We start from the raw sequence: 67,160 nt of genomic DNA on the forward strand, positions 1-67,160 counted from the left end.
CCGAGGGGCGGAGCCTCGGGCGCCGAAGTCCCTAAGACGGGCCTGGCCGAGGGGCGGAGCCTTGGGCGACTGGGGTCCCCAAGGCGGGCCTGGCCGAGAGGCGGAGCCTCGGGCGCCGGGGGTCCCCAAGGCGGGCCTAGCCAAAGGGCGGAGCCTCGGGCGCCGGGGATCCCCAAGACGGGGCTGGCCGAGGGGCGGAGCCTCGGGCGCCTGGGGTCCCCGAAGCGGGGCTGGCCGATGGGCGGCGTTTTGGGCGCCGTAGGTCCACAAGGCGGGGCTGGCCGAGGGGCGGAGCCTCGGGCGCCATGGGTCCCCAAGTCGAAGCTGGCCGAGAGGCGGCGCCTCGGGCGCCGGCGGTACCCAAGGGGGGGTTGCCGAGGGGCGAGCTCTTGGGCGCCGAGGGTCCCCGAAGCGTGGTTGCCGTGGGGCGACGACTCGGGCGTCAAAGGTCCCAAATGTGCGCCAGCCATGGGGCAAAGCCTCGGGCGCCGGGGGTCCCCAAGGGGGGGGGTTCCGAGGGGCGGAGCCTCGGGCGCCGTAGGTCCCTAAGGGGGGTTGCCGAGGGGAGGCGCCTCGGGCGCCAGGGGTCCCCGAAGGGGGGGTTGCCGAGGGACGGCATTTCGGGCAGCGGGTTCCCCAAGAAGGATTCCCGAGGGCCGACATTTTGGGCACTGATGCACCCCAAGGGGGAGTTGCCGAGGGTCGACGCCTCGGGCGCCGGGGGTCCCCAAAAGGGGGTTGCCGATGGGCGACGCCTCGGGTCCCCAAGGGGGGGTTGCCGAGGGGCGACGCCTCGGGTGCCGAGGGTCCCCAAGGGGGGGTTGCCGAGGGGCGACGCCTCGGGCGCCGGGGCTCCCAAATGGGGGGTGGCCGAGGGGCGATGCCTTGGGCTCCAGGGTTCCCCAAGTGGGGGCTGTCGAGGGGCGACACCTTTGGCGCCGGGGGTCTCTAAGGGGGGGCTTGCCGAGGGGCGACACTTTGGGTGCCGTGGGTCCCCAAAGGGGGGGTTGCTGAGGATCGACACCTCAGTCTCCGAGGGTCCCCAAGGGGGGATTTTCGAGGGGCGACGCCTCGAGCGCCGGGGCTCCCCAAGGAGGGATGCCGAGGGGCGACATTTCGGGCGCCGGTGGTTCCCAAGGGGGGGGTGGCCGAAGGGCGACGCCTCGGGCGCCGGGGGTCCCGAAGTGGGGGTTTCCGAGGCGCGACACCTCAGGCGCCTCGGGTCTCCAAGGGGGGGTTTCCGAGGGGCGACACCTCGGGCGCCGGGGGTCCCCAAGGGGAGTTGCCGACGGCCGAGCCCTCAGGCCCTGGTTTTCCCCAAGGGGGAGTTTGCCGATGGGCGAGACCTCGGTCGTCGGGGGTCCCCAAGGCGGGGCTGACCGAAGGGCGGAGCCTCGGGTCCCCAAGGCGGGGCTGGCCGAAGGGCGGAGCCTCGGGCGCCGAGGGTCCCCAAGGCGGGCCTGGCCGAGGGGCGGAGCCTCGGGCGCCGAAGTCCCTAAGACGGGCCTGGCCGAGGGGCGGAGACTTGGGCGACTGGGGTCCCCAAGGCGAGGCTGGCCGAGGGGCGGAGCCTCGGGCGCCGAGGGTCCCCAAGGCGGGCCTAGCCGAGGGGCGGAACCTCGGGCGCCGTGGGTTCACAAGGCGGGCCTGGCCGAGGGGCGGAGCCTCGGGCGCCATGGGTCCTTAAGTCGAAGCTGGCCGAGAGGCGGCGCCTCGGGCGCCGGCGGTACCCAAGGGGGGGTTGCCGAGGGGCGAGCTCTTGGGCGCCGAGGGTCCCCGAAGCGTGGTTGCCGTGCGGCGACGACTCGGGCGTCAAAGGTCCCAAATGTGCGCCAGCCATGGGGCAAAGCCTCGGGCGCCGGGGGTCCCCAAGAGGGGGGTTCCGAGGGGCGAAGCCTCGGGCGCCGTAGGTCCCTAAGGGGGGTTGCCGAGGGGAGGCGCCTCGGGCGCCAGGGGTCCCCGAAGGGGGGGTTGCCGAGGGACGGCATTTCGGGCAGCGGGTTCCCCAAGAAGGATTCCCGAGGGCCGACATTTTGGGCACTGATGCACCCCAAGGGGGAGTTGCCGAGGGTCGACGCCTCGGGCGCCGGGGGTCCCCAAAAGGGGGTTTCCGAGGCGCGACACCTCAGGCGCCTCGGGTCTCCAAGGGGGGGTTTCCGAGGGGCGACACCTCGGGCGCCGGGGGTCCCCAAGGGGGGTTGCCGAGGGCCGAGCCCTCAGGCCCTGGTTTTCCCCAAGGGGGAGTTTGCCGATGGGCGAGACCTCGGTCGTCGGGGGTCCCCAAGGCGGGGCTGGCCGATGGGCGGCGCCTCGGGTCCCCATGGGCGGGGATGGCCGAGGGGCGGCGCCTCGGGCGCCGGAAGTCCCCAAGGCGGGGCTGACCGAAGGGCGGAGCCTCGGGTCCCCAAGGCGGGGCTGGCCGAAGGGCGGAGCCTCGGGCGCCGAGGGTCCCCAAGGCGGGCCTGGCCGAGGGGCGGAGCCTCGGGCGCCGAAGTCCCTAAGACGGGCCTGGCCGAGGGGCGGAGCCTTGGGCGACTGGGGTCCCCAAGGCGGGCATGGCCGAGGGGCGGAGCGTCGGGCGCCGAGGGTCCCCAGGGCGGGCCTAGCCGAGGGGCGGAACCTCGGGCGCCGTGGGTTCACAAGGCGGGCCTGGCCGAGGGGCGGAGCCTCGGGCGCCATGGGTCCCCAAGTCGAAGCTGGCCGAGAGGCGGCGCCTCGGGCGCCGGCGGTACCCAAGGGGGGGTTGCCGAGGGGCGAGCTCTTGGGCGCCGAGGGTCCCCGAAGCGTGGTTGCCGTGGGGCGACGACTCGGGCGTCAAAGGTCCCAAATATGCGCCAGCCATGGGGCAAAGCCTCGGGCGCCGGGGGTCCCCAAGAGGGGGGTTCCGAGGGGCGGAGCCTCGGGCGCCGTAGGTCCCTAAGGGGGGTTGCCGAGGGGAGGCGCCTCGGGCGCCAGGGGTCCCCGAAGGGGGGGTTGCCGAGGGACGGCATTTCGGGCAGCGGGTTCCCCAAGAAGGATTCCCGAGGGCCGACATTTTGGGCACTGATGCACCCCAAGGGGGAGTTGCCGAGGGTCGACGCCTCGGGCGCCGGGGGTCCCCAAAAGGGGGTTGCCGAGGGGCGACGCCTCAAGCGCCGAGGTTTTCCAAGGGGGGGTTGCCGAGGGGCGACGCCTCGGGCGCCGGGGGTCCCCAAGGGGGGTTGCCGAGGGCCGAGCCCTCAGGCCCTGGTTTTCCCCAAGGGGGAGTTTGCCGATGGGCGAGACCTCGGTCGTCGGGGGTCCCCAAGGCGGGGCTGGCCGATGGGCGGCGCCTCGGGCCCCCATGGGCGGGGATGGCCGAGGGGCGGCGCCTCGGGCGCCGGAAGTCCCCAAGGCGGGGCTGACCGAAGGGCGGAGCCTCGGGTCCCCAAGGCGGGGCTGGCCGAAGGGCGGAGCCTCGGGCGCCGAGGGTCCCCAAGGCGGGCCTGGCCGAGGGGCGGAGCCTTGGGCGACTGGGGTCCTCAAGGCGGGCCTGGCCGAGGGGCGGAGCCTCGGGCGCCGGGGGTCCCCAAGGCGGGCCTAGCCAAAGGGCGGAGCCTCGGGCGCCGGGGGTCCCCAAGGCGGGGCTGGCCGAGGGGCGGAGCCTCGGGCGCCTGGGGTCCCCGAAGCGGGGCTGGCCGATGGGCGGCGCTTTGGGCGCCGTAGGTCCACAAGGCGGGGCTGGCCGAGGGGCGGAGCCTCGGGCGCCATGGGTCCCCAAGTCGAAGCTGGCCGAGAGGCGGCGCCTCGGGCGCCGGTGGTACCCAAGGGGGGGTTGCCGAGGGGCGAGCTCTTGGGCGCCGAGGGTCCCCGAAGCGTGGTTGCCGTGGGGCGACGACTCGGGCGTCAAAGGTCCCAAATGTGCGCCAGCCATGGGGCAAAGCCTCGGGCGCCGGGGGTCCCCAAGGGGGGGGTTCCGAGGGGCGGAGCCTCGGGCGCCGTAGGTCCCTAAGGGGGGTTGCCGAGGGGAGGCGCCTCGGGCGCCAGGGGTCCCCGAAGGGGGGGTTGCCGAGGGACGGCATTTCGGGCAGCGGGTTCCCCAAGAAGGATTCCCGAGGGCCGACATTTTGGGCACTGATGCACCCCAAGGGGGAGTTGCCGAGGGTCGACGCCTCGGGCGCCGGGGGTCCCCAAAAGGGGGTTGCCGATGGGCGACGCCTCGGGTCCCCAAGGGGGGGTTGCCGAGGGGCGACGCCTCGGGTGCCGAGGGTCCCCAAGGGGGGGTTGCCGAGGGGCGACGCCTCGGGCGCCGGGGCTCCCAAATGGGGGGTGGCCGAGGGGCGATGCCTTGGGCTCCAGGGTTCCCCAAGTGGGGGCTGTCGAGGGGCGACACCTTTGGCGCCGGGGGTCTCTAAGGGGGGGCTTGCCGAGGGGCGACACTTTGGGTGCCGTGGGTCCCGAAAGGGGGGGTTGCTGAGGATCGACACCTCAGTCTCCGAGGGTCCCCAAGGGGGGATTTTCGAGGGGCGACGCCTCGAGCGCCGGGGCTCCCCAAGGAGGGATGCCGAGGGGCGACATTTCGGGCGCCGGTGGTTCCCAAGGGGGGGGTGGCCGAAGGGCGACGCCTCGGGCGCCGGGGGTCCCGAAGTGGGGGTTTCCGAGGCGCGACACCTCAGGCGCCTCGGGTCGCCAATAGGGGGTTTCCGAGGGGCGACACCTCGGGCGCCGGGGGTCCCCAAGGGGAGTTGCCGAGGGCCGAGCCCTCAGGCCCTGGTTTTCCCCAAGGGGGAGTTTGCCGATGGGCGAGACCTCGGTCGTCGGGGGTCCCCAAGGCGGGGCTGACCGAAGGGCGGAGCCTCGGGTCCCCAAGGCGGGGCTGGCCGAAGGGCGGAGCCTCGGGCGCCGAGGGTCCCTAAGACGGGCCTGGCCGAGGGGCGGAGACTTGGGCGACTGGGGTCCCCAAGGCGGGGCTGGCCGAGGGGCGGAGCCTCGGGCGCCGAGGGTCCCCAAGGCGGGCCTAGCCGAGGGGCGGAACCTCGGGCGCCGTGGGTTCACAAGGCGGGCCTGGCCGAGGGGCGGAGCCTCGGGCGCCATGGGTCCCCAAGTCGAAGCTGGCCGAGAGGCGGCGCCTCGGGCGCCGGCGGTACCCAAGGGGGGGTTGCCGAGGGGCGAGCTCTTGGGCGCCGAGGGTCCCCGAAGCGTGGTTGCCGTGGGGCGACGACTCGGGCGTCAAAGGTCCCAAATATGCGCCAGCCATGGGGCAAAGCCTCGGGCGCCGGGGGTCCCCAAGGGGGGGGTTCCGAGGGGCGGAGCCTCGGGCGCCGTAGGTCCCTAAGGGGGGTTGCCGAGGGGAGGCGCCTCGGGCGCCAGGGGTCCCCGAAGGGGGGGTTGCCGAGGGACGGCATTTCGGGCAGCGGGTTCCCCAAGAAGGATTCCCGAGGGCCGACATTTTGGGCACTGATGCACCCCAAGGGGGAGTTGCCGAGGGTCGACGCCTCGGGCGCCGGGGGTCCCCAAAAGGGGGTTGCCGAGGGGCGACGCCTCAAGCGCCGAGGTTTTCCAAGGGGGGGTTGCCGAGGGGCGACGCCTCGGGCGCCGGGGGTCCCCAAGGGGGGTTGCCGAGGGCCGAGCCCTCAGGCCCTGGTTTTCCCCAAGGGGGAGTTTGCCGATGGGCGAGACCTCGGTCGTCGGGGGTCCCCAAGGCGGGGCTGGCCGATGGGCGGCGCCTCGGGCGCCTCGGGTCCCCATGGGCGGGGATGGCCGAGGGGCGGCGCCTCGGGCGCCGGAAGTCCCCAAGGCGGGGCTGACCGAAGGGCGGAGCCTCGGGTCCCCAAGGCGGGGCTGGCCGAAGGGCGGAGCCTCGGGCGCCTCGGGTCCCCAAGGCGGGCCTGGCCGAGGGGCGGAGCCTCGGGCGCCGAAGTCCCTAAGACGGGCCTGGCCGAGGGGCGGAGCCTTGGGCGACTGGGGTCCCCAAGGCGGGCCTGGCCGAGGGGCGGAGCCTCGGGCGCCGGGGGTCCCCAAGGCGGGCCTAGCCAAAGGGCGGAGCCTCGGGCGCCGTGGGTCCCCAAGGCGGGGCTGGCCGAGGGGCGGAGCCTCGGGCGCCTGGGGTCCCCGAAGCGGGGCTGGCCGATGGGCGGCGTTTTGGGCGCCGTAGGTCCACAAGGCGGGGCTGGCCGAGGGGCGGAGCCTCGGGCGCCATGGGTCCCCAAGTCGAAGCTGGCCGAGAGGCGGCGCCTCGGGCGCCGGCGGTACCCAAGGGGGGGTTGCCGAGGGGCGAGCTCTTGGGCGCCGAGGGTCCCCGAAGCGTGGTTGCCGTGGGGCGACGACTCGGGCGTCAAAGGTCCCAAATGTGCGCCAGCCATGAGGCAAAGCCTCGGGCGCCGGGGGTCCCCAAGGGGGGGGTTCCGAGGGGCGGAGCCTCGGGCGCCGTAGGTCCCTAAGGGGGGTTGCCGAGGGGAGGCGCCTCGGGCGCCAGGGGTCCCCGAAGGGGGGGTTGCCGAGGGACGGCATTTCGGGCAGCGGGTTCCCCAAGAAGGATTCCCGAGGGCCGACATTTTGGGCACTGATGCACCCCAAGGGGGAGTTGCCGAGGGTCGACGCCTCGGGCGCCGGGGGTCCCCAAAAGGGGGTTGCCGAGGGGCGACGCCTCGGGTCCCCAAGGGGGGGTTGCCGAGGGGCGACGCCTCGGGTGCCGAGGGTCCCCAAGGGGGGGTTGCCGAGGGGCGACGCCTCGGATCTCGATGGGGGGTTTGCCGAAGGGCGACATATCGGGCTCTGGAGGCCCCCAACGAAGGGTTGCCGAGGGGTGATATTAAGGTCGCCTAGGGTCCCCAAGGCGGGGCTAGCCAAGGGGCGGCGCCTCGGGTCTCCAAGGAGGGGGTACTGAGGGGCGACCCTTCGTGCCCCGAGGGTCCCCAAAGAGGGGGGGTGCCGAGAGGCGTCACCTCGGGAGCGAGGGTTCCCCAAGGGGGAGTTTTCGAGGGGCGACGTCTAGGGCGCCGGGGGTCCAAAAGGGGGGGTTGCCAAGGGAAGTCGCCTCGGGCGCCGGGCTTCCCCAAATGGTGGTTGCCGAGGGCCGAGCCCTCGGGCGCCGGGGCTCCCCAAGGGGCGGTTGCCGAGGGGTGTCATTTCGGTCGTCGTTGGAACCCAAGAGGGCGTTGCCGAGGGCCGTCACCTCGGGCGCCGGAATTCACTGGGTTGAGGTTGCCGAGAGGCGACACCTCGGGCGCCGGGGCTCCCAAATGGCGGGTGGCCGAGGGGCGATGCCTTGGGCTCCAGGGTTCCCCAAGTGGGGGCTGTCGAGGGGCGACACCTTTGGCGCCGGGGGTCTCTAAGGGGGGGCTTGCCGAGGGGCGACACTTTGGGTGCCGTGGGTCCCCAAAGGGGGGGTTGCTGAGGATCGACACCTCAGTCTCCGAGGGTCCCCAAGGGGGGATTTTCGAGGGGCGACGCCTCGAGCGCCGGGGCTCCCCAAGGAGGGATGCCGAGGGGCGACATTTCGGGCGCCGGTGGTTCCCAAGAGGGGGGTGGCCGAAGGGCGACGCCTCGGGCGCCGGGGGGTCCCGAAGTGGGGGTTTCCGAGGCGCGACACCTCAGGCGCCTCGGGTCTCCAAGGGGGGGTTTCCGAGGGGCGACACCTCGGGCGCCGGGGGTCCCCAAGGGGGGTTGCCGAGGGCCGAGCCCTCAGGCCCTGGTTTTTCCCCAAGGGGGAGTTTGCCGATGGGCGAGACCTCGGTCGTCGGGGGTCCCCAAGGCGGGGCTGGCCGATGGGCGGCGCCTCGGGTCCCCATGGGCGGGGATGGCCGAGGGGCGGCGCCTCGGGCGCCGGAAGTCCCCAAGGCGGGGCTGACCGAAGGGCGGAGCCTCGGGTCCCCAAGGCGGGGCTGGCCGAAGGGCGGAGCCTCGGGCGCCGAGGGTCCCCAAGGCGGGCCTGGCCGAGGGGCGGAGCCTCGGGCGCCGAAGTCCCTAAGACGGGCCTGGCCGAGGGGCGGAGCCTTGGGCGACTGGGGTCCCCAAGGCGGGGCTGGCCGAGGGGCGGAGCCTCGGGCGCCGAGGGTCCCCAAGGCGGGCCTAGCCGAGGGGCGGAACCTCGGGCGCCGTGGGTTCACAAGGCGGGCCTGGCCGAGGGGCGGAGCCTCGGGCGCCATGGGTCCCCAAGTCGAAGCTGGCCGAGAGGCGGCGCCTCGGGCGCCGGCGGTACCCAAGGGGGGGTTGCCGAGGGGCGAGCTCTTGGGCGCCGAGGGTCCCCGAAGCGTGGTTGCCGTGGGGCGACGACTCGGGCGTCAAAGGTCCCAAATATGCGCCAGCCATGGGGCAAAGCCTCGGGCGCCGGGGGTCCCCAAGAGGGGGGTTCCGAGGGGCGGAGCCTCGGGCGCCGTAGGTCCCTAAGGGGGGTTGCCGAGGGGAGGCGCCTCGGGCGCCAGGGGTCCCCGAAGGGGGGGTTGCCGAGGGACGGCATTTCGGGCAGCGGGTTCCCCAAGAAGGATTCCCGAGGGCCGACATTTTGGGCACTGATGCACCCCAAGGGGGAGTTGCCGAGGGTCGACGCCTCGGGCGCCGGGGGTCCCCAAAAGGGGGTTGCCGAGGGGCGACGCCTCAAGCGCCGAGGTTTTCCAAGGGGGGGTTGCCGAGGGGCGACGCCTCGGGCGCCGAGGGTCCCCAAGGGGGGTTGCCGAGGGCCGAGCCCTCAGGCCCTGGTTTTCCCCAAGGGGGAGTTTGCCGATGGGCGAGACCTCGGTCGTCGGGGGTCCCCAAGGCGGGGCTGGCCGATGGGCGGCGCCTCGGGCGCCTCGGGTCCCCATGGGCGGGGATGGCCGAGGGGCGGCGCCTCGGGCGCCGGAAGTCCCCAAGGCGGGGCTGACCGAAGGGCGGAGCCTCGGGTCCCCAAGGCGGGGCTGGCCGAAGGGCGGAGCCTCGGGTCCCCAAGGCGGGCCTGGCCGAGGGGCGGAGCCTCGGGCGCCGAAGTCCCTAAGACGGGCCTGGCCGAGGGGCGGAGCCTTGGGCGACTGGGGTCCCCAAGGCGGGCCTGGCCGAGAGGCGGAGCCTCGGGCGCCGGGGGTCCCCAAGGCGGGCCTAGCCAAAGGGCGGAGCCTCGGGCGCCGGGGGTCCCCAAGACGGGGCTGGCCGAGGGGCGGAGCCTCGGGCGCCTGGGGTCCCCGAAGCGGGGCTGGCCGATGGGCGGCGTTTTGGGCGCCGTAGGTCCACAAGGCGGGGCTGGCCGAGGGGCGGAGCCTCGGGCGCCATGGGTCCCCAAGTCGAAGCTGGCCGAGAGGCGGCGCCTCGGGCGCCGGCGGTACCCAAGGGGGGGTTGCCGAGGGGCGAGCTCTTGGGCGCCGAGGGTCCCCGAAGCGTGGTTGCCGTGGGGCGACGACTCGGGCGTCAAAGGTCCCAAATGTGCGCCAGCCATGGGGCAAAGCCTCGGGCGCCGGGGGTCCCCAAGGGGGGGGTTCCGAGGGGCGGAGCCTCGGGCGCCGTAGGTCCCTAAGGGGGGTTGCCGAGGGGAGGCGCCTCGGGCGCCAGGGGTCCCCGAAGGGGGGGTTGCCGAGGGACGGCATTTCGGGCAGCGGGTTCCCCAAGAAGGATTCCCGAGGGCCGACATTTTGGGCACTGATGCACCCCAAGGGGGAGTTGCCGAGGGTCGACGCCTCGGGCGCCGGGGGTCCCCAAAAGGGGGTTGCCGAGGGGCGACGCCTCGGGTCCCCAAGGGGGGGTTGCCGAGGGGCGACGCCTCGGGTGCCGAGGGTCCCCAAGGGGGGGTTGCCGAGGGGCGACGCCTCGGGCGCCGGGGCTCCCAAATGGGGGGTGGCCGAGGGGCGATGCCTTGGGCTCCAGGGTTCCCCAAGTGGGGGCTGTCGAGGGGCGACACCTTTGGCGCCGGGGGTCTCTAAGGGGGGGCTTGCCGAGGGGCGACACTTTGGGTGCCGTGGGTCCCCAAAGGGGGGGGTTGCTGAGGATCGACACCTCAGTCTCCGAGGGTCCCCAAGGGGGGATTTTCGAGGGGCGACGCCTCGAGCGCCGGGGCTCCCCAAGGAGGGATGCCGAGGGGCGACATTTCGGGCGCCGGTGGTTCCCAAGGGGGGGGTGGCCGAAGGGCGACGCCTCGGGCGCCGGGGGTCCCGAAGTGGGGGTTTCCGAGGCGCGACACCTCAGGCGCCTCGGGTCTCCAAGGGGGGGTTTCCGAGGGGCGACACCTCGGGCGCCGGGGGTCCCCAAGGGGAGTTGCCGACGGCCGAGCCCTCAGGCCCTGGTTTTCCCCAAGGGGGAGTTTGCCGATGGGCGAGACCTCGGTCGTCGGGGGTCCCCAAGGCGGGGCTGACCGAAGGGCGGAGCCTCGGGTCCCCAAGGCGGGGCTGGCCGAAGGGCGGAGCCTCGGGCGCCGAGGGTCCCCAAGGCGGGCCTGGCCGAGGGGCGGAGCCTCGGGCGCCGAAGTCCCTAAGACGGGCCTGGCCGAGGGGCGGAGACTTGGGCGACTGGGGTCCCCAAGGCGAGGCTGGCCGAGGGGCGGAGCCTCGGGCGCCGAGGGTCCCCAAGGCGGGCCTAGCCGAGGGGCGGAACCTCGGGCGCCGTGGGTTCACAAGGCGGGCCTGGCCGAGGGGCGGAGCCTCGGGCGCCATGGGTCCTTAAGTCGAAGCTGGCCGAGAGGCGGCGCCTCGGGCGCCGGCGGTACCCAAGGGGGGGTTGCCGAGGGGCGAGCTCTTGGGCGCCGAGGGTCCCCGAAGCGTGGTTGCCGTGCGGCGACGACTCGGGCGTCAAAGGTCCCAAATGTGCGCCAGCCATGGGGCAAAGCCTCGGGCGCCGGGGGTCCCCAAGAGGGGGGTTCCGAGGGGCGAAGCCTCGGGCGCCGTAGGTCCCTAAGGGGGGTTGCCGAGGGGAGGCGCCTCGGGCGCCAGGGGTCCCCGAAGGGGGGGTTGCCGAGGGACGGCATTTCGGGCAGCGGGTTCCCCAAGAAGGATTCCCGAGGGCCGACATTTTGGGCACTGATGCACCCCAAGGGGGAGTTGCCGAGGGTCGACGCCTCGGGCGCCGGGGGTCCCCAAAAGGGGGTTGCCGAGGGGTGACGCCTCGGGCGCCGAGGGTCCCCAAGGGGGGGTTGCCGAGGGGCGACGCCTCGGGCGCCGGGGGTCCCCAAGGGGGGTTGCCGAGGGCCGAGCCCTCAGGCCCTGGTTTTCCCCAAGGGGGAGTTTGCCGATGGGTGAGACCTCGGTCGTCGGGGGTCCCCAAGGCGGGGCTGGCCGATGGGCGGCGCCTCGGGCGCCTCGGGTCCCCATGGGCGGGGATGGCCGAGGGGCGGCGCCTCGGGCGCCGGAAGTCCCCAAGGCGGGGCTGACCGAAGGGCGGAGCCTCGGGTCCCCAAGGCGGGGCTGGCCGAAGGGCAGAGCCTCGGGCGCCGAGGGTCCCCAAGGCGGGCCTGGCCGAGGGGCGGAGCCTCGGGCGCCGAAGTCCCTAAGACGGGCCTGGCCGAGGGGCGGAGCCTTGGGCGACTGGGGTCCCCAAGGCGGGGCTGGCCGAGGGGCGGAGCCTCGGGCGCCGAGGGTCCCCAAGGCGGGCCTAGCCGAGGGGCGGAGCCTCGGGCGCCGTGGGTTCACAAGGCGGGCCTGGCCGAGGGGCGGAGCCTCGGGCGCCATGGGTCCCCAAGTCGAAGCTGGCCGAGAGGCGGCGCCTCGGGCGCCGGCGGTACCCAAGGGGGGGTTGCCGAGGGGCGAGCTCTTGGGCGCCGAGGGTCCCCGAAGCGTGGTTGCCGTGGGGCGACGACTCGGGCGTCAAAGGTCCCAAATATGCGCCAGCCATGGGGCAAAGCCTCGGGCGCCGGGGGTCCCCAAGAGGGGGGTTCCGAGGGGCGGAGCCTCGGGCGCCGTAGGTCCCTAAGGGGGGTTGCCGAGGGGAGGCGCCTCGGGCGCCAGGGGTCCCCGAAGGGGGGGTTGCCGAGGGACGGCATTTCGGGCAGCGGGTTCCCCAAGAAGGATTCCCGAGGGCCGACATTTTGGGCACTGATGCACCCCAAGGGGGAGTTGCCGAGGGTCGACGCCTCGGGCGCCGGGGGTCCCCAAAAGGGGGTTGCCGAGGGGCGACGCCTCAAGCGCCGAGGTTTTCCAAGGGGGGGTTGCCGAGGGGCGACGCCTCGGGCGCCGGGGGTCCCCAAGGGGGGTTGCCGAGGGCCGAGCCCTCAGGCCCTGGTTTTCCCCAAGGGGGAGTTTGCCGATGGGCGAGACCTCGGTCGTCGGGGGTCCCCAAGGCGGGGCTGGCCGATGGGCGGCGCCTCGGGCCCCCATGGGCGGGGATGGCCGAGGGGCGGCGCCTCGGGCGCCGGAAGTCCCCAAGGCGGGGCTGACCGAAGGGCGGAGCCTCGGGTCCCCAAGGCGGGGCTGGCCGAAGGGCGGAGCCTCGGGCGCCGAGGGTCCCCAAGGCGGGCCTGGCCGAGGGGCGGAGCCTTGGGCGACTGGGGTCCTCAAGGCGGGCCTGGCCGAGGGGCGGAGCCTCGGGCGCCGGGGGTCCCCAAGGCGGGCCTAGCCAAAGGGCGGAGCCTCGGGCGCCGGGGGTCCCCAAGGCGGGGCTGGCCGAGGGGCGGAGCCTCGGGCGCCTGGGGTCCCCGAAGCGGGGCTGGCCGATGGGCGGCGCTTTGGGCGCCGTAGGTCCACAAGGCGGGGCTGGCCGAGGGGCGGAGCCTCGGGCGCCATGGGTCCCCAAGTCGAAGCTGGCCGAGAGGCGGCGCCTCGGGCGCCGGTGGTACCCAAGGGGGGGTTGCCGAGGGGCGAGCTCTTGGGCGCCGAGGGTCCCCGAAGCGTGGTTGCCGTGGGGCGACGACTCGGGCGTCAAAGGTCCCAAATGTGCGCCAGCCATGGGGCAAAGCCTCGGGCGCCGGGGGTCCCCAAGGGGGGGGTTCCGAGGGGCGGAGCCTCGGGCGCCGTAGGTCCCTAAGGGGGGTTGCCGAGGGGAGGCGCCTCGGGCGCCAGGGGTCCCCGAAGGGGGGGTTGCCGAGGGACGGCATTTCGGGCAGCGGGTTCCCCAAGAAGGATTCCCGAGGGCCGACATTTTGGGCACTGATGCACCCCAAGGGGGAGTTGCCGAGGGTCGACGCCTCGGGCGCCGGGGGTCCCCAAAAGGGGGTTGCCGATGGGCGACGCCTCGGGTCCCCAAGGGGGGGTTGCCGAGGGGCGACGCCTCGGGTGCCGAGGGTCCCCAAGGGGGGGTTGCCGAGGGGCGACGCCTCGGGCGCCGGGGCTCCCAAATGGGGGGTGGCCGAGGGGCGATGCCTTGGGCTCCAGGGTTCCCCAAGTGGGGGCTGTCGAGGGGCGACACCTTTGGCGCCGGGGGGTCTCTAAGGGGGGGCTTGCCGAGGGGCGACACTTTGGGTGCCGTGGGTCCCGAAAGGGGGGGTTGCTGAGGATCGACACCTCAGTCTCCGAGGGTCCCCAAGGGGGGATTTTCGAGGGGCGACGCCTCGAGCGCCGGGGCTCCCCAAGGAGGGATGCCGAGGGGCGACATTTCGGGCGCCGGTGGTTCCCAAGGGGGGGGTGGCCGAAGGGCGACGCCTCGGGCGCCGGGGGTCCCGAAGTGGGGGTTTCCGAGGCGCGACACCTCAGGCGCCTCGGGTCGCCAATAGGGGGTTTCCGAGGGGCGACACCTCGGGCGCCGGGGGTCCCCAAGGGGAGTTGCCGAGGGCCGAGCCCTCAGGCCCTGGTTTTCCCCAAGGGGGAGTTTGCCGATGGGCGAGACCTCGGTCGTCGGGGGTCCCCAAGGCGGGGCTGGCCGAAGGGCGGAGCCTCGGGCGCCGAGGGTCCCTAAGACGGGCCTGGCCGAGGGGCGGAGACTTGGGCGACTGGGGTCCCCAAGGCGGGGCTGGCCGAGGGGCGGAGCCTCGGGCGCCGAGGGTCCCCAAGGCGGGCCTAGCCGAGGGGCGGAACCTCGGGCGCCGTGGGTTCACAAGGCGGGCCTGGCCGAGGGGCGGAGCCTCGGGCGCCATGGGTCCTTAAGTCGAAGCTGGCCGAGAGGCGGCGCCTCGGGCGCCGGCGGTACCCAAGGGGGGGTTGCCGAGGGGCGAGCTCTTGGGCGCCGAGGGTCCCCGAAGCGTGGTTGCCGTGGGGCGACGACTCGGGCGTCAAAGGTCCCAAATGTGCGCCAGCCATGGGGCAAAGCCTCGGGCGCCGGGGGTCCCCAAGAGGGGGGTTCCGAGGGGCGGAGCCTCGGGCGCCGTAGGTCCCTAAGGGGGGTTGCCGAGGGGAGGCGCCTCGGGCGCCAGGGGTCCCCGAAGGGGGGGGTTGCCGAGGGACGGCATTTCGGGCAGCGGGTTCCCCAAGAAGGATTCCCGAGGGCCGACATTTTGGGCACTGATGCACCCCAAGGGGGAGTTGCCGAGGGTCGACGCCTCGGGCGCCGGGGGTCCCCAAAAGGGGGTTGCCGAGGGGTGACGCCTCGGGCGCCGAGGGTCCCCAAGGGGGGGTTGCCGAGGGGCGACGCCTCGGGCGCCGGGGGTCTCCAAGGGGGGTTGCCGAGGGCCGAGCCCTCAGGCCCTCGTTTTCCCCAAGGGGGAGTTTGCCGATGGGCGAGACCTCGGTCGTCGGGGGTCCCCAAGGCGGGGCTGGCCGATGGGCGGCGCCTCGGGCGCCTCGGGTCCCCATGGGCGGGGATGGCCGAGGGGCGGCGCCTCGGGCGCCGGAAGTCCCCAAGGCGGGGCTGACCGAAGGGCGGAGCCTCGGGTCCCCAAGGCGGGGCTGGCCGAAGGGCGGAGCCTCGGGCGCCGAGGGTCCCCAAGGCGGGCCTGGCCGAGGGGCGGAACCTCGGGCGCCGAAGTCCCTAAGACGGGCCTGGCCGAGGGGCGGAGCCTTGGGCGACTGGGGTCCCCAAGGCGGGCCTGGCCGAGGGGCGGAGCCTCGGGCGCCGGGGGTCCCCAAGGCGGGCCTAGCCAAGGGGCGGAGCCTCGGGCGCCGGGGGTCCCCAAGGCGGGGCTGGCCGAGGGGCGGAGCCTCGGGCGCCGGGGGTCCCCAAGGCGGGCCTAGCCAAGGGGCGGAGCCTCGGGCGCCGGGGGTCCCCAAGGCGGGGCTGGCCGAGGGGCGGAGCCTCGGGCGCCTGGGGTCCCCGAAGCGGGGCTGGCCGATGGGCGGCGCTTTGGGCGCCGTGGGTCCACAAGGCGCGCCTGGCCGAGGGGCGGAGCCTCGGGCGCCATGGGTCCCCAAGTCGAAGCTGGCCGAGAGGCGGCGCCTCGGGCGCCGGCGGTACCCAAGGGGGGGTTGCCGAGGGGCGAGCTCTTGGGCGCCGAGGGTCCCCGAAGCGTGGTTGCCGTGGGGCGACGACTCGGGCGTCAAAGGTCCCAAATGTGCGCCAGCCATGGGGCAAAGCCTCGGGCGCCGGGGGTCCCCAAGGGGGGGGTTCCGAGGGGCGGAGCCTCGGGCGCCGTAGGTCCCTAAGGGGAGTTGCCGAGGGCCGAGCCCTCAGGCCCTGGTTTTCCCCAAGGGGGAGTTTGCCGATGGGCGAGACCTCGGTCGTCGGGGGTCCCCAAGGCGGGGCTGACCGAAGGGCGGAGCCTCGGGTCCCCAAGGCGGGGCTGGCCGAAGGGCGGAGCCTCGGGCGCCGAGGGTCCCCAAGGCGGGCCTAGCCGAGGGGCGGAGCCTCGGGCGCCGAAGTCCCTAAGACGGGCCTGGCCGAGGGGCGGAGACTTGGGCGACTGGGGTCCCCAAGGCGGGGCTGGCCGAGGGGCGGAGCCTCGGGCGCCGAGGGTCCCCAAGGCGGGCCTAGCCGAGGGGCGGAACCTCGGGCGCCGTGGGTTCACAAGGCGGGCCTGGCCGAGGGGCGGAGCCTCGGGCGCCATGGGTCCTTAAGTCGAAGCTGGCCGAGAGGCGGCGCCTCGGGCGCCGGCGGTACCCAAGGGGGGGTTGCCGAGGGGCGAGCTCTTGGGCGCCGAGGGTCCCCGAAGCGTGGTTGCCGTGGGGCGACGACTCGGGCGTCAAAGGTCCCAAATGTGCGCCAGCCATGGGGCAAAGCCTCGGGCGCCGGGGTCCCCAAGAGGGGGGTTCCGAGGGGCGGAGCCTCGGGCGCCGTAGGTCCCTAAGGGGGGTTGCCGAGGGGAGGCGCCTCGGGCGCCAGGGGTCCCCGAAGGGGGGGTTGCCGAGGGACGGCATTTCGGGCAGCGGGTTCCCCAAGAAGGATTCCCGAGGGCCGACATTTTGGGCACTGATGCACCCCAAGAGGGAGTTGCCGAGGGTCGACGCCTCGGGCGCCGGGGGTCCCCAAAAGGGGGTTGCCGAGGGGCGACGCCTCGGGCGCCGAGGGTCCCCAAGGGGGGGTTGCCGAGGGGCGACGCCTCGGGCGCCGGGGGTCCCTAAGGGGGGTTGCCGAGGGCTGAGCCCTCAGGCCCTCGTTTTCCCCAAGGGGGAGTTTGCCGATGGGCGAGACCTCGGTCGTCGGGGGTCCCCAAGGCGGGGCTGGCCGATGGGCGGCGCCTCGGGCGCCTCGGGTCCCCATGGGCGGGGATGGCCGAGGGGCGGCGCCTCGGGCGCCGGAAGTCCCCAAGGCGGGGCTGACCGAAGGGCGGAGCCTCGGGTCCCCAAGGCGGGGCTGGCCGAAGGGCGGAGCCTCGGGCGCCGAGGGTCCCCAAGGCGGGCCTGGCCGAGGGGCGGAACCTCGGGCGCCGAAGTCCCTAAGACGGGCCTGGCCGAGGGGCGGAGCCTTGGGCGACTGGGGTCCCCAAGGCGGGCCTGGCCGAGGGGCGGAGCCTCGGGCGCCGGGGGTCCCCAAGGCGGGCCTAGCCAAGGGGCGGAGCCTCGGGCGCCGGGGGTCCCCAAGGCGGGGCTGGCCGAGGGGCGGAGCCTCGGGCGCCTGGGGTCCCCGAAGCGGGGCTGGCCGATGGGCGGCGCTTTGGGCGCCGTGGGTCCACAAGGCGGGGCTGGCCGAGGGGCGGAGCCTCGGGCGCCATGGGTCCTTAAGTCGAAGCTGGCCGAGAGGCGGCGCCTCGGGCGCCGGCGGTACCCAAGGGGGGGTTGCCGAGGGGCGAGCTCTTGGGCGCCGAGGGTCCCCGAAGCGTGGTTGCCGTGCGGCGACGACTCGGGCGTCAAAGGTCCCAAATGTGCGCCAGCCATGGGGCAAAGCCTCGGGCGCCGGGGGTCCCCAAGAGGGGGGTTCCGAGGGGCGGAGCCTCGGGCGCCGTAGGTCCCTAAGGGGGGTTGCCGAGGGGAGGCGCCTCGGGCGCCAGGGGTCCCCGAAGGGGGGGTTGCCGAGGGACGGCATTTCGGGCAGCGGGTTCCCCAAGAAGGATTCCCGAGGGCCGACATTTTGGGCACTGATGCACCCCAAGGGGGAGTTGCCGAGGGTCGACGCCTCGGGCGCCGGGGGTCCCCAAAAGGGGGTTGCCGAGGGGTGACGCCTCGGGCGCCGAGGGTCCCCAAGGGGGGGTTGCCGAGGGGCGACGCCTCGGGCGCCGGGGGTCCCCAAGGGGGGTTGCCGAGGGCCGAGCCCTCAGGCCCTGGTTTTCCCCAAGGGGGAGTTTGCCGATGGGCGAGACCTCGGTCGTCGGGGGTCCCCAAGGCGGGGCTGGCCGATGGGCGGCGCCTCGGGCGCCTCGGGTCCCCATGGGCGGGGATGGCCGAGGGGCGGCGCCTCGGGCGCCGGAAGTCCCCAAGGCGGGGCTGACCGAAGGGCGGAGCCTCGGGTCCCCAAGGCGGGGCTGGCCGAAGGGCAGAGCCTCGGGCGCCGAGGGTCCCCAAGGCGGGCCTGGCCGAGGGGCGGAGCCTCGGGCGCCGAAGTCCCTAAGACGGGCCTGGCCGAGGGGCGGAGCCTTGGGCGACTGGGGTCCCCAAGGCGGGGCTGGCCGAGGGGCGGAGCCTCGGGCGCCGAGGGTCCCCAAGGCGGGCCTAGCCGAGGGGCGGAGCCTCGGGCGCCGTGGGTTCACAAGGCGGGCCTGGCCGAGGGGCGGAGCCTCGGGCGCCATGGGTCCCCAAGTCGAAGCTGGCCGAGAGGCGGCGCCTCGGGCGCCGGCGGTACCCAAGGGGGGGTTGCCGAGGGGCGAGCTCTTGGGCGCCGAGGGTCCCCGAAGCGTGGTTGCCGTGGGGCGACGACTCGGGCGTCAAAGGTCCCAAATATGCGCCAGCCATGGGGCAAAGCCTCGGGCGCCGGGGGTCCCCAAGAGGGGGGTTCCGAGGGGCGGAGCCTCGGGCGCCGTAGGTCCCTAAGGGGGGTTGCCGAGGGGAGGCGCCTCGGGCGCCAGGGGTCCCCGAAGGGGGGGTTGCCGAGGGACGGCATTTCGGGCAGCGGGTTCCCCAAGAAGGATTCCCGAGGGCCGACATTTTGGGCACTGATGCACCCCAAGGGGGAGTTGCCGAGGGTCGACGCCTCGGGCGCCGGGGGTCCCCAAAAGGGGGTTGCCGAGGGGCGACGCCTCGGGTCCCCAAGGGGGGGTTGCCGAGGGGCGACGCCTCGGGTGCCGAGGGTCCCCAAGGGGGGGTTGCCGAGGGGCGACGCCTTGGATCTCGATGGGGGGTTTGCCGAAGGGCGACATATCGGGCTCTGGAGGCCCCCAACGAAGGGTTGCCGAGGGGTGATATTAAGGTCGCCTAGGGTCCCCAAGGCGGGGCTAGCCAAGGGGCGGCGCCTCGGGTCTCCAAGGAGGGGGTACTGAGGGGCGACCCTTCGTGCCCCGAGGGTCCCCAAAGAGGGGGGGTGCCGAGAGGCGTCACCTCGGGAGCGAGGGTTCCCCAAGGGGGAGTTTCCGAGGGGCGACGTCTAGGGCGCCGGGGGTCCAAAAGGGGGGGTTGCCAAGGGAAGACGCCTCGGGCGCCGGGCTTCCCCAAATGGTGGTTGCCGAGGGCCGAGCCCTCAGGCGCCGGGGCTCCCCAAGGGGAGGTCGCCGAGGGGTGTCATTTCGGTCGTCGTTGGAACCCAAGAGGGCGTTGCCGAGGGCCGTCACCTCGGGCGCCGGAATTCACTGGGTTGAGGTTGCCGAGAGGCGACACCTCGGGCACCGGGGCTCCCAAATGGGGGGTGGCCGAGGGGCGATGCCTTGGGCTCCAGGGTTCCCCAAGTGGGGGCTGTCGAGGGGCGACACCTTTGGCGCCGGGGGTCTCTAAGGGGGGGCTTGCCGAGGGGCGACACTTTGGGTGCCGTGGGTCCCCAAAGGGGGAATTGCTGAGGATCGACACCTCAGTCTCCGAGGGTCCCCAAGGGGGGATTTTCGAGGGGCGACGCCTCGAGCGCCGGGGCTCCCCAAGGAGGGATGCCGAGGGGCGACATTTCGGGCGCCGGTGGTTCCCAAGGGGGGGGTGGCCGAAGGGCGACGCCTCGGGCGCCGGGGGTCCCGAAGTGGGGGTTTCCGAGGCGCGACACCTCAGGCGCCTCGGGTCTCCAAGGGGGGGTTTCCGAGGGGCGACACCTCGGGCGCCGGGGGTCCCCAAGGGGGGTTGCCGAGGGCCGAGCCCTCAGGCCCTGGTTTTCCCCAAGGGGGAGTTTGCCGATGGGCGAGACCTCGGTCGTCGGGGGTCCCCAAGGCGGGGCTGGCCGATGGGCGGCGCCTCGGGTCCCCATGGGCGGGGATGGCCGAGGGGCGGCGCCTCGGGCGCCGGAAGTCCCCAAGGCGGGGCTGACCGAAGGGCGGAGCCTCGGGTCCCCAAGGCGGGGCTGGCCGAAGGGCGGAGCCTCGGGCGCCGAGGGTCCCCAAGGCGGGCCTGGCCGAGGGGCGGAGCCTCGGGCGCCGAAGTCCCTAAGACGGGCCTGGCCGAGGGGCGGAGCCTTGGGCGACTGGGGTCCCCAAGGCGGGCATGGCCGAGGGGCGGAGCGTCGGGCGCCGAGGGTCCCCAGGGCGGGCCTAGCCGAGGGGCGGAACCTCGGGCGCCGTGGGTTCACAAGGCGGGCCTGGCCGAGGGGCGGAGCCTCGGGCGCCATGGGTCCCCAAGTCGAAGCTGGCCGAGAGGCGGCGCCTCGGGCGCCGGCGGTACCCAAGGGGGGGTTGCCGAGGGGCGAGCTCTTGGGCGCCGAGGGTCCCCGAAGCGTGGTTGCCGTGGGGCGACGACTCGGGCGTCAAAGGTCCCAAATATGCGCCAGCCATGGGGCAAAGCCTCGGGCGCCGGGGGTCCCCAAGAGGGGGGTTCCGAGGGGCGGAGCCTCGGGCGCCGTAGGTCCCTAAGGGGGGTTGCCGAGGGGAGGCGCCTCGGGCGCCAGGGGTCCCCGAAGGGGGGGTTGCCGAGGGACGGCATTTCGGGCAGCGGGTTCCCCAAGAAGGATTCCCGAGGGCCGACATTTTGGGCACTGATGCACCCCAAGGGGGAGTTGCCGAGGGTCGACGCCTCGGGCGCCGGGGGTCCCCAAAAGGGGGTTGCCGAGGGGCGACGCCTCAAGCGCCGAGGTTTTCCAAGGGGGGGTTGCCGAGGGGCGACGCCTCGGGCGCCGGGGGTCCCCAAGGGGGGTTGCCGAGGGCCGAGCACTCAGGCCCTGGTTTTCCCCAAGGGGGAGTTTGCCGATGGGCGAGACCTCGGTCGTCGGGGGTCCCCAAGGCGGGGCTGGCCGATGGGCGGCGCCTCGGGCGCCTCGGGTCCCCATGGGCGGGGATGGCCGAGGGGCGGCGCCTCGGGCGCCGGAAGTCCCCAAGGCGGGGCTGACCGAAGGGCGGAGCCTCGGGTCCCCAAGGCGGGGCTGGCCGAAGGGCGGAGCCTCGGGCGCCGAGGGTCCCCAAGGCGGGCCTGGCCGAGGGGCGGAGCCTTGGGCGACTGGGGTCCTCAAGGCGGGCCTGGCCGAGGGGCGGAGCCTCGGGCGCCGGGGGTCCCCAAGGCGGGCCTAGCCAAAGGGCGGAGCCTCGGGCGCCGGGGGTCCCCAAGGCGGGGCTGGCCGAGGGGCGGAGCCTCGGGCGCCTGGGGTCCCCGAAGCGGGGCTGGCCGATGGGCGGCGCTTTGGGCGCCGTAGGTCCACAAGGCGGGGCTGGCCGAGGGGCGGAGCCTCGGGCGCCATGGGTCCCCAAGTCGAAGCTGGCCGAGAGGCGGCGCCTCGGGCGCCGGTGGTACCCAAGGGGGGGTTGCCGAGGGGCGAGCTCTTGGGCGCCGAGGGTCCCCGAAGCGTGGTTGCCGTGGGGCGACGACTCGGGCGTCAAAGGTCCCAAATGTGCGCCAGCCATGGGGCAAAGCCTCGGGCGCCGGGGGTCCCCAAGGGGGGGGTTCCGAGGGGCGGAGCCTCGGGCGCCGTAGGTCCCTAAGGGGGGTTGCCGAGGGGAGGCGCCTCGGGCGCCAGGGGTCCCCGAAGGGGGGGTTGCCGAGGGACGGCATTTCGGGCAGCGGGTTCCCCAAGAAGGATTCCCGAGGGCCGACATTTTGGGCACTGATGCACCCCAAGGGGGAGTTGCCGAGGGTCGACGCCTCGGGCGCCGGGGGTCCCCAAAAGGGGGTTGCCGATGGGCGACGCCTCGGGTCCCCAAGGGGGGGTTGCCGAGGGGCGACGCCTCGGGTGCCGAGGGTCCCCAAGGGGGGGTTGCCGAGGGGCGACGCCTCGGGCGCCGGGGCTCCCAAATGGGGGGTGGCCGAGGGGCGATGCCTTGGGCTCCAGGGTTCCCCAAGTGGGGGCTGTCGAGGGGCGACACCTTTGGCGCCGGGGGTCTCTAAGGGGGGGCTTGCCGAGGGGCGACACTTTGGGTGCCGTGGGTCCCGAAAGGGGGGGTTGCTGAGGATCGACACCTCAGTCTCCGAGGGTCCCCAAGGGGGGATTTTCGAGGGGCGACGCCTCGAGCGCCGGGGCTCCCCAAGGAGGGATGCCGAGGGGCGACATTTCGGGCGCCGGTGGTTCCCAAGGGGGGGGTGGCCGAAGGGCGACGCCTCGGGCGCCGGGGGTCCCGAAGTGGGGGTTTCCGAGGCGCGACACCTCAGGCGCCTCGGGTCGCCAATAGGGGGTTTCCGAGGGGCGACACCTCGGGCGCCGGGGGTCCCCAAGGGGAGTTGCCGAGGGCCGAGCCCTCAGGCCCTGGTTTTCCCCAAGGGGGAGTTTGCCGATGGGCGAGACCTCGGTCGTCGGGGGTCCCCAAGGCGGGGCTGACCGAAGGGCGGAGCCTCGGGTCCCCAAGGCGGGGCTGGCCGAAGGGCGGAGCCTCGGGCGCCGAGGGTCCCTAAGACGGGCCTGGCCGAGGGGCGGAGACTTGGGCGACTGGGGTCCCCAAGGCGGGGCTGGCCGAGGGGCGGAGCCTCGGGCGCCGAGGGTCCCCAAGGCGGGCCTAGCCGAGGGGCGGAACCTCGGGCGCCGTGGGTTCACAAGGCGGGCCTGGCCGAGGGGCGGAGCCTCGGGCGCCATGGGTCCTTAAGTCGAAGCTGGCCGAGAGGCGGCGCCTCGGGCGCCGGCGGTACCCAAGGGGGGGTTGCCGAGGGGCGAGCTCTTGGGCGCCGAGGGTCCCCGAAGCGTGGTTGCCGTGGGGCGACGACTCGGGCGTCAAAGGTCCCAAATGTGCGCCAGCCATGGGGCAAAGCCTCGGGCGCCGGGGGTCCCCAAGAGGGTGGTTCCGAGGGGCGGAGCCTCGGGCGCCGTAGGTCCCTAAGGGGGGTTGCCGAGGGGAGGCGCCTCGGGCGCCAGGGGTCCCCGAAGGGGGGGTTGCCGAGGGACGGCATTTCGGGCAGCGGGTTCCCCAAGAAGGATTCCCGAGGGCCGACATTTTGGGCACTGATGCACCCCAAGGGGGAGTTGCCGAGGGTCGACGCCTCGGGCGCCGGGGGTCCCCAAAAGGGGGTTGCCGAGGGGTGACGCCTCGGGCGCCGAGGGTCCCCAAGGGGGGGTTGCCGAGGGGCGACGCCTCGGGCGCCGGGGGTCTCCAAGGGGGGTTGCCGAGGGCCGAGCCCTCAGGCCCTGGTTTTCCCCAAGGGGGAGTTTGCCGATGGGCGAGACCTCGGTCGTCGGGGGTCCCCAAGGCGGGGCTGGCCGATGGGCGGCGCCTCGGGCGCCTCGGGTCCCCATGGGCGGGGATGGCCGAGGGGCGGCGCCTCGGGCGCCGGAAGTCCCCAAGGCGGGGCTGACCGAAGGGCGGAGCCTCGGGTCCCCAAGGCGGGGCTGGCCGAAGGGCGGAGCCTCGGGCGCCGAGGGTCCCCAAGGCGGGCCTGGCCGAGGGGCGGAACCTCGGGCGCCGAAGTCCCTAAGACGGGCCTGGCCGAGGGGCGGAGCCTTGGGCGACTGGGGTCCCCAAGGCGGGCCTGGCCGAGGGGCGGAGCCTCGGGCGCCGGGGGTCCCCAAGGCGGGCCTAGCCAAGGGGCGGAGCCTCGGGCGCCGGGGGTCCCCAAGGCGGGGCTGGCCGAGGGGCGGAGCCTCGGGCGCCGGGGGTCCCCAAGGCGGGCCTAGCCAAGGGGCGGAGCCTCGGGCGCCGGGGGTCCCCAAGGCGGGGCTGGCCGAGGGGCGGAGCCTCGGGCGCCTGGGGTCCCCGAAGCGGGGCTGGCCGATGGGCGGCGCTTTGGGCGCCGTGGGTCCACAAAGCGCGCCTGGCCGAGGGGCGGAGCCTCGGGCGCCATGGGTCCCCAAGTCGAAGCTGGCCGAGAGGCGGCGCCTCGGGCGCCGGCGGTACCCAAGGGGGGGTTGCCGAGGGGCGAGCTCTTGGGCGCCGAGGGTCCCCGAAGCGTGGTTGCCGTGGGGCGACGACTCGGGCGTCAAAGGTCCCAAATGTGCGCCAGCCATGGGGCAAAGCCTCGGGCGCCGGGGGTCCCCAAGGGGGGGGTTCCGAGGGGCGGAGCCTCGGGCGCCGTAGGTCCCTAAGGGGGGTTGCCGAGGGGAGGCGCCTCGGGCGCCAGGGGTCCCCGAAGGGGGGGTTGCCGAGGGACGGCATTTCGGGCAGCGGATTCCCCAAGAAGGATTCCCGAGGGCCGACATTTTGGGCACTGATGCACCCCAAGGGGGAGTTGCCGAGGGTCGACGCCTCGGGCGCCGGGGGTCCCCAAAAGGGGGTTGCCGAGGGGCGACGCCTCGGGCGCCGAGGGTCCCCAAGGGGGGGTTGCCGAGGGGCGACGCCTCGGGCGCCGGGGGTCCCTAAGGGGGGTTGCCGAGGGCTGAGCCCTCAGGCCCTCGTTTTCCCCAAGGGGGAGTTTGCCGATGGGCGAGACCTCGGTCGTCGGGGGTCCCCAAGGCGGGGCTGGCCGATGGGCGGCGCCTCGGGCGCCTCGGGTCCCCATGGGCGGGGATGGCCGAGGGGCGGCGCCTCGGGCGCCGGAAGTCCCCAAGGCGGGGCTGACCGAAGGGCGGAGCCTCGGGTCCCCAAGGCGGGGCTGGCCGAAGGGCGGAGCCTCGGGCGCCGAGGGTCCCCAAGGCGGGCCTGGCCGAGGGGCGGAACCTCGGGCGCCGAAGTCCCTAAGACGGGCCTGGCCGAGGGGCGGAGCCTTGGGCGACTGGGGTCCCCAAGGCGGGCCTGGCCGAGGGGCGGAGCCTCGGGCGCCGGGGGTCCCCAAGGCGGGCCTAGCCAAGGGGCGGAGCCTCGGGCGCCGGGGGTCCCCAAGGCGGGGCTGGCCGAGGGGCGGAGCCTCGGGCGCCTGGGGTCCCCGAAGCGGGGCTGGCCGATGGGCGGCGCTTTGGGCGCCGTGGGTCCACAAGGCGGGGCTGGCCGAGGGGCGGAGCCTCGGGCGCCATGGGTCCCCAAGTCGAAGCTGGCCGAGAGGCGGCGCCTCGGGCGCCGGCGGTACCCAAGGGGGGGTTGCCGAGGGGCGAGCTCTTGGGCGCCGAGGGTCCCCGAAGCGTGGTTGCCGTGGGGCGACGACTCGGGCGTCAAAGGTCCCAAATGTGCGCCAGCCATGGGGCAAAGCCTCGGGCGCCGGGGGTCCCCAAGAGGGGGGTTCCGAGGGGCGGAGCCTCGGGCGCCGTAGGTCCCTAAGGGGGGTTGCCGAGGGGAGGCGCCTCGGGCGCCAGGGGTCCCCGAAGGGGGGGTTGCCGAGGGACGGCATTTCGGGCAGCGGGTTCCCCAAGAAGGATTCCCGAGGGCCGACATTTTGGGCACTGATGCACCCCAAGGGGGAGTTGCCGAGGGTCGACGCCTCGGGCGCCGGGGGTCCCCAAAAGGGGGTTGCCGAGGGGCGACGCCTCGGGTCCCCAAGGGGGGGTTGCCGAGGGGCGACGCCTCGGGCGCCGGGGCTCCCCAAGGGGGGTTGCCGAGGGCCGAGCCCTCAGGCCCTCGTTTTCCCCAAGGGGGAGTTTGCCGATGGGCGAGACCTCGGTCGTCGGGGGTCCCCAAGGCGGGGCTGGCCGATGGGCGGCGCCTCGGGCGCCTCGGGTCCCCATGGGCGGGGATGGCCGAGGGGCGGCGCCTCGGGCGCCGGAAGTCCCCAAGGCGGGGCTGACCGAAGGGCGGAGCCTCGGGTCCCCAAGGCGGGGCTGGCCGAAGGGCGGAGCCTCGGGCGCCGAGGGTCCCCAAGGCGGGCCTGGCCGAGGGGCGGAACCTCGGGCGCCGAAGTCCCTAAGACGGGCCTGGCCGAGGGGCGGAGCCTTGGGCGACTGGGGTCCCCAAGGCGGGCCTGGCCGAGGGGCGGAGCCTCGGGCGCCGGGGGTCCCCAAGGCGGGCCTAGCCAAGGGGCGGAGCCTCGGGCGCCGGGGGTCCCCAAGGCGGGGCTGGCCGAGGGGCGGAGCCTCGGGCGCCTGGGGTCCCCGAAGCGGGGCTGGCCGATGGGCGGCGCTTTGGGCGCCGTGGGTCCACAAGGCGGGGCTGGCCGAGGGGCGGAGCCTCGGGCGCCATGGGTCCCCAAGTCGAAGCTAGCCGAGAGGCGGCGCCTCGGGCGCCGGCGGTACCCAAGGGGGGGTTGCCGAGGGGCGAGCTCTTGGGCGCCGAGGGTCCCCGAAGCGTGGTTGCCGTGGGGCGACGACTCGGGCGTCAAAGGTCCCAAATGTGCGCCAGCCATGGGGCAAAGCCTCGGACGCCGGGGGTCCCCAAGAGGGGGGTTCCGAGGGGCGGAGCCTCGGGCGCCGTAGGTCCCTAAGGGGGGTTGCCGAGGGGAGGCGCCTCGGGCGCCAGGGGTCCCCGAAGGGGGGGTTGCCGAGGGACGGCATTTCGGGCAGCGGGTTCCCCAAGAAGGATTCCCGAGGGCCGACATTTTGGGCAGTGATGCACCCCAAGGGGGAGTTGCCGAGGGTCGACGCCTCGGGCGCCGGGGGTCCCCAAAAGGGGGTTGCCGAGGGGCGACGCCTCGGGTCCCCAAGGGGGGGATTGCCGAGGGGCGACGCCTCGGGTGCCGAGGGTCCCCAAGGTGGGGTTGCCGAGGGGCGACGCCTCGGGCGCCGGGGGTTCCCAAGGGGGAGCGGCCGAGTGGCGATGCCTCGGGCGCCGGGGGTCTCCAAATGGTGGTTGCCGAGGGGCGGCACCTCGGGCACTGGGGGTCCCCAAATGGGGGTCCCCAAGGGGCGACGTTTCGGGCGCCGGAAGTCCCCGAAGGCGGGGGTTGCCGAGGGGCGAAACCTTGGGCGCCAGGGCTTCCCAAGGGGGTTCCCCGAGGGGCGACATTTCGGGCACCGGGGGTCCCCAAGGGGGTTGTCTGAGGGACGACATTTCAGGCACCGGGGATCTCTGTGGGAGTCTCTGGGGTGTCTCTGGAGCATCTCTGGTGGTCTCTGGGGTCTTCTGGAGGTCTCTGTGGGATCTATGGGGGTCTCTGGTGGATCTATGAGGGGTTCCTGTGGGTCCCTGGGGTCCTCTGGGGGTCCCAAGGTGGGTCCCTGGGGGTCTCTGGAGGCCCCTGGGGGTCTCGGAGGGGTTTCTCGTGATCTCTGGAGGGGTCTCTGGAGGTCCCTGGGGGGCATCTCGTGATCTCTGGGCGGTCTATGGGGGTCCCTGGGGGGGCCTTGAGGGTCTCTGCGAGTCTCTGGGGTTTCTGGGGGTCCCAGGAGATCCCCAGGGGAGTTCTTTGGGGGTTACAAGGGGGGGTCTCTAGGGATCTGTGGGGGTCTCTAGGAGGTCCTTGTGGGGTCTCTGGGGGATCTCTGAGAGTCTCTGGAGGGTCTCTGGGGGTCCCTGGAGGGGTCTGGGGGTTTCTAGGGATCTCTAGGGATCTCTGGGGGCATCTGAGGGTCCCTGGCGTGTGTCTGGGGGTCTCTGGGGATCCCTGGGGGGTCTCGGCGTGTGTCTGGGAGTCCCTGGAGGTCTCTAAGTGTCTCTGGGGAGTCTCTGGGGGTCCCTGCGGGTGTCTGGGGGTCCCTGGAGGGTCTCTGGGGGTCCCTGCGGGTCTCTGCGCGTGTCTGGGGGTCCCTGGAGGGGTCTGGGGGTCTCTGGGGGCATCTGAGGGTTCCTGGCGGGTGTCTAGAAGTCTCTGGATGTCCCTCAGGAGTCTCTGAGGGTCCCTGAGGGGTCTCTGGGAGTTTCTGGGGACCCCTGGGAGTCTCTGGGGGTGTCTGGGGGTCTGTGGGGGTCCTTGGGCAGTCCCTGGTGATCTATGGAGGGTCTCTGGGGGGTCCCTGGGGGGTTTCGGCAGGTGTCGGGGAGTCCCTGGAGGTCTCTGAGAATCTCTGGGGGGTCTCTGGTGGATCTTTGAGGGGTTCCTGTGGGTCCCTGGGGGATCTCTGAGAGTCTCTGGGGGCATCTGAAGGTTCCTGGTTGGTGTCTAAAAGTCGCTGGGGGTCCCTCAGGGGTCTCTGCAGGTCCCTGAGGGGTCTCTGGGAGTTTCTGGGGGTGCCCGGGAGTCTCTAGGGATGTCTGGGGGTCTGTGGGGGTCCTTGGGCGGTCCCTGGTGATCTATGGAGGGTCTCTGGGGGTCCCTGGGGGGTCTCGGCGGGTGTTTGGGAGTGCCTAGAGGTCTCTGAGAATCTCTGGGGGCTCTCTGGTGGTCCCTGGGGGGTCTCTGGGGAGTCTCTGGGGCTTTCGGGTGGTCTCTGGGGGGTCCGTGGGGGTCTCTTGGAGCCTCTGGAAGTCCCTGGGGGGTCTTTGAGGGTTTCTGGGAGTCTCTGGGGGTCCCTGAGGGGTCTCTGCGGGTCCCTGAGGCATCTCTGGGAGTTTCTGGGGGCCCCTGGGAGTCTCTGGGGGTGTCTGGGGGTCTGCGGGGGTCCTTGGGCGGTCCCTGGTGATCTATGGGGAGTCTCTGGGGGTGCCTGGGGAGTCCCAGTGGGCTCTCTGGGGGTCCCTGGGGGGTCTCTGAGAGTCTCTGGGGGTCTCTGGGGGGGTCCTGTGGGTCCGTGGGGGCGTCTGGGAGTCCCTGGGGGGTGTCTGGAGGTCTAGGGGGGTCCCTGGAGTGTCTGGGGGTCTCTGACAGTCTCTGGGGGAAAGTGGGGGTTCTCTGGGAGATCGCTGTAGCGTCCTGGGGGTCCCTGGGTGTCCCTGGGAATCTCTGGGGTCTCTGGGGGTCCCTGTGGAGTCCCTGGGGGGGTCCTCTGGGGGTCTCTGAGGTCCCCAAGGAGGTTGGCCGAGGGACGGCATTTCGGGCACCGGGGGTCCCTAAGGCGGGTGTCCGAGGGGCGACTCCTCGGGCGCCAGGACTCCCCAAGGGGGTTCCCCGAGGGACGACATTTCGGGCACCGGGGCTCCCCAAGGGGTGGCTGCCGAGGGGCGACACCTCGGGCACCGGGGCTCCCCAAATGGGGGGTCCCCAAGGGGCGACATTTCGGGCGCCGGAAGTCCCCGAAGGGGGGGGTTGCCGTGGGGCGACACCTCGGGCGCCGGAGCTCCTCAAGGGGGTTCCCCGAGGGACAACATTTCGGGCGCCGGGGGTCCCCAAGGGGGTTCCCCAAGGGACAACATTTCGGGCATTGGGGATCTCTGTGGGGGTCTCTGGGGTGTCTCTGGAGCATCTCTGGTGGTCTCTGGGGTTCTCTGGAGGTCTCTGTGGGATCTATGGGGGTCTCTGGTGGATCTATGAGGGGTTCCTGTGGGTCCCTGGGGTCCTCTGGGGTTCCCAAGGTGGGTCCCTGGGGGTCTCTGGAGGTCCCTGGGGGTCTCGGAGGGGTTTCTCGTGATCTCTGGAGGGGTCTCTGGAGGTCCCTGGGGGGCATCTCGTGATCTCTGGGCGGTCTATGGGGGTCCCTTGGGGGTCCCTGAGGGTCTCTGGGCTGTGTGGGGGTCCCTGGAGGGGTCTGGGGGTCTCTTGGAGTCTCTGGGGGTCTCTGGGGGCATCTGAGGGTTCCTGGCGGGTGTCTGGGAGTCTCTGGGGGTCCCTCAGGGGTCTCTGCGGGTCCCTGAGGGATCTCTGGGAGTTTCTGGGGGGCCCGGGAGTCTCTGGGGGTGTCTGGGGGTCTGTGGGGGTCCTTGGGCGGTCCCTGGTGATCTACGGAGGGTCTCTGGGGGTCCCTGGGGGGTCTCGGCGGGTGTCTGGGACTCCCTGGAGGTCTCTGAGAATCTCTGGGGGCTCTCTGGTGGTCCCTGGGGGGGTCTCTGGGGCTTTCTGGTGGTCCCTGGGGGGTCCGTGGGGGTCTCTTGGAGTCTCTGGACGTCCCTGGGGGGTCTCTGAGGGTTTCTGGGAGTCTCTGGGGTGTCTGGGAGTCTCTGGGGGTCCCTGAGGGGTCTCTGCGCGTCCCTGAGGGATCTCTGGGAGTTTCTGGGGACCCCTGGGAGTCTCTGGGGGTGTCTGGGGGTCTGCGGGGGTCCTTGGGCGGTCCCTGGTGATCTATGGGGAGTCTCTGGGGGTGCCTGGGGAGTCCCAGTGGGCTCTCTGGGGGTCCCTGGGGGGGTCTCTGAGAGTCTCTGGTGATCTCTGGGGGGGCCCTGGTGGTCCGTGGGGGCGTCTGGGAGTCCCTGAGGGGTGTCTGGAGCTCTAGGGGAGTCCCTGGGGTGTCTGGGGTTGTCTGGAGTCTCTGACAGTCTCTGGGGGGTCTCTGGGGGAAACTGGGGGTTCTCTGGGAGATCTCTGTAGCGTCCTGGGGGTCCCTGGGTGTCCCTGGGAATCTCTGGGGTCTCTGGGGGTCCCTGTGGAGTCCCTGGGGGGGTCCTCTGGGGGTCTCTGAGGTCCCCAAGGAGGTTGGCCGAGGGACGGCATTTCGGGCACCGGGGCCCCCTAAGGTGGGTGTCTGAGGGACGACATTTCGAGCACCGTGGGTCCCCAAGGGGGTTGTCCGAGGGACGACATTTCGGGCACCGGGGCTCCCCAAAGGGTGGCTGCCGAGGGGCGAAACCTCAAGCACTGTGGGTCCCCAAATGGGGGGTTGCCAAGGAGCTACATTTCGGGCGCCGGAAGTCCCCGAAGGGGGGGTTGCCGAGGGGCGACACCTCGGGCGCCGGGGCTCCCCAAGGGGGTTCCTCGAGGGACGACATTTCGGGCACCGGGGGTCCCCAAGGGGGTTGTCCGAGGGACGACATTTCGGGCACCGGGGATCTCTCTGGGGGTCTCTGGGGTGTCTCTGGAGCATCTCTGGTGGTCTCTGGAAGTCTCCGTGGGATCTATGGGAGTCTCTGGTGGATCTATGAAGGGTTCCTGTGGGTTCCTGGGGTCCTCTGGGGGTCCCAAGGTGGGTCCCTGGGGGTCTCTGGAGGTCTCTGTGGTCTCAGAGGGGTTTCTCGTGAACTCTGGAGGGGTCTCTGGAGGTCCCTGGGAGCATCTCATGATCTCTGGGCGGTCTATGGGGGTCCCTGGAGGGTCTCTGGGGGTGTCTGAGGGTCCCTGGTGGGTCTCTGGGAGTCTCTGGGGGTGTCTGGGGGTTTCTGGGGGGTCCCAGGAGATCCCCAGGCGAGTTTTTTGGGGGTCACAGGGTTTTTTCGCGCCCCAGTGAATTGTACCTCAGCCCTCCCCTCCCAAAGTCATCTCCATAGTCCCTGTACCAGTTTTGCCTTCCTCATCTGTGGCACTAGTGCCATCAGGAGCCCCTCAGTGATTACAGCTCTATACCCACAAGCTTTATTTCACTGCCACATCTTCTCTCAGCTCCAGCTCTTCTTCTCAGTCAGGCAAAGCGGCTCCAGGTTCCCAGGGCAACATTTTCCTTTTTGCTCCGGCTCTAGCACCTTTTCTATTCCATCCCCCCCCCCTCCCAATCCCAGACCTGCATTTATTACTCCAGTCCCACAAGTCCTAATACCCACCACCCAGTGCCTAAAATCCCTACCCCACACCAACCCTGGACCACATGCAGATGCTTTGCAACAGACACACTCCCAGCGCCCCAGTGAATTGTACCTCAGCCCTCCTGTCCCAAACTCATCTCCATAGTCCCTATACCAGTTTTGCTCTCCTCATCTGTGGCACTAGTGCCACCAGGAGCCCCTCAGTGATTACAACTCTATACCCACAAGCTTTATTTCACTGCCACATCTTCTCTCAGCTCCAGCTCTTCTTCTCAGGCAAAGCAGCTCCAGGTTCCCATGGCAAGATCTTCCTTTTTGCTCCGGCTGTGGCACCTTTTCTATTCCACCCCCCTCCTCCCAATCCCAGACCAGCACTTATTACTCTAGTCCCACAAGCCCTAATACCCACCACCCAGTGCCTAAAATCCCTACCCCACACCAACCCTGGACCACATGCAGATGCTTTGCAACAGACACACTCCCAGCGCCCCAGTGAATTGTACCTCAGCCCTCCTGTCCCAAACTCATCTCCATAGTCCCTATACCAGTTTTGCTCTCCTCATCTGTGGCACTAGTGCCACCAGGAGCCCCTCAGTGATTACAGCTCTATACCCACAAGCTTTATTTCACTGCCACATCTTCTCTCAGCTCCAGCTCTTCTTCTCAGTCAGGCAAAGCAGCTCCAGGTTCCCATGGCAAGATCTTCCTTTTTGCTCCGGCTGTGGCACCTTTTCTATTCCACCCCCCTCCTCCCAATCCCAGACCAGCACTTATTACTCTAGTCCCACAAGCCCTAATACCCACCACCCAGTGCCTAAAATCCCTACCCCACACCAACCCTGGACCACATGCAGATGCTTTGCCACATCCACAGACACACTCCCAGCGCCCCAGTGAATTGTACCTCAGCCCTCCTGTCCCAAACTCATCTCCATAGTCCCTATACCAGTTTTGCTCTCCTCATCTGTGGCACTAGCGCCACGAGGAGCCCCTTAGTGATTACAGCTCTATACCCACAAGCTTTATTTCACTGCCACGTCTTCTCTCTCAGCTCCAGCTCTTCTTCTTCTCGCAGTCAGCAAAGCGGCTCCAGGTTCCCATGGCAAGATCTTCCTTTTTGCTCCGGCTCTGGTTTCTCCTACCATCTTTACAGCTCCATCAACTCTGCTGCCTCAGCTCCACTTCCTCAAGTTCTCACTGCCTCCGGATAAAAGCTGATTCTGACTCCCTCTGCAGCCCGGGACTGTTGACAAAAGCACAAGTCAGAGTTTATCATCATTTAACTATCTCTAGGAGCTGTCACACAGCTCCACACAACACCAGATAAATAACTAAAGAAAAAAATCAAATAACATTTAAAGGTAAATTATAATAAAATGAAATGCCTTTACTGACATCATTTGTAATATTACTCTAAACACGAAATCCCCAGAATGACAGCATCCCATCTACCCTTCTCCTTTGGGGGAGCATCCCCGGGCATTGGCAGCTTCGACAAAGCAAGCCGCGCTGCTTCCCTGGGACACCACCTGCACTAGGCTCCTCTTCAGCACTCCCTGCATTGGCAGCCACACGGCCTCAGCCCGGCGTACCTTGCATTAGCAGGAGCTAGGAGCCCACCCCATCGCACTCTGAATTAGCAGCCACAGTGAACTCCGACCCAGCGCTCCCTGGAGGGCAGCCCGGCACCCGCGGGAGACAGGCCCCGCCTCCGGCCCGTCACCCTCGCGGCCCGCGCCGAGCCGCGCCGCGGCCCCGGCCCGCCGCCCTCGCGGCCCTCGCCGAGCCGCGCCGCGGCCCCGACCCGCCGCCCTCGCGGCCCGCGCCGAGCCGCGCCGCGCCGCGGCCCCGCCCCGCCGCCCTCGCGGCCCGCGCCGAGCCGCGCCGCGCCGCGGCCCCGCCCCGCCGCCCTCGCGGCCCGCGCCGAGCCGCGCCGCGCCGCGGCCCCGCCCCGCCGCCCTCGCGGCCCGCGCCGAGCCGCGCCGCGCCGCGGCCCCGCCCCGCCGCCCTCGCGGCCCGCGCCGAGCCGCGCCGCGCCGCGGCCCCGCCCCGCCGCCCTCGCGGCCCGCGCCGAGCCGCGCCGCGCCGCGGCCCCGCCCCGCCGCCCTCGCGGCCCGCGCCGAGCCGCGCCGCGGCCCCCGGCCCGCCGCCCTCGCGGCCCGCCGCCCTCGCCGAGCCGCGCCGCGGCCCCCGGCCCGCCGCCCTCGCGGCCCGCCGCCCTCGCCGAGCCGCGCCGCGGCCCCGGCCCGCCGCCCTCGCGGCCCGCGCCGAGCCGCGCCGCGGCTCGGCCCGCCCGCCCACCCCACGCCCGGCACCCGCAGGAGATGCGCTCCGCTCCACTGCCCCCGCCCCCCCCCCCAAGCTCTTGCGGCGGACCCACTCCGGCTCCCCTCCCCCGGACCGCGGCGCTCCCTCACCGACGCTCAGCGTGGATCCACCGCCGTCTGCCGCCTCCGCGCCGAACTGCGGCAAATACGTGCCCTCGCACGGTTTTTATAACCGCGGAGGCCACGCCCACGCCTGCGTGCCCCAGCCCAGCCAATCCCGGCCCGCCCGTCCCTGCCCTGACTCTCTTTCCCCAAGCGCGCTGGTTCTTCCAACCCCGCGGCTGCCGCCGCCGCCTTTCCGGGGGCGATCTCCTCTGCTCCCCGCCCTTCCCGCGTTCTCCCGGGACAATTCCCACCGGGAGATAACCTGGTGAGCTTCCACTCGCCCTTCGCTGGCCCCAACAGCCTCTGCCGAGCCTGCGGCAGCGAAGCCGCGGCTGCAGGAGCTGCGCCTGAGGAGAGTAGCAGGGCGAGGCCAGGCTGAGGGGCCGGGCCGCGATGCACTGGGCAGAGCTTGCCGAGATCGTACCGGATTGAAAAGGCGGGCTATCATTGGACGGAGCGGAGAAAGGCGGTCCGTGATTGGTGGGCCCGGCGCGGCCACGAGCAGCGATTGGCGGACCTTGGAGCTTCAGGCTTCCTTCCTTGGTTTCTCTTGGACTCCTGTTGTGTGTCACTGGGTCCCTGGGGATGTGGGGGTTTCTGTAGGACGCTGGAAGATCCTGGCGGTCCCCGGGATGCGCTGGGGGTCCCCAGGTCTCCGAGGCTGGCATTCCTGATGTGTAATTTATGTACATATGTAAAGTTTCTTGAACTTTAAAGCCTTGATCTTTGTTTAAATGGAAATTGTGTACTTATAGGCAGCATCTTAAAAATAAAAATCATTCACTTCTGTTATGGGTTCAGGATTTGGGTTGGAGGATTTTGCTGCTGGGTTCTTTTCTGAGGTTTTTTGGTTGGTTTTCTGGTGGCGTGCCTTAGGTTACTGTGGCTAAAAATGTGAAGAAGAATAAAGGTGAAAAACTCTTGAAGCATTTATATTATAGTAAATAGTCAAAGGTTGCACTCTCCACTAAATACCATGTAAGAATATTGTTTTCAAAAAGCATAGAAATTAAAGGTAAATAAAAAAGAAAACACTGGAGAAAATCTGTTGATTTATTCATCTATACAATAGTCACTTGATCTTGGGTCCGAGGCATGGGGCAGCTATAGCAGCCTTGGGTTAAGAGCTATTTTCACATGTGCCCTACTTTTTTTAGGTTAGTTGTGGGCATTTGCATAATGAATGCCATTTATGTTTCTGGAGTGGTCTAAGTAGGATTGTGGAGTCCGCCAATAGGATCTTTCTTTGTGGAGCCCGCCAATAGGAGCTTTGTGGAGCCCACCAATAGGATGTTTGTGGAGCCCGCCAATAGGATGCCGTTCTTCGGGCGGGGAGGCGGGGCTAGCCCCGTGCGGGAGCCGCGTAACAATGACAGGCGCGCCCGCCAATGGGGTGCCGTTCTGCCGGCGGGGAGGCGGAGATAGCTGAGGGCTGGACCCGACGAGACTGACAGGCGGGGCCCCCAATAGAATACCGTTCCTCCAGCGGAGAGGTGGGGCTAGCTGCGGGCGGGAGTCGGCGAAGACTGACAGGCGTTCCCGCCAATGGGATGTCATGTCGCCGGCGGGGAGGCGGGGCTACCCGCGGGGGGGAGCCGCCTGAGGACTGACAGGCACGCCCTCCAATGGGTTGCCGCGACCCTGGTGGGGAGGGGGAGCTAGCCACGGGCGAGACGACGCTAATGGGGGGCCGTACTCCCGACTTGCAGGCCGTTCCAGCGTCGTTGCTATTAATCGGCAAGCGCTGTGGCTTCCGCGGCAGCCAATGTGGACCCGCCGGGCGCTGCCGGCACCTCCGCGCCCTCCCTCCCGTCTCCGCGCTCGCCGGTCCCGCTCGACCCGCGACGGGGCCTGCACCGCCTCCCGCCTCCCCTCCTTGCCCGCTCCCGGCACGACCCCCGCCCCTCCGCCCCTCCGCCCCCCCGCCACAGGCGGGCTAAGCGGCCCCGCAGCCTCCGCGGCGCGGCCCTGGCCCGATGCCCCGGGTAGCGAGGGGGGCTGGAGGCGGCGGGCCCTGCAAAGGACACCCCCAGGGCAGCTTCACATTCCAAGTTGCTCTGGTCTCCCCCAGCTCTCCATTTCTTCTCTGCAGAGCACAGCTGGACTCTGCCGGCCCCGGAGACCTGGGGACACCCGGCACCTCCCGGGGACCGCCACGGTTCTCCCAGGGACTTAAAACGACACCCCAAGACTTCCAGGTACCTCCAGGGTCCAACAGGAACCCAGAAGATCCCCCAACACCCCTAGGAGGCCCCCAGAGTCTCCCACCATGCCCCGGAACCCCGGAACGCCGCAAAACAGCTCCAGGGATCTACAGGGAATTCTTTTTTTCATGGATTTGGATTGCACAGCCTCCTGTATTTTTTGTTTTACAAAGCCTGCAAAATAAAACGAGGCGCCTCAAAACCTTCTGGGTTCCACCGAGGCTTCCCACACTCATCTATTTTTCGTGTCGTTTTCCTCATTTTTTTTTAATTTATTTGATTCTTTTGACTCCATTATCATTACCATTACAGGCCGTGCAGGGCGGCGCCGTCTGCCGCGCCCGCTGGCCACGCCCCCGCCCCGCTGGCCGAGCGGTCAAGGCGCCCAACTGGAGCGCAGATGCCTCTGTCCAAACTCCGGTTCGAATCCCGGCCTCGGCCGCTCCCTCGGCCTCGCCGGCGCCGCCTGGCGGACACGGCCGAGAATTGCATTGCAGTCCAGCACTCTCCCAGTCGGGGATCGTCTCTTTCTCTAGAGCAGCGCTTTCCCCTCCGCACCACCCAGCAGCGACCTCTGCGCCTGGCAGAGGCCTGAGGCATCCCACTCTAGGCTCTGGGCTTCCTTTCCTTTCTTCCACTGCAACCGTCGTGCCAAGCAAGGGTTAAAATCACACGCTGTAAGGGGAAACGCAATTACTGAAACAGAAATAAATGCCAACTACACACCACCTCACTGCCTAAAGGTCCCTCCCATCCCAACCCAGCCCACTCTGGGATTCCAGCACGATTCCACACTCTCTCCCTGCATTTATTTTGCACCATTTCCTCTCAAATTCAAATTCTCAAATTTAGGTGCTTTTTAAAGCAGTAATTTAAAAGTCATTGCAGGAATAAAAAGGGACTATAAAACATCCAAAAATCATTCCTACAGCCGTCAAATCATTATTAATTGGAAGACACTTCCCTCCTCTCTATCCTTATTTGCTGGAAAACCTTACAATACCAATTGCCTCTTTTTAGGGTGGTTTTCTTCCACAGCTCCTTTCTCCCAGGTCAAACCTCCTGAGATATTCAGGCCTTATTTGGAGGTAAATTTTTTCCAGGGGGATTTTCCCACTTTTGAGCAGACCAGAGAAGATTTTCCAAGGTCCCCAAGACATTTCTGCACGTCACCTGTTACTGATTACAGAGCACAGGATAAGGCAAGAACAAATTTGGCAGCACTTACCACCTGGAATTTTCTTTCTCAACAAATTGCTGCTGTTCCTCCTGGCTCTGGAGGTTCCTGCACGAGCCCTTCTTCCAGCCCTATCACAGACACACACGAGCAACACGGGCATTACTTTCACAATTCCTGACCCAAACCCTTGCCTTTCCTGCCCAAAGCTGAGGGAAAGCTGACAGAGTATTAACAAATCAGCTTTGCTGACAGCAGTCAGCGCTCCACTCCTTTGGACGTTGCAAAAGTTTGTAGGGAACAGACCCAAATTCTAAACTGCAGTCTAACTCTCTAACAGATTTTGTTAGAGAGAGAGTGAGCCGTGACTCATAGAACAGGAAAAAAAGACTGCACAAGGAATAACAGAAGGTTTCTCACAAAGAACTCAAGTTCCTCTTTCCCTCATGCCGGGACTGCACCATCCAACTCTGGCATTTAAAAGACAATAGGAGTTGTTATTAATACTTTAACTTCTGCAACGTGGTTATTTCCCAGAGAACTGGGCCAGCACTGAGCTGCTTCCATGTGCCTGCAGCACTTTGGGGAGTAGCAAGATGATGTCCCACTTGTGCTTGGAAAAATTCAAGAGAAGGAAAAGTCAGTTCCCTTTTCCCTCGCTGACCCATAACCAAACCAGTCATGTAGGACAACACAGACTATTCACAGAAGGCATAATTCAACAGGGATAAAAATGGGAACCAAGGCCCCCAGAATGGGAAAGTAAAATCATGCTGCTTTTCTAACAGGAGCACAAAAAACTCATTCAAGCCTGAGAGGAAATTACAAACCACAAGAAAAAAAAAAACCAAAAGAAACACTCTGCCATGATACAACTCTCTGATCATTCCAAAGGAAATTCTCCACAGATCATAAGCAATTACCAATCATTTCGCCTCTGTAAATAAATAAGGACTTGGGTTTCTGTTCAGGTGCTGGACGTGTCCATTGAAGGTTCAGGAGTCTCGTGGGGTTGTTTAGGGCTGATCCTGGCAGGCCCGGACCAAATCCAACCGTCCTTATCACTGCTCCGTGCTGAATCTGGGGGGAATATTGATACAGTTTAGAAATACTCCCCTTCCCTGCTACTCAGTCCTTCTTTACACATTCATGGAGCAAATTTACTCCATCCTTTCTTCCCAACAACAGCTCTCCAGCCCCAGTCCCAGCTCTCACAGACACAAACTAAACCCACCTGAGGCAACGGTTCTATCAGCACCTGGAATTCCCAGCTCTCCGGGCCCTGCGCTGCTCATCCAAACACTCACAGCTCCGCCCACAGGCTCTATGTTCCCAGAGGGAAAAACGACTGGACAGGACACACCTCAGACATCACAGTTCCTCTCATTCCTGGTGCCCTGCAAAGTCACAGGAAGTACAGTCCCTCTCAGACCCTTCACCCCTGAACACGAGGACACCTGCACTTTACACTGGATCCCAGGGACCTGCACAAGTGTGTTCAAGTGAGCACAAGTCGATGGCTCCCTCTGACACATCCAGCCCTCCCTTCCCTCTGAGAAGTCCCAAAGACTCCCACTCCACCCCTGCGTCTGTGCCCTGTGCAGCACCCGCACCGAGCTCAGCTCTCCCCTGGCCCTAGGACATTTCTGCACGTCACCTGTTACTGATTACAGAGCACAGGATAAGGCAAGAACAAATTTGGCAGCACTTAACACCTGGAGTTTTCTTTCTCCACAAATTGCTGCTGTTCCTCCTGGCTCTGGAGGTTCCTGCACGAGCCCTTGTCCCAGCCCTGCCACACACACACAAGAAGCAACAGGCACACAGGCGCTGCTTTCACAATTCCTGACCCAAACCCTTGCCTTTCCTGCCCAAAGCTGAGGGAAATCTGACAGAGTATTAACAAATCAGCTTTGCTGACAGCAGTCAGCGCTCCACTCCTTCGGACGTTGCAAAACTTTCTAGGGAACAGACCCAAATTCTAAAGTGCAGTCTCACTCTCTAACAGATTTTGTTAGAGAGAGAGTGAGCCGTGACTCATAGAACAGGAAAAAAAGACTGCACAAGGAATAACAGAAGGTTTCTCAGAAGAACTCAAGTTCCTCTTTCCCTCATCATGCCGGGACTGCAGGACCCAGCATTTAAAAGACCCTAGCATTTAAAAGACAATACAATTGTTACTGATTCTTAAACCTCTGCAACGTGGTTATTTCCCAGAGAACTGAACCAGCACTAAACTACTCCCACATCCCTGCAGTGCTTTGGGGAGTAGCAAGATGATGTCCCACTTGTGCTTGGAAAAATTCAAGAGAAGGAAAAGTCAGTTCCCTTCTCTCTCTCTGATCCATAAACAAAGCAGTCCTGTAGGACAACGCAGGCTATTCACAGGAGGCCTGATTTAACAGGGATAACAATGGAAACAAACAAAGCCCCCCAAAACAGGAAGGTAAAATCATGCTGCTTTTCTAACAGGAGCACAAAAAACTCATTCAAGCCTGAAAGGAAATTACAAACCACAAGAAAAAGAACCAAAAGAAATGCTCTGCCTTGATACAACTCTCTGATCGTTCCAAAGGAAATTCTCCACAGATCATAAGCAATTACCAATCATTTCGCCTCTGTAAATAAATAAGGACTTGGGTTTCTGTTCAGGTGCTGGATGTGTCCATTGAGGGTTCAGGGGTACCGTGGGGTAGTTTAGGGCTGATCCTGCTGAGAGAATGCAGTCTGATAGCCTGGAGTATCCTCTCTGTCAGTGAAGTGCTCCTTGTCAGGGGTTGTGTCATGCCATCCTCAGGCAGCTCAAACAAGCCAAGGAGGAAGGGCCTGCAGCAAAGGAATCCTGGGGGGAGAGGGGAGAGGAACAGTGAACAGGTGAGGACAGCCTGTGCTTCACAAGAACGCTCAGATTACCTGGAACCCCTTTGCAGGGACTTGCTTAACTCCTGGCACTGTCCCTGTCCCAGGGAAGCTGCACTAGTGTCCTGGGTTGAGCTGGCAAAACGCCAACTGTCCAGGACAGAGTGAAGAGGGTTCCTCCTCCCCCCAACCAGCCAAGGGAAAAAAAGAAGAGAGAGAGAAAAGAAAAAACCTCAAAAGCAGGTTTATGCTGGAACTAACTACATGTATTTACACAGAAAAGAGAAAATTAAGAGGAAACTACAATATAACACACACTTACACAAGTTATGTATAACAAGAAATAATTTCCCACTTCCCAGTAAACACAAATTCTACCATTTCAACTACAAATCATTCTAGAGAAGTCAATTCTTCAGAGACAGACTTAAGCAGAGAGAAAAGCTAAGAACAAACATTTTACTTCCCTAAGATAACATGATAGTAAGCTGGTACTCCGGGCTTGGGCCTCCCCATCCCTCCTGGGACAGCAGAGTGTCTTGCTGGGACCACAGCTGTGAAGCAACTGCCTAAGCCACTCCCACACACCAGCTCTTACCCCTTTTGAGATGATGCAATATGGTATGGAATACAATATTATTGGCCAGAAGAAGTCAGCTGTTAGCTAGCTCAGTCCAGCTCAAGTCAGCTGACAATTCCCAGGCCTAGCTGAACTTTTAAAAACTAAATTTAGGCCCATCTGGCCAAACCCATAACAACTAGGACTGTGGGTCTGGGTCCTCTCCAGGCACAATGCAGCTACTGATAATAACAGCATCAGCAATGCACTCATTTTTTTATCAGCTCAAATTGCCATGATAGAAACCCAAGAAAAGCAATCCTTTTCCAGATTGTAACTCCAGAGGGCTCAGGGACACTCAGCATCCACAGAACCTGCAGCACAGACACAGCAGAGGGCTCAGGGACACTCAGCATCCACAGAACCTGCAGCACAGACACAGCAGAGGGCTCAAGGACACTCAGCATCCACAGAACCTGCAGCACAGACACAGCAGAGGGCTCAGGGACACTCAGCATCCACAGAACCTGCAGCACAGACACAGCAGAGGGCTCAGGGACACTCAGCCACTGCCATGGCTCTTCATGCACAGGGCACAAGCTCAGACACTCTCAGAGCAGCAGTTATGGAGGGAGAAACAGCTCATCTCTCAGACAATCTTTACTTACCCAAATCTTGAACAAAACAAACACTATCTGGGGTAAGAGTTAGCTGTGCACTCAAAATGTCTAATTTTATATGAGCTGCCTGAATCTCCCACGTCCATGCAACTGAACAGGAGACAACCATTAGTTATAGGCCATCAAGGAGATAAATCTTCATCTTTAAAATAGCATATATTTGAGCTGATTGCTAAACTAAGTGCTGTGAAAAATAAGGCCTTTCTGAGGTTACCAGGAAAACCTTACAAAAGCCAAGTTCCAATGAACAAGAAGACACAGCAAGATCTTGCCTTCTGCCTACAACACACTTCATTTTGCTGATTATCAAACCTTAGCAAGAGACCATTCTCACAGAGGCATTTCTTCTCTGCTGAATGCAGCCCAGGGATGCAGAGCCCAAGCCACCTACCCTGCCTGGCACGCTGTGAACCAGCTGGATCCTGGGATTGTTCACCATTTGCCCCACAGGATCATGTTCTTCCTTCCCAGCAAAAGCCAGCTGGGAGAATGCAGTCTGATAGCCTGGAGTATCCTCTGTGTCAATGTAGTGCTCCTTGTCAGGGGTCGTGTCATCCTCAGGCAGCTCGAAGAGGCCAAGGAGGGAGGGCCTGCAGCAAAGGAATCCTGGGGGGAGAGGGGAGGGGAACAGTGAACAGGTGAGGACAGCCTGTGCTTCACAAGAACGCTCAGATTACCTGGAACCCCTTTGCAGGGACTTGCTTAACTCCTGGCACTGTCCCTGTCCCAGGGAAGCTGCACTAGGACTGTGGGTCTGGGTCCTTTCCAGGCACAATGCAGCTGCTCATATTAACAGCATCAGCAATGCCCTCATTTTTTAGCAGCTCAAATTGCTGTGATACAAACCCAAGAATAGCAATTCTTTTCCAGATTACAGCTTTTCTCTAAGTACATTCAAAAAGAGTTCCAGTCCTGGATCCGGTTACTGTCAATCAGTTCAGGCTACCTGAGCCCCCAGACTGCTGGACTGCCTTTCAGTCTCCAGAGCTTTCCCCCAGATTCCACTTTCAGGCTAAGACACTACAGCCTGTCAGGTTGTGAGTATTCTCAGGCCTCCTGACTAGGACAGTTACAAGTCAAAAGTGGGCCCAGCTTTCCAGAAGGAATGCAAGCTGACAGTAGCCTAATTCCCTTCAGTGGAGCTCTACTCAGCCAAATCCAGGCTCAAACACATCTCAAACCAGCTCTGCCATTTGCTTTGAAAACACACTTCCCTTTGTGCAGTGAAGGATGAAAAGGTATGAAAAGCCTCAAGCTGAGTCTCACCACAACAGTGGGCCTGAAGAAATGCCAAAGGAGTTTATTGGAGGGGCCTATTCTGGTGAAAGCTCCTACTTTCCAGACCTCCAACAGCATCACCAGCAGACCCTGAAGAAGTGTGGCACCTACCACAGCTTGGGGTACTCAGTGTCCATCACGGGAGGACATTCTGTTAATGTCTTGGTGATGCCAACAGCACGGATCTGCTTTTCAACTTGTCCCAGACTCTTTCTGGATTTCAGGAATCATCATTTTCTGCAAAACCATTCCAAACATGTTAGTGTGACATTTAGAGAAAATCTTAGAACAATTTATCACCCTATGGTGACCAAAGAAAAGCAGAAACCACACAAAGCACCAGGAAACAGAGAACACAAGACAATTTGTTTCTTAACAATTGCTGCCCTCTTACATAGATGTTTGCACATACAAACTTTTTACAAAGGATAAAAACCAGAGACAGCAATCCTTCCCTTTTATGACCCGCTCAGGAGATCAGTAACTTGAACTATCAGTGAGGAACTGTGGGCAGAAAATCAGAAATGAACCCCAAAAGGAGAGGCACCCGGGCAGTCAGATTAGCGCCAAACCTCCTTTGCCATTTCAGCCAGAGAGACAACTCTTTCCTGCTTCAAAGGCAAAAACTGCACAGCAGCCTGAAATACAACCCAAGCCAACAGAACACACTCCCTTTGGCTGTATGCTGCCAAGTATTTCCTGCAGAGCTCATGCCCCATTTCCTGTGCCATACTAGTTAATGAAGAGGAGAAAGCAACGAGAAAAAGGATGAAGTAAAACTCCAGATGAAAACAAGAGAATTGCTTTAGAGTCAGCAGCAAAATGCATTCTAAGAAGGAGACAGAAAGGGCAGCCTTCATAAATGTTCCCTTTTACTGAAGGGCATTAAGTTGCTGCTCCAAAGTTTGCCTAAAAACTGCTCATCTTCTCGGGCACCACAACACTGAAACGTGGAACGCTGGAAGCACCACTTCCATTTGGTTGGTGGAACACCATTGGAAGAACCCTGTAATTCTTGCTCCTCTACAGGAGGCATCAAGCAGATTTTAAAGGATTAATAACAGACCTTGTGTGATCTGTGTAGAGATAACATCACGAATTTCATCAGCATGGCCATCTGCCTGGGGATGATTTCAACAATGTGTCACAGCTTTGACAGAGGAACGTAAACCCTTCCTCATAACTTTATTCCCATGAAGGCCAAAATGACACAAAAGCATGGAATGTTTCCCAGCATGAACACAAACTGCAGAGAGCAGTGGTCAGAATGGCTGTGCTGTGTGGCAGGGCAAGTGTGTTGCTATTAGCTGGAGATTAAATGGAGACACTTTCAGACAAGTAACGACATCACACACACCAGGAAAGGAGGAGAACTACACAAGTCCTTTAGTTCCATTCCCTCAGTTTTCATGGAGTGTCACCTGCTGTGGCCACTGCCCTTTATGTCCCCTTGACTACAGAGCATTTGGAGCAAGTCCCTGGAGCCACCAGAGTCCCACCCATGTACAGGATGCCTGATCTGTGCAACTGCACACTCTGAACCACTCGTGTCACACTGGAGCTTTTCAGAGCAAGGAACTTACTTTTGATAAGTTTTGTTGGTTTGAAACTTGGAAGTCTTTGGAATAGCAGAATGAAGACCTGTTTCCTGTACCAGTCAACTGAGATTCACTGGAAATTTAAAAGAACAGTTATTCAGTTCACAGTGGGCTTTGACTGGTGCTGTCACTTTACAGAAAACACAGAGAAAGTTGTTCCCATCTCTTTAACTGATAAATGTGACATTTTTGCTCCTGAAGTGTTAACCTTTGGCATGACTGCACACTGCAGAACCAAAGCCCACAGAAGTCAGTTTTGAATGCAATTTGAGCTCATACTCACGGGGGCATATGCTCCATGATGCTGTTTAGCAGGTCAAAGCCTTGGGGATCACTGGCTTTCAAGGCAATCAGCTTCAGGAATCCCCCCAACACTCCAGGCTGCAAGGAAAGCAAACATGAAGCTCTAGGCAACTGTTCTTCCTAAGTGGCCCAGCAGAAAGTTGGCTCTGACCATCGAAGACACGCAACAGTGCAAAAGCATCCCTAACCTAAACCAGGATTCTGATCCTGCAGTGCAGGACAAGGAAGACACGTTGTGGCTCCTTCTCACTCACTCACTCACTCACTCACTCACTCACAAGACACGTTGTGGCTCCTTCTCACTCACTCACTCCCTCACTCACTCACTCACTCCCTCACTCACTCACTCATTCAGTCCCTCACTCACTCACTCACTCACTCACTCCACTCACTCATTCACTCCCTCACTCACTCACTCACTCACTCATTCAGTCCCTCACTCACTCACTCACTCTCCTCAAGCCTGTTCTGAACACAAGCCCTGAGAGTTCTGCTGGTCCACATGTTCCACAGGAAGCAAACAAGGTAAGAAAATTCTGGGAAACTGCCACTTGCCAAAACCAAGTGCAGGAATTTTCCATCTCGGCTGACAAAAGCACAGGAGCCCAGGATTCACCTCACCCCCAGGACGGGAAAGCACCCACCGAGCTGCACGCAGAGTATTTGTCCGTGCATGGAGTGCCACTGAGGCCCAGCCCAGCCCAGCCCCTGCCCCGCGGCCCCGGCACTCACGATCTTGGCGGCGGCGCTGCGGGCGATGGTGCCGGCGCCGCGCTCCAGGAACGCCTCTGGAGCAGCCGCACCGGCGGCGGGATGTTCCCCGCGCGCTCCCGCGGCACCGGCTGCGGCAGGTGCGGGAAAACAGCGCCATGAACGAACACGGGATGTGGCATCGAGCAGGAGAGACAGAGAGGCGGACTACGCGCGAGAACAGTAGCGACGGCGCTGGGTACTCCGCGCATGCGCAATAGCGACACCGCTCTGTACTCCGCGCGTGCGCAGTAGAGACGGCGCTCCGTACTCCGCGCATGCGTAGTAGCGACGACGCGCTGTACTCCGCGCGTGCGCAGCAGAGACGGCGCTCTGTACTCCGCGCATGCGCAGCAGCGACAGCGCTCTGTACTCCGCGCGTGCGCAATTGGGACGGCGCGCTGTACTCCGCGCATGAGCAGTACCGACGGCGAGCCGTACTCCGCGCATGAGCAGTACCGCCGAAGCTCTCTGATCCGCACGTGCGCAGTAGCGATGCAGATACCGCTGCCAAAAACGCCGGTTCGAATCCCGCCCTCGCCGGCCCTTCAGCTGCGCTGCCCCGCCTGGCGGACATGTCCAAGAACTGCATCGTAGTCCAGCCCCCACCACCTCCAATGCCCGCCGGGGGTCCCCAAGGAGGGGCGTGATGAGGGGCGACACCTAGGTCGCCGGGGGTCCGCAAGGCGAGGTTGCCGAGGGCCGACACCTCGGGCGCCGAGAGTCATCGGGTTGAGGTTGCCGCGGGGCGACACCTCGGGCGCCGGGACTCCCCAAGGGGGAGTTTGCCGAGGGGCGACTCCTCGGGCGCCGGGGATCCCCAAGGGGGGATTGCCGAGGGACGACAGTTTTGAGCACCGGGGGTCCCCAAGGGGGGTTCCCGACGGACGACATTTTGGGCACCGGGGGTCCCCAAGGGGGTTCCCCGAGGGACGACATTTTGGGCACCGGGGGTCCCCAAGGGGGGTTCCCGACGGACGACATTTTGGGCGCCGGGGATCTCTGTGGGGGTCTCTGGGGTGTCTCCGGAGCATCTCTGGTGGTCTCTGGGGTTCTCTGGAGGTCTCTGTGGGATCTATGGGGGTCTCTGGTGGATCTATGAGGGGTTCCTGTGGGTCCCTGGGGTCCTCTGGGGGTCCCAAGGTGGGTCCCTGGGGGTCTCTGGAGGTCCCTGGGGGTCTCGGAGGGGTTTCTCGTGATCTCTGGAGGGGTCTCTGGAGGTCCCTGGGGGGCATCTCATGATTTCTGGGCAGTCTATGAGGGTCCCTGGGGGGTCCCTAAGGGTCTCTGGGGGTCTCTGGGAGTCTCTGGGGGTGTCTGGGGATTTCTGGGGGGTCCGAGGGGATCCCCAGGGGAGTTCTTTGGGGGTCCCTGGGGGGGTCTCTGGTGGATCTTTGAGGGGTTCCTGTGGGTCCCTGGGGGATCTCTGAGAGTCTCTGGGGGTCTCTGGGGGTCTCTATGAGTCTCTGGGGGTGTCTGAGGGTCCCTGGGGGGTCTCTGGGAGTCTCTGGCGGTGTCTGGGGGTTTCTGGGGCGTCCCAGGAGATCCCCAGGCGAGTTCTTTGGGGGTCACAGGGGGGGGTTCTGGGGACCTGTGGGGATCCCTAGGGGGTCCTTGGCGGTTCCTGTGGGGTCCCTTGGGGGATCTCTGAGAGTCTCTGGGGGTCCCTGGGGGTCTCTGGGGGTGTCTGGGGGTCCCTGGAGGGGTCTGGGGGTCTCTGGGGATCTCTGGGGGTCTCTGGGGGCATCTGAGGGTCCCTGGCGGGTGTCTGGGGGTCCCTGGGGTGTCTCGGTGTGTGTCTGGGAGTTCCTGGAGGGCTCTGAGAGTTTCTGGGGGGTCCCTGGGGGTCTCTGGGAATCTCTGGGGGTGTCTGGGGATCCCTGGAGGGGTCTGGGGGTCTCTGGGGATCTCTGGGGGTCTCTGGGGGCATCTGAGGGTCCCTGGCGGGTGTCTGGGGGTCTCTGGGGGTCCCTGGGGTTTCTCGGCGTGTGTCTGGGAGTTCCTGGAGGGCTCTGAGAGTCTCTGAGGGTCCCTGGGGGTCTCTGGGAATCTCTGAGGGTGTCTGGGGGTCCCTGGAGGGGTCTGGGGGTCTCTGGGGATCTCTGGGGATCTCTGGGGGCATCTGAGGGTTCCTGGCGGGTGTCCGGAAGTCTCTGGGGGTCCCGCAGGGGTCTCTGCGGGTCCCTGAGGGGGTCTCTGGGAGTTTCCTGGGGCCCCTGGGAGTCTCTGGGGGTCTGTGGGGGTCCTTGTGCGGTCCCTGGTGATCTATGGAGGGTCTCTGGGGGTCCCTGGGGGGGTCTCGGCGGGTGTCTGGGAGTCCCTGGAGGTCTCTGAAAATCTCTGGGGGGTCTCTGGTGGTCCCTGGGGGGTCTCTGGGGGGGGTCTCTGGGGCTTTCTGGTGGTCCCTGGGGGGTCCGTGGGGGTCTCTGGGGGTCTCTTGGAGTCTCTGGGGTCTCTGGATGTCCCTAGGGGGGGTCTCTGAGGGTTTCTGGGAGTCTCTGGGGTGTCTGGAAGTCTCTGGGGGTCCCTGAGGGGTCTCTGCGGGTCCCTGAGGGATCTCTGGGAGTTTCTGGGGGCCCCTGGGAGTCTCTGGGGGTGTCTGGGGGTCTGCGGGGGTCCTTGGGCGGTCCCTGGTGATCTATGGGGAGTCTCTGGGGGTCCCTGGGGAGTCCCAGTGGGCGCTCTGGGGGTCCCTGGGGGGTCTCTGAGAGTCTCTGGGGGTCTCTGGGGGGTCCCTGGGGGGGCCCTGGGGGTCCGTGGGGGCGTCTGGGAGTCCCTGGGATGTGTCTGGAGGTCTAGGGGGGTCCCGGGGGTGTCTGGGGGTCTCTGACAGTCTCTGGGGGGTCTCTGGGGGAAACTGGGGGTTCTCTGGGAGATCTCTGTAGCGTCCTGGGGGTCCCTGGGGGGTCCCTGGGTGTCCCTGGGAGTGTCTGGGAATCTCTGGGGTCTCTGGGGGTCCCTGTGGAGTCCCTGGGGGGGTCCTCTGGGGGTCTCTGGGGTCCCCAAGGAGGTTGGCCGAGGGACGGCATTTCGGGCACAGGGGATCTCTGTGGGGGTCTCTGGGGTGTCTCCGGAGCATCTCTGGTGGTCTCTGGGGTTCTCTGGAGGTCTCTGTGGGATCTATGGGGGTCTCTGGTGGATCTATGAGGGGTTCCTGTGGGTCCCTGGGGTCCTCTGGGGGTCCCAAGGTGGGTCCCTGGGGGGTCTCTGGAGGTCCGTGGGGGTCTCGGAGGGGTTTCTCGTGATCTCTGGAGGGGTCTCTGGAGGTCCCTGGGGGGCATCTCGTGATCTCTGGGCGGTCTATGGGGGTCCCTGAGGGTTCCCTGAGGGTCTCTGAGGGTCTCTGGGAGTCTCTGGGGGTCCCTGAGGGTCTCTGGGGGTCTCTGGGGGTGTCTGGGGATTTCTGGGGGATCCGAGGGGATCCCCAGGGGAGTTCTTTGGGGGTCCCTGGGGGGTCTCTGGTGGATCTTTGAGGGGTTCCTGTGGGTCCCTGGGGGATCTCTGAGAGTCTCTGGGGGTCTCTATGAGTCTCTGGGGGGGTCTGAGGGTCCCTGGGGGGTCTCTGGGGGTCTCTGGGAGACTCTGGGGGCATCTGAGGGTTCCTGGCGGGTGTCTAGAAGTCTCTGGGGGTCCCTCAGGGGTCTCTGCGGGTCCCTGAGGGGTCTCTGGGAGTTTCTGGGGACCCCTGGGAGTCTCTGGGGGTGTCTGGGGTTCTGTGGGGGTCCTTGGGCGGTCCCTGGTGATCTATGGAGGGTCTCTTGGGGTCCCTGGGGGGTTTCGGCGGGTGTCTGGGAGTCCCTGGAGGTCTCTGAGAATCTCTGGGGGGTCTCTGGTGGTCCCTGGGGGGTCCGTGGGGGTCTCTGGGGGTCTCTTGGAGTCTCTGGGGTCTCTGGAGGTCCCTGGGGGGTCTCTGAGGGTTTCTGGGAGTCTCTGGGGTGTCTGGGAGTCTCTGGGGGTCCCTGAGGGGTCCCTGGGGGGTCCCTGAGGGATCTCTGGGAGTTTCTGGGGGCCCCTGGGAGTCTCTGGGGGTGTCTGGGGGTCTGCGGGGGTCCTTGGGCGGTCCCTGGTGATCTATGGGGAGTCTCTGGGGGTCCCTGGGGAGTCCCAGTGGGCGCTCTGGGGGTCCCTGGGGGGTCTCTGAGAGTCTCTGGGGGACTCTGGGGGGTCCCTGGGGGGGCCCTGGGGGTCCGTGGGGGCGTCTGGGAGTCCCTGGGGGGTGTCTGGAGGTCTAGGGGCGTCCCTGGGGTGTCTGGGAGTGTCTGGGGGTCTCTGACAGTCTCTGGGGGGTCTCTGGGGGAAACTGAGGGTTCTCTGGGAGATCTCTGTAGCGTCCTGGGGGTCCCTGGGTGTCCCTGGGAGTGTCTGGGAATCTCTGGGGTCTCTGGGGGTCCCTGTGGAGTCCCTGGGGGGGTCCTCTGGGGGTCTCTGGGGTCCCCAAGGAGGTTGGCCGAGGGACGGCATTTCGGGCACCGGGGCTCCCCACGGGGTGGTTGCCGAGGGGCGACACCTCGGGCACCGGGGCTCCCCAAATGGGGGGTCCCCAAGGGGCGACATTTCGGGCGCCGGAAGTCCCCGAAGGGGGGGGTGCCGAGGGGCGACACCTTGGGCGCCGGGGCTCCGCAAGGGGGTTCCCCGAGGGACGACATTTCGGGCACCGGGGGTCCTCAAGGGGGTTGTCCGAGGGACGACATTTCGGGCACCGGGGATCTCTGTGGGGGTCTCTGGGTTGTCTCCGGAGCATCTCTGGTGGTCTCTGGGGTTCTCTGGAGGTCTCTGTGGGATCTATGGGGGTCTCTGGTGGATCTATGAGGGGTTCCTGTGGGTCCCTGGGGTCCTCTGGGGGTCCCAAGGTGGGTCCCTGGGGGTCTCTGGAGGTCCCTGGGGGTCTCGGAGGGGTTTCTCGTGATCTCTGGAGGGGTCTCTGGAGGTCCCTGGGGGGCATCTCATGATCTCTGGGCGGTCTATGGGGGTCCCTGGGGGGTCCCTGAGGGTCTCTGGGGGTCTCTGGTGGATTTTTGAGGGGTTCCTGTGGGTCCCTGGGGGATCTCTGAGAGTCTCTGGGGGTCTCTATGAGTCCCTGGGGGTCCTTGGGGGTCCCTGGGGGGTCTCTGGGAGTCTCTGGGGGTGTCTGGGGGTTTCTGGGGGGTCCCAGGAGATCCCCAGGGGAGTTCTTTGGGGGTCACAGGGTGGGTCTCTGGCGATCTGTGGGAGTCCCTAGGGGGTCCTTGGGAGTCCATGTGGGGTCTCTGGGGGATCTCTGAGAGTCTCTGGGGGTCTCTGGAGGGTCTCTGGGGGTCTCTGGGGGTCTCTGGGGGTCTCTGGGGGTGTCTGAGGGTCCCTGGCGGGTGTCTGGGGGTCTCTGGGTGTCCCTGGGGTGTCTCGGCGTGTGTCTGGGAGTCCCTGGAGGTCTCTGAGAGTCTCTGGGGGGTCTCTGGGGGTCCCTGGGGGTCCCTGCGGGTCTCTGCGGGTGTCTGGGGGTCCCTGGAGGGGTCTGGGGGTCTCTGGGGGCATCTGAGGGTTCCTGACGGGTGTCTAGAAGTCTCTGGGGGTCCCTCAGGGGTCTCTGCGGGTCCCTGAGGGGTCTCTGGGAGTTTCTGGGGACCCCTGGGAGTCTCTGGGGGTGTCTGGGGGTCTGTGGGGGTCCTTGGGCGGTCCCTGGTGATCTATGAAGGGTCTCTGGGGGTCCCTGGGGGGTTTCGGCGGGTGTCTGGGAGTCCCTGGAGGTCTCTGAGAATCTCTGGGGGGTGTCTGGTGGTCCCTGGGGGGTCCGTGGGGGTCTCTGGGGGTCTCTTGGAGTCTCTAGGGTCTCTGGAGGTCCCTGGGGGGTCTCTGGGGTGTCTGGGAGTCTCTGGGGGTCCCGGAGGGGTCTCTGTGGGTCCCTGAGGGATCTCTGGGAGTTTCTGGGGGCCCCTGGGAGTCTCTGGGGGTGTCTGGGGGTCTGCGGGGGTCCTTGGGCGGTCCCTGGTGATCTATGGGGAGTCTCTGGGGTTCCCTGGGGAGTCCCAGTGGGCTCTCTGGGGGTCCCTGGGGGGTCTCTGAGAGTCTCTGGGGGTCTCTGGGGGGTCCCTGGGGGGGCCCTGGGGGTCCGTGGGGGCGTCTGGGAGTCCCTGGGGAGTGTCTGGAGGTCTAGGGGGGTCCCTGGGGTGTCTGGGGGTGTCTGGGGGTCTCTGACAGTCTCTGGGGGGTCTCTGGGGAAAACTGAGGGTTCTCTGGGAGATCTCTGTAGCTTCTAGGGGATCCCTGGGTGTCCCTGGGAGTGTCTGGGAATCTCTGGGGTCTCTGGGGGTCCCTGTGGAGTCCCTGGGGGGGTCCTCTGGGGGTCTCTGGGGTCCCCAAGGAGGTTGGCCGAGGGACGGCATTTCGGGCACTGGGGCTCCCCACGGGGTGGTTGCCGAGGGGCGACACCTCGGGCACCGGGGCTCCCCAAATGGGGGGTCCCCAAGGGGCGACATTTCGGGCGCCGGAAGTCCCCGAAGGGGGGGGTTGCCGAGGGGCGACACCTTGGGCGCCGGGGCTCCCCAAGGGGGTTCCCCGAGGGACGACATTTCGGGCACCGGGGGTCCCCAAGGGGGTTGTCCGAGGGACGACATTTCGGGCACCGAGGATCTCTGTGGGGGTCTCTGGGGTGTCTCCGGAGCATCTCTGGTGGTCTCTGGGGTTCTCTGGAGGTCTCTGTGGGATCTATGGGGGTCTCTGGTGGATCTATGAGGGGTTCCTGTGGGTCCCTGGGGTCCTCTGGGGGTCCCAAGGTGGGTCCCTGGGGGTCTCTGGAGGTCCCTGGGGGTCTCGGAGGGGTTTCTCGTGATCTCTGGAGGGGTCTCTGGAGGTCCCTGGGGGGCATCTCGTGATCTCTGGGCGGTCTATGGGGGTCCCTGGGGGGTCCCTGAGGGTCTCTGGGGGTCTCTGGTGGATCTTTGAGGGGTTCCTGTGGGTCCCTGGGGGATCTCTGAGAGTCTCTGGGGGTCTCTGGGGGTCTCTATGAGTCTCTGGGGGTGTCTGAGGGTCCCTGGGGGGTCTCTGGGAGTCTCTGGGGGTGTCTGGGGGTTTCTGGGGGGTCCCAGGAGATCCCCAGGGGAGTTCTTTGGGGGTCACAGGGGGGGTCTCTGGGGATCTGTGGGGGTCCCTTTGGGGGTCCTTGGGGGTCCCTGTGGGGTCTCTGGGGTATCTCTGAGCGTCTCTGGGGGTCTCTGGAGGGTCCCTGGGGGTCTCTGGGGGTCTCTGGGGGTGTCTGAGGGTCCCTGGAGGGGTCTGGGGATCTCTGGGGGGTCTCTTGGGGTCTCTGGAGGGTCCCTGGCGGGTGTCTGGGGGTCTCTGGGGGTCCCTGGGGGGTCTCGGCGCGTGTCTGGGAGTCCCTGGAGGTCTCTGAGAGTCTCTGGGGGGTCCCTGGGGGTCCCTGCGGGTCTCTGGGGGTGTCTGGGGGTCCCTGGAGGGATCTGGGGGTCTCTGGGGATCTCTGGGGGTCTCTGGGGGCATCTGAGGGTTCCTGGCGGGTGTCTGGGAGTCTCTGGGGGTCCCTCAGGGGTCTCTGCGGGTCCCTGAGGGGTCTCTGGGAGTTTCTGGGGGCCCCTGGGAGTCTCTGGGGGTGTCTGGGGGTCTGTGGGGGTCCTTGGGCAGTCCCTGGTGATCTATGGAGGGTCTCTTGGGATACCTGGGGGGTTTCGGCGGGTGTCTGGGAGTCCCTGGAGGTCTCTGAGAATCTCGGGGGGGTCTCTGGTGGTCCCTGGGGGGTCCGTGGGGGTCTCTGGGGGTCTCTTGGAGTCTCTGGGGTCTCTGGAGGTCCCTGGGGGGTCTCTGAGGGATTCTGGGAGTCTCTGGGGTGTCTGGGAGTCTCTGGGGGTCCCTGAGGGGTCTCTGCGGGTCCCTGAGGGATCTCTGGGAGTTTCTGGGGGCCCCTGGGAGTCTCTGGGGGTGTCTGGGGGTCTGCGGGGGTCCTTGGGCGGTCCCTGGTGATCTATGGGGAGTCTCTGGGGGTCCCTGGGGAGTCCCAGTGGGCTCTCTGGGGGTCCCTGGGGGGTCTCTGAGAGTCTCTGGGGGTCTCTGGGGGGGCCCTGGGCGGGGCCTGGTGGTCCGTGGGGGCGTCTGGGAGTCCCTGGGGGGTGTCTGGAGGTCTACGGGGGTCCCTGGGGTGTCTGGGGGTGTCTGGGGGTCTCTGACAGTTTCTGGGGGTGTCTCTGGGGGAAACTGGGGGTTCTCTGGGAGATCTCTGTAGCGTCCTGGGGGTCCCTGGGGGGTCCCTGGGTGTCCCTGGGAGTGTCTGGGAGATCTCTGGGGTCTCTGGGGGTCCCTGTGGAGTCCCTGGGGGGGTCCTCTGGGGGTCTCTGGGGTCCCCAAGGAGGTTGGCCGAGGGACGACATTTCGGGCGCCGGAAGTCCCCGAAGGGGGGGGTTGCCGAGGGGCGACTCCTCGGGCGCCGGGACTCCCCAAGGGGGTTCCCCGAGGGACGACATTTCGGGCACCGGGGGTCCCCAAGGGGGTTCCCCGAGGGACGACATTTCGGGCACCGGGGATCTCTGTGGGGGTCTCTGGGGTGTCTCCGGAGCATCTCTGGTGGTCTCTGGGGTTCTCTGGAGGTCTCTGTGGGATCTATGGGGGTCTCTGGTGGATCTATGAGGGGTTCCTGTGGGTCCCTGGGGTCCTCTGGGGGTCCCAAGGTGGGTCCCTGGGGGTCTCTGGAGGGGTTTCTCGTGATCTCTGGAGGGGTCTCTGGAGGTCCCTGGGGGGCATCTCGTGATCTCTGGGCGGTCTATGGGGGTCCCTGGGGGGTCCCTGAGGGTCTCTGGGGGTCTCTGGTGGATCTTTGAGGGGTTCCTGTGGGTCCCTGGGGGATCTCTGAGAGTCTCTGGGGGTCTCTATGAGTCTCTGGGGGTGTCTGAGGGTCCCTGGGGGGACTCTGGGAGTCTCTGGCGGTGTCTGGGGGTTTCTGGGGGGTCCCAGGAGATCCCCAGGGGAGTTCTTTGGGGGTCACAGGGGGGGTCTCTGGGGATCTGTGGGGGTCCCTTTGGGGGTCCTTGGGGGTCCCTGTGGGGTCTCTGGGGGATCTCTGAGTGTCTCTGGGGGTCTCTGGAGGGTCTCTGGGGGTCTCTGGGGGTGTCTGGGGGTCCCTGGAGAGTTCTGGGGGTCTCTGGGGATCTCTGGGGGTCTCTGGGGGCATCTGAGGGTTCCTGGCGGGTGTCTGGGAGTCTCTGGGGGTCCCTCAGGCGTCACTGCGGGTCCCTGAGGGGTCTCTGGGAGTTTCTGGGGGCCCCTGGGTGTCTCTGGGGGTGTCTGGGGGTCTGTGGGTGTCCTTGGGCAGTCCCTGGTGATCTATGGAGGGTCTCTGGTGGTCCCTGGGGAGTCTCGGCGGGTGTCTGGGAGTCCCTGGAGGTCTCTGAGAATCTCTGGGGGGTCTCTGGTAGTCCCTGGGGGGTCTCTGGGTGGTCTCTGGGGCTTTCTGGTGGTCCCTGGGGGGTCCGTGGGGGTCTCTGGGGGTCTCTTGGAGTCTCTGGGGTCTCTGGAGGTCCCTGGGGGGTCTCTGAGGGTTTCTGGGAGTCTCTGGGGTGTCTGGGAGTCTCTGGGGGTCCCTGAGGCGTCTCTGCGGGTCCCTGAGGGATCTCTGGGAGTTTCTGGGGGCCCCTGGGAGTCTCTGGGGGTGTCTGGGGGTCTGCGGGGGTCCTTGGGCGGTCCCTGGTGATCTATGGGGAGTCTCTGGGGGTCCCTGGGGAGTCCCAGTGGGCTCTCTGGGGGTCCCTGGGGGGTCTCTGAGAGTCTCTGGGGGTATCTGGGGGGGCCGTGGGGGGGCCCTGGGGGTCCGTGGGGGCGTCTGGGAGTCCCTGGGGAGTGTCTGGAGGTCTACGGGGGTCCCTGGGGTGTCTGGGGGTGTCTGGGGGTCTCTGACAGTCTCTGGGGGGTCTCTGGGGAAAACTGGGGGTTCTCTGGGAGATCTCTGTAGCTTCTAGGGGATCCCTGGGTGTCCCTGGGAGTGTCTGGGAATCTCTGGGGTCTCTGGGGGTCCCTGTGGAGTCCCTGGGGGGGTCCTCTGGGGATCTCTGGGGTCCCCAAGGAGGTTGGCCGAGGGACGGCATTTCGGGCACCGGGGCTCCCCACGGGGTGGTTGCCGAGGGGCGACACCTCGGGCACCGGGGCTCCCCAAATGGGGGGTCCCCAAGGGGCGACATTTCGGGCGCCGGAAGTCCCCGAAGGGGGGGGTTGCCGAGGGGCGACACCTTGGGCGCCGGGGCTCCCCAAGGGGGTTCCCCGAGGGACGACATTTCGGGCACCGGGGGTCCCCAAGGGGGTTCCCCGAGGGACGACATTTCGGGCACCGGGGATCTCTGTGGGGGTCTCTGGGGTGTCTCCGGAGCATCTCTGGTGGTCTCTGGGGTTCTCTGGAGGTCTCTGTGGGATCTATGGGGGTCTCTGGTGGATCTATGAGGGGTTCCTGTGGTTCCCTGGGGTCCTCTGGGGTCCCAAGGTGGGTCCCTGGGGGTCTCTGGAGGTCCCTGGGGGTCTCGGAGGGGTTTCTCGTGATCTCTGGAGGGGTCTCTGGAGGTCCCTGGGGGGCATCTCGTGATCTCTGGGCGGTCTATGGGGGTCCCTGGGGGGTCCCTGAGGGTCTCTGGGGGTCTCTGGTGGATCTTTGAGGGGTTCCTGTGGGTCCCTGGGGGATCTCTGAGAGTCTCTGGGGGTCTCTGGGGGTCTCTATGAGTCTCTGGGGGTGTCTGAGGGTCCCTGGGGGGTCTCTGGGAGTCTCTGGGGGTGTCTGGGGGTTTCTGGGGGGTCCCAGGAGATCCCCAGGGGAGTTCTCTGGGGGTCACAGGGGGGGTCTCTGGGGATCTGTGGGGGTCCCTAGGGGGTCCTTGGGGGTCCCTGTGGGGTCTCTGGGGGATCTCTGAGAGTCTCTGGGGGTCTCTGGAGGGTCTCTGGGGGTCCCTGGGGGTCTCTGGGGGTCTCTGGGGGTGTCTGGGGGTCCCTGGAGGGGTCTGGGGGTCTCTGGGGTTCTCTGGGGGCATCTGAGGGTCCCTGGCGGTTGTCTGGGGGTCTCTGGGTGTCCCTGGGGTGTCTCGGCGTGTGTCTGGGAGTCCCTGGAGGTCTCTGAGAGTCTCTGGGGGTCCCTGCGGGTCTCTGCGGGTGTCTGGGGGTCCCTGGAGGGGTCTGGGGGTCTCTGGGGATCTCTGGAGGTCTCTGGGGGCATCTGAGGGTTTCTGGCGGGTGTCTAGAAGTCTCTGGGGGTCCCTCAGGGGTCTCTGCGGGTCCCTGAGGGGTCTCTGGGAGTTTCTGGGGACCCCTGGGAGTCTCTGGGGGTGTCTGGGGGTCTGTGGGGGTCCTTGGGCAGTCCCTGGTGATCTATGGAGGGTCTCTGGGGGTCCCTGGGGGGTTTCGGCGGGTGTCTGGGAGTCCCTGGAGGTCTCTGAGAATCTCGGGGGGGTCTCTGGTGGTCCCTGGGGGGTCCGTGGGGGTCTCTGGGGGTCTCTTGGAGTCTCTGGGGTCTCTGGAGGTCCCTGGGGGGTCTCTGAGGGATTCTGGGAGTCTCTGGGGTGTCTGGGAGTCTCTGGGGGTCCCTGAGGGGTCTCTGCGGGTCCCTTAGAGATCTCTGGGAGTTTCTGGGGGCCCCTGGGAGTCTCTGGGGGTGTCTGGGGGTCTGCGGGGGTCCTTGGGCGGTCCCTGGTGATCTATGGGGAGTCTCTGGGGGTCCCTGGGGAGTCCCAGTGGGCTCTCTGGGGGTCCCTGGGGGGTCTCTGAGAGTCTCTGGGGGTCTCTGGGGGGGCCCTGGGTGTCCATGGGGGCGTCTGGGAGTCCCTGGGGGGTGTCTGGAGGTCTACGGGGGTCCCTGGGGTGTCTGGGGGTGTCTGGGGGTCTCTGACAGTTTCTGGGGGGTCTCTGGGGGAAACTGGGAGTTCTCTGGGAGATCTCTGTAGTGTCCTGGGGGTCCCTGGGGGGTCCCTGGGTGTTCCAGGGAGTGTCTGGGAATCTCTGGGGTTTCTGGGGGTCCCTGTGGAGTCCCTGGGGGGGTCCTCTGGGGGTCTCTGGGGTCCCCAAGGAGGTTGGCCGGGGGACGGCATTTCGGGCACCGGGGGTCCCCAAGGGGGTTCCCCGAGGGACGACATTTCGGGCACCGGGGGTCCCCAAGGGGGTTCCCCGAGGGACGACATTTCGGGCACCGGGGATCTCTGTGGGGGTCTCTGGGGTGTCTCCGGAGCATCTCTGGTGGTCTCTGGGGTTCTCTGGAGGTCTCTGTGGGATCTATGGGGGGTCTCTGGTGGATCTATGAGGGGTTCCTGTGGGTCCCTGGGGTCCTCTGGGGGTCCCAAGGTGGGTCCCTGGGGGTCTCTGGAGGTCCCTGGGGGTCTCGGAGGGGTTTCTCGTGATCTCTGGAGGGGTCTCTGGAGGTCCCTGGGGGGCATCTCATGATCTCTGGGCGGTCTATGGGGGTCCCTGGGGGGTCCCTGAGGGTCTCTGGTGGATCTTTGAGGGGTTCCTGTGGGTCCCTGTGGGATCTCTGAGAGTCTCTGGGGGTCTCTATGAGTCTCTGGGGGTGTCTGAGGGTCCCTGGGGGGTCTCTGGGAGTCTCTGGGGGTGTCTGGGGGTTTCTGGGGGGTCCCAGGAGATCCCCAGGGGAGTTCTTTGGGGGTCACAGGGGGGGTCTCTGGGGATCTGTGGGGGTCCCTAGGGGGTCCTTGGGGGTCCCTGTGGGGTCTCTGGAGGATCTCTGAGTGTCTCTGGGGGTCTCTGGGGGTGTCTGGGGGTCCCTGGAGGGTTCTGGGGGTCTCTGGGGATCTCTGGGGGTCTCTGGGGGCATCTGAGGGTTCCTGGCGGGTGTCTGGGAGTCTCTGGGGGTCCCTCAGGGGTCTCTGCGGGTCCCTGAGGGGTCTCTGGAGGTCCCTGGGGTTCTCGGAGGGGTTTCTCGTGATCTCTGGAGGGGTCTCTGGAGGTCCCTGGGGGCATCTCGTGATCTCTGGGCGGTCTATGGTGGTCTCTGGGGGGTCCCTGAGGGTCTCTGAGGGTCTCTGGGAGTCTCTGGGGGTCTCTGGGGGTCTCTATGAGTCTCTGGGGGTGTCTGAGGGTCCCTGGGGGGTCTCTGGGAGTCTCTGGGGGTGTCTGGGGATTTCTGGGGGGTCCGAGGGGATCCCCAGGGGAGTTCTTTGGGGGTCCCTGGGGGGTCTCTGGTGGATCTTTGAGGGGTTCCTGTGGGTCCCTGGGGGATCTCTGAGAGTCTCTGGGGGTCTCTGGGGGTCTCTATGAGTCTCTGGGGGTGTCTGAGGGTCCCTGGGGGGTCTCTGGGAGTCTCTGGGGGTGTCTGGGGATTTCTGGGGGGTCCGAGGGGATCCCCAGGGGAGTTCTTTGGGGGTCACATGGGGGGTCTCTGGGGATCTGTGGGGGTCCCTTTGGGGGTCCTTGGGGGTCCCTGTGGGGTCTCTGGGGGATCTCTGAGAGTCTCTGGGGGTCTCTGGAGGGTCTCTGAGGGTCCCTGGAGGTCTCTGGGGGTCTCTGGGGGTCCCTGGAGGGGTCTAGGGGTCTCTGGGGATCTCTGGGGGTCTCTGGGGGCATCTGAGGGTCCCTGGCGGGTGTCTGGGGGTCTCTGGGTGTCCCTGGGGTGTCTCGGCGTGTGTCTGGGAGTCCCTGGAGGTCTCTGAGAGTCCCTGGGGGTCTCTGGGTTCCCTGGGGGTCCCTGCGGGTCTCTGCGGGTGTCTGGGGGTCCCTGGAGGGGTCTGGGGGTCTCTGGGGATCTCTGGGGGTCTCTGGGGGCATCTGAGGGTTCCTGGCGGGTGTCTGGAAGTGTCTGGGGGTCCCTCAGGGGTCTCTGCGGGTCCCTGAGGGGTCTCTGGGAGTTTCTGGGGGCCCCTGGGAGTCTCTGAGGGTGTCTGGGGGATCTGTGGGGGTCCTTGGGCGGTCCCTGGTGATCTATGGAGGGTCTCTTGGGGTACCTGGGGGGTCTCGGCGGGTGTCTGGGAGTCCCTGGAGGTCTCTGAGAATCTCTGGGGGGTCTCTGGTGGTCCCTGGGGGGTCTCTGGGGGGTCTCTGGGGCTTTCTGGTGGTCCCTGGGGGGTCCGTGGGGGTCTCTGGGGGTCTCTTGGAGTCTCTGGGGTCTCTGGAGGTCCCTGGGGGGTCTCTGAGGGATTCTGGGAGTCTCTGGGGTGTCTGGAAGTCTCTGGGGGTCCCTGAGGGGTCTCTGCGGGTCCCTGAGGGATCTCTGGGAGTTTCTGGGGGCCCCTGGGAGTCTCTGGGGGTGTCTGGGGGTCTGCGGGGGTCCTTGGGCGGTCCCTGGTGATCTATGGGGAGTCTCTGGGGGTCCCTGGGGAGTCCCAATGGGCTCTCTGGGGGTCTTGGGGGGTCTCTGAGAGTCTCTGGGAGTCTCTGGGGGGGCCCTGGGGGTCCGGGGGGCGTCTGGGAGGCCCTGGGGGGTGTCTGGAGGTCTAGGGGGGTCCCTGGGGTGTCTGGGGGTGTCTGGGGGTCTCTGACAGTTTCTGGGGGTGTCTCTGGGGGAAACTGGGGGTTCTCTGGGAGATCTCTGTAGCGTCCTGGGGGTCCCTGGGTGTCCCTGGGAGTGTCTGGGGATCTCTGGGGTCTCTGGGGGTCCCTGTGGAGTCCCTGGGGGGTGGTCCTCTGGGGGTCTCTGGGGTCCCCAAGGAGGTTGGCCGAGGGACGGCATTTCGGGCACCGGGGGTCCCCAAATGGGGGGTCCCCAAGGGACGACATTTCGGGCGCCGGAAGTCCCCGAAGGGGGTTCACCGAGGGACGACATTTCGGGCACCGGGGATCTCTGTGGGGGTCTCTGGGGTGTCTCCGGAGCATCTCTGGTGGTCTCTGGGGTTCTCTGGAGGTCTCTGTGGGATCTATGGGGGTCTCTGGTAGATCTATGAGGGGTTCCTGTGGGTCCCTGGGGTCCTCTGGGGGTCCCAAGGTGGGTCCCTGGGGGTCTCTGGAGGTCCCTGGGGGTCTCGGAGGGGTTTCTCGTGATCTCTGGAGGGGTCTCTGGAGGTCCCTGGGGGGCATCTCGTGATCTCTGGGCGGTCTATGGGGGTCCCTGGGGGGTCCCTGAGGGTCTCTGGGGGTCTCTGGGAGTCTCTGGGGGTGTCTGAGGGTCCCTGGGGGTTCTCTGGGAGTCTCTGGGGGTGTCTGGGGATTTCTGGGGGGTCCGAGGGGATCCCCAGGGGAGTTCTTTGGGGGTCACAGGGGGGGTCTCTGGTGGATCTTTGAGGGGTTCCTGTGGGTCCCTGGGGGATCTCTGAGAGTCTCTGGGGGTCTCTGGGAGTCTCTGGGGGTGTCTGAGGGTCCCTGGGGGTCTCTGGGAGTCTCTGGGGGTGTCTGGGGGTTTCTGGGCATCCCAGGAGATCCCCTGGGGAGTTCTTTGGGGGTCACAGTGGGGGTCTCTGGGGATCTGTGGGGGTCCCTAGGGGGTCCTTGGGGGTCCCTGTGGGGTCTCTGGGGGATCTCTGAGAGTCTCTGGGGGTCTCTGGAGGATCTCTGGGGGTCTCTGGGGGTCCCTGGAGGGGTCTGGGGGTCTCTGGGGATCTCTGGGGGTCTCTGGGGGCATCTGAGGGTCCCTGGCGGGTGTCTGGTGGTCTCTGGGTGTCCCTGGGGGGTCTCGGCGTGTGTCTGGGAGTCCCTGGAGGTCTCTGAGAGTCTCTGGGGGGTCTCTGGGGGTCCCTGCGGGTCTCTGCGGGTGTCTGGGGGTCCCTGGAGGGGTCTGGGGGTCTCTGGGGATCTCTGGGGGTCTCTGGGGGCATCTGAGGGTTCCTGGCGGGTGTCTGGAAGTGTCTGGGGGTCCCTCAGGGGTCTCTGCGGGTCCCTGAGGGGTCTCCGGGAGTTTCTGGGGGCCCCTGGGAGTCTCTGGGGATGTCTGGGGGTCTGCGGGGGTCCTTGGGCGGTCCCTGGTGATCTATGGGGAGTCTCTGGGGGTCCCTGGGGAGTCCCAGTGGGCTCTCTGGGGGTCCTTGGGGGGTCTCTGAGAGTCTCTGGGGGTCTCTGGGGGGTCCCTGGGGGGTCCTGGGGGTCCGTGGGGGCATCTGGGAGTCCCTTGGGGGTGTCGGGGGTGTCTAGGGGGGTCCCTGGGGTGTCTGGGGGTCTCTGACAGTCTCTGGGGGGTCTCTGGGGGTTCTCTGGGAGATCTCTGTAGCTTCCTGGGGGTCTCTGGGGGTCCCTGGGAGTGTCTGGGAATCTCTGGGGTCTCTGGGGGTCCCTGGGGGGTCCCTGGGTGGGTCTCTGGGGGTCCCCAAGGAGGTTGTCCATGGGGCGACACCTGGGGCGCCGAGGCTCCCCAAGGGCGTGCTGGCCGAGGTGCGACACCTCGGGCGCCGGGGTTCCCCAAGGGGGTGTTGCCGAGGGGCGACACCTCGGGCGCTGGGGCTCCTCGAAGGGGGGGTTCCCGAGGGACGACATTTCGGGCACCCGGGGTCCCCAAGGGAGGTTCCCGAGGGCCGACATTGCTGGGCTGTGGGCAATGGGGGTCCCTGAGTTCCCCAGGCACCCCCTGACCACTCTTACCTCCCCTTACCTCCCTGTGACTCCTCTGAGACCCACCTTACCACCTTCATCCACTGTGAGACCCCCCTCATTCGTCTCTGACTTCTCCTGGATCCCTTTGGACCCTCCTGAACTCCCCTGGACCCCCCTGAATCCCCCTTGGACTTTCCTCAACTCTCTTGGACCACCTTGCACCACCCCCCAGCCCCCCTTGACACTCTCAAAAACCTTGGACCCTCTTGAATCACACTTGGACTCCCCTGGACCCCTCCAAACCCCCTGAAGCCCCCTGGACCCCTCTCAAACCTACCTGGGACCCCTTGGACCCTCCTTAGACCCTTCTGGACCCCTTCGAACCTTTCTGGACACCTCTGAGACTCCCCTGGACACTCCTGGACCCCCCCAAAACCCCCTGGACCCTCCAAATCTCTCCTGGACCCCCTTGGACCCCTCTGAAACCCCCTTCCACTCCCTTAAAACCCCCTGGACCCTCCTGAACATTCCTGGACCACCTTGAATCCTCCTAGGGCCCCCATGGACCACCCCCTCATACCCCCAGGGAAAACCCCTGGACCCTCCTGGACCAACTTGAACTCTCCTGGACCCCCCAAAACACTTTGGACCCCTCTGGACCCCCCTGGGCCCTCTCGGACTTCCCTGGACGTCCCATGTCCCCTGCATGTTCCCCCATAGCCTTCCCATGTCCCCAATGTTCCCCCCATGTTTCCTCCATGTCCCCTGCGTCCCCCATGTCCACCCCATCTCCCTCATGTCCTCCCCATGTCCCCTCGATGTACCCTCCTGTCCCCCTGATGTCCTCCCATGTCCCCCTGATGTCCCCCCATGTCCTCCCCGTGTCCTCCCCCATGTCCTCCCCTTGTCCCCCCATGTCCCCCCAATGTATGTCACTCCATGGCCTCCCAAGACACGCAGCTGCCAGCACAGGACACACACAAATCCCTCCGAAATTCTGGAACACGACATTCCTCTGCAGGGCTGAAAACAAGATGGGGAGGCTTTTTTCCTTTCCGTAGGTGGACTAATGCCCCCAAAACCAGGGAGCTGGGACAGTGGCTGCTCCCTGCACTCTGCTGCACTTTCCACAGCTCCTTCGTTGACTTCCTGGTGGATTTGTGCATCCTCTGAAGGTGGCACTTCTCTGCAAAGCAACTCAGGAAATCCCTTCAGTTTGATTTGTTTCCAGATTTTTCTCCCTAGCACCACAGAGCTCAAAAAGGAAACCAGAAAGCACCATGCCAACCCCCAGCTCCTCCCACAAAGCTCAAGGGGTCCCATGTGTGTCCCCGCCACCTCCAGCTGGCCACCAGGCCCCCAGAGCTGAGGGAAATCTGAGCAGATACTGAGAAACCTCCTTTGCTGAGCACACTCATCACTGCAGTCCTTCAGGCTTTGCAAGAGTCTGTAGGGATCAGACCCCAATTCCAATCCCTGACTACCTTTCTAACAGGTTTTGTTAGACACACACTGGGTGGTCACTCCAAGAACAGCACAAGAGACTGCACAAGGCATTACAGGATTGCCACGAAGAACAGAAGTACCTTTTCTTTCGCATGGTTTTTTCTCTGCAATAACTATCGACTGGTCTGGTTCGTACTGGACATTTCCCTTGAGGATTCAGGGCCCTCTGGTGAGGTGGGGTTGTTTAGGGCTGATCCTCACAGGCCCAGACCAAACCCAGCCACCCCATCACTGCTGCACCTGGGAGCAGATGGAAATCTCAATACAGCACATAAATGCTCCCCTTCCCTACTACTCAGTCTTTCCTTACAGATGCAAGGAGCAGATTTACTCCCATCCTTTGCAGGGACTTGCTTAACTCCTGGCACTGTCCCTGTCCCAGGGAAGCTGCACTAGGACTGTGGGTCTGGGTCCTCTCCAGGCACAATGCAGCTGCTCATATTAACAGCATCAGCAATGCCCTCATTTTTTAGCAGGTCAAACTGCCGAGATACAATCCCAAGAAAAGCAATTCTTTTCCAGACTGTCACTGCATTCAGGCTGGTGCTCAGCATGCACAGACCCTACAGCACAGACACAGCAGAGGGCTCAGGGACACTCAGCATGCACAGACACAGCAGCACAGACACAGCTGAGGGCTCAGGGACACTCAGCATGCACAGACCCTACAGCACAGACACAGCTGAGGGCTCAGGGACACTCAGCAAGCACAGAACCTGCAGCACAGACACAGCTGAGGGCTCAGGGACACTCAGCATGCACAGAACCTGCAGCACAGACACAGCAGAGGGCTCAGGGACACTCAGCATCCACAGAACCTGCAGCACAGACACAGCAGAGGGCTCAGGGACACTCTGCATGCACAGAACCTGCAGCACAGACACAGCTGAGGGCTCAGGGACACTCAGCATCCACAGAACCTGCAGCACAGACAGAGCAGAGGGCTCAGGGACACTCAGCAGGCACAGAACCTGCAGCACAGACACAGCAGAGGGCTCAGGGACACTCAGCAGGCACAGAACCTGCAGCACAGACACAGCAGAGGGCTCAGGGACACTCAGCATCCACAGAACCTGCAGCACAGACACAGCAGAGGGCTCAGGGACACTCAGCATCCACAGAACCTGCAGCACAGACACAGCTGAGGGCTCAGGGACACTCAGCATGCACAGAACCTGCAGCACAGACACAGCAGAGGGCTCAGGGACACTCAGCATGCACAGAACCTGCAGCACAGACACAGCTGAGGGCTCAGGGACACTCAGCATGCACAGAACCTGCAGCACAGACACAGCTGAGGGCTCAGGGACACTCAGCAGGCACAGAACCTGCAGCACAGACACAGCAGAGGACTCAGGGACACTCAGCATGCACAGAACCTGCAGCACAGACACAGCAGAGGGCTCAGGGACACTCAGCAGGCACAGACAGAGCAGCACAGACACAGCAGAGGGCTCAGGGACACTCAGCATGCACAGAACCTGCAGCACAGACACAGCAGAGGGCTCAGGGACACTCAGCAGGCACAGAACCTGCAGCACAGACACAGCAGAGGGCTCAAGGACACTCAGCATCCACAGAACCTGCAGCACAGACACAGCAGAGGGCTCAAGGACACTCAGCATCCACAGAACCTGCAGCACAGACACAGCAGAGGGCTCAGGGACACTCAGCCACTGCCATGGCTCTTCATGCACAGGGCACAAGCTCAGACACTCTCAGAGCAGCAGTTATGGAGGGAGAAACAGCTCATCTCTCAGACAATCTTTACTTACCCAAATCTTGAACAAAACAAACACTATCTGGGGTAAGAGTTAGCTGTGCACTCAAAATGTCTAATTTTATATGAGCTGCCTGAATCTCCCACGTCCATGCAACTGAACAGGAGACAACCATTAGTTATAGGCCATCAAGGGGATAAATCTTCATCTTTAAAATAGCATATATTTGAGCTGATTGCTAAACTAAGTGCTGTGAAAAATAAGGCCTTTCTGAGGTTACCAGGAAAACCTTACAAAAGCCAAGTTCCAATGAACAAGAAGACACAGCAAGATCTTGTCTTCTGCCTACAACACACTTCATTTTGCTGATTATCAAACCTTAGCAAGAGACCATTCTCACAGAGGCATTTCTTCTCTGCTGAATGCAGCCCAGGGATGCAGAGCCCAAGCCACCTTCCCCCTCCTGGGCACGCTGTGGACAGTTTGTGCAGAGACTGGGCCAGCTGGATCCTGGGATTGTTCACCATTTGCCCCACAGGATCATGTTCTTTCTTCCCAGCAAAAGCCAGCTGGGAGAATGCAGTCTGATAGCCTGGAGTATCCTCGGTGTCAATGAAGTGCTCCTTGTCAGGGGTCGTGTCATCCTCAGGCAGCTCAAACAAGCCAAGGAGGGAGGGCCTGCAGCAAAGGAATCCTGGGGGGAGAGGGGAGGGGAACAGTGAACAGGTGAGGACAGCCTGTGCTTCACAAGAACGCTCAGAATTGCTTTAGAGTCAGCAGCAAAATGCATTCTAAGAAGGAGACAGAAGGGGCAGCCTTCATAAATGTTCCCTTTTACTGAAGGGCATTAACTTGCTGCTCCAAAGTTTGCCTAAAAACTGCTCATCTTCTCGGGCACCACAACACTGAAACGTGGAACGCTGGAAGCACCACTTCCATTTGGTTGGTGGAACACCATTGGAAGAACCCTGTAATTCTTGCTCCTCTACAGGAGGCATCAAGCAGATTTTAAAGGATTAATAACAGACCTTGTGTGATCTGTGTAGAGATAACATCACGAATTTCATCAGCATGGCCATCTGCCTGGGGATGATTTCAACAATGTGTCACAGCTTTGACAGAGGAACGTAAACCCTTCCTCATAACTTTATTCCCATGAAGGCCAAAATGACACAAAAGCATGGAATGTTTCCCAGCATGAACACAAACTGCAGAAAGCAGTGGTCAGAATGGCTGTGCTGTGTGGCAGGGCAAGTGTGTTGCTATTAGCTGGAGATTAAATGGAGACACTTTCAGACAAGTAACGACATCACACACACCAGGAAAGGAGGAGAACTACACAAGTCCTTTAGTTCCATTCCCTCAGTTTTCATGGAGTGTCACCTGCTGTGGCCACTGCCCTTTATGTCCCCTTGACTACAGAGCATTTGGAGCAAGTCCCTGGAGCCACCAGAGTCCCACCCATGTACAGGATGCCTGATCTGTGCAACTGCACACTCTGAACCACTCGTGTCACACTGGAGCTTTTCAGAGCAAGGAACTTACTTTTGGTAAGTTTTGTTGGTTTGGAACTTGGAAGTCTTTGGAATAGCAGAATGAAGACCTGTTTCCTGTACCAGTCAACCAATTTACTGGAAATTTAAAAGAACAGTTATTCAGTTCACAGTGGGCTTTGACTGGTGCTGTCACTTTACAGAAAACACAGAGAAAGTTGTTCCCATCTCTTTAACTGATAAATGTGACATTTTTGCTCCTGAAGTGTTAACCTTTGGCATGACTGCACACTGCAGAACCAAAGCCCACAGAAGTCAGTTTTGAATGCAATTTGAGCTCATACTCACGGGGGCATATGCTCCATGATGCTGTTTAGCAGGTCAAAGGCTTGGGGATCACTGGCTTTCAAGGCAATCAGCTTCAGGAATCCCCCCAACACTCCAGGCTGCAAGGAAAGCAAACATGAAGCTCTAGGCAACTGTTCTTCCTAAGTGGCCCAGCAGAAAGTTGGCTCTGACCATCGAAGACACGCAACAGTGCAAAAGCATCCCTAACCTAAACCAGGATTCTGATCCTGCAGTGCAGGACAAGGAAGACACGTTGTGGCTCCTTCTCACTCACTCACTCACTCACTCACTCACTCACTCACTCACAAGACACGTTGTGGCTCCTTCTCACTCACTCACTCCCTCACTCACTCACTCACTCACTCCCTCACTCACTCACTCCACTCACTCATTCACTCCCTCACTCACTCACTCCACTCACTCACTCACTCACTCCACTCACTCACTCACTCCACTCACTCACTCCACTCACTCATTCAGTCCCTCACTCACTCACTCACTCTCCTCAAGCCTGTTCTGAACACAAGCCTTGAGAGTTCTGCTGGTCCGCATGTTCCACAGGAAGCAAACAAGGCAAGAAAATTCTGGGAAACTGCCACTTGCCAAAACCAAGTGCAGGAATTTTCCATCTCGGCTGACAAAAGCACAGGAGCCCAGGATTCACCTCACCCCCAGGACGGGAAAGCACCCACCGAGCTGCACGCAGAGTATTTGTCCGTGCATGGAGCGCCACTGAGGCCCAGCCCAGCCCAGCCCCTGCCCCGCGGCCCCGGCACTCACGATCTTGGCGGCGGCGCTGCGGGCGATGGTGCCGGCGCCGCGCTCCAGGAACGCCTCTGCAGCAGCCGCACCGGCGGCGGGATGTTCCCCGCGCACTCCCGCGGCACCGGCTGCGGCAGGTGCGGGAAAACAGCGCCATGAACGAACACGGGATGTGGCATCGAGCAGGAGAGGCAGCACTGGCGACAGCGCTTCGTACTCCGCGCCTGCGCAGTAGC

At 65.9% G+C, this 67,160-nt stretch overlaps 3 long non-coding RNA genes across 5 annotated transcripts; all 3 read right to left on the bottom strand.

Annotated features, from left to right (window-relative positions):
- Nucleotides 1-31,849: 31,849 nt before the first annotated feature.
- Nucleotides 31,850-33,628, bottom strand: LOC139678417 (uncharacterized). The gene is made up of 2 exons (XR_011699022.1): nt 33,259-33,628; nt 31,850-32,084 (listed from the first exon to the last, which is right to left on the bottom strand). It is a non-coding gene; the product is annotated as an uncharacterized lncRNA (long non-coding RNA).
- Nucleotides 33,629-35,878: 2,250 nt separating this feature from the next.
- On the bottom strand, nt 35,879-41,289 carry LOC139668129 (uncharacterized). 2 transcript variants are annotated; one of them, XR_011697100.1, is made up of 5 exons: nt 41,144-41,289; nt 39,259-39,496; nt 37,578-37,734; nt 36,706-36,785; nt 35,879-36,152 (listed from the first exon to the last, which is right to left on the bottom strand). It is a non-coding gene; the product is annotated as an uncharacterized lncRNA (long non-coding RNA). The 2 variants fall into 2 exon arrangements; XR_011697042.1 differs by lacking the exons at nt 39,259-39,496; nt 41,144-41,289 and adding an exon at nt 37,889-38,030.
- Nucleotides 41,290-41,739: 450 nt separating this feature from the next.
- Nucleotides 41,740-44,832, bottom strand: LOC139668793 (uncharacterized). 2 transcript variants are annotated; one of them, XR_011697200.1, is made up of 4 exons: nt 44,664-44,832; nt 43,912-44,009; nt 43,614-43,701; nt 41,740-42,267 (listed from the first exon to the last, which is right to left on the bottom strand). It is a non-coding gene; the product is annotated as an uncharacterized lncRNA (long non-coding RNA). The 2 variants fall into 2 exon arrangements; XR_011697154.1 differs by lacking the exon at nt 44,664-44,832 and having other exon boundaries at nt 43,912-44,084.
- Between the last annotated feature and the right edge of the window lie 22,328 nt (nt 44,833-67,160).

Source organism: Pithys albifrons, chromosome 1, assembly GCF_047495875.1.
Source record: "Pithys albifrons albifrons isolate INPA30051 chromosome 1, PitAlb_v1, whole genome shotgun sequence".
Taxonomy (NCBI): domain Eukaryota; kingdom Metazoa; phylum Chordata; class Aves; order Passeriformes; family Thamnophilidae; genus Pithys; species Pithys albifrons.